We start from the raw sequence: 60,711 nt of genomic DNA on the forward strand, positions 1-60,711 counted from the left end.
AAACCCGTAAACAAATTCACACTGAACAGAGTGACTGTCGATCTAATGATAACGAAAAACATAGGAGTGTGTAACAATGGTTCTGTGGAGGGGGATTGTGTAGTTCACAATTATCAATGACACAGTATACGTATGTCACAAACATGGTATACTAACATCTTCTGTCAAACATACAATATTTTTTATCTTTCTTTATTTGTGGGGATTCGTGGAGTTTTATAATTCAATACCTACGAATATTCCGTCTCTCCACTGACTCAAACCTGGATATCTATCGGGCGTCGTTATTCAATTATCAAATATCATTAGATATTCGCCATTAATTAACTGCTCCCAGTAACATTTTCGGTGGGACATCACCAATCTCATTGGTGAAATCAAAACTACCTCCTGACATTTGACAATAAGCACTAACCACGTTATATAATAGCTTTCGTCAAATAATCCCAAATGAAAATTACCCTGAAATCTCCGAAAGCAACAACAATGACAAGATTTAGATTGAACATGAAGTATTGTGGGATTTTTTTAAGCGTACCAAATAGGACTAATACACAACACTTTAGAAGTGATTTTTTTTTTATTACAATAAGCTCATGTTCTGACTTGGCGTTACGGATATTACCGTATAAATGTTACATGCATGAGATCCTATATATGCAAAAATTCTAAACATAATCATTCGATCAACTTCCCGGTTGAGTATCTGCCAGCAACTCTGGCAAAATACTAGTACTAGTCACAATATATCGCTCGGCTACAGAGAATTTTTTTTTAATTCAACCGGTTGGACAAGTAAACCAGACGTTCCGGGTTCAAAAACTTAATAAATAAATAACGACCTCTCTTACACACGACATCTGCGAAACAAATTAATCGCTTACTTGAATCACTCTTGTTGATCTGCAGGGAAATACGCGAAGGTCTTACTGAGGAATGAGACCTGAATACCGGGGCAAACCCTACCTAGCCAAGCAGTTGACACCATAACTTTTCCAATTTATAAAAAATATTTGTACTTTTCATTTCGTTAGAGCCTTAGATGAAATTACTGTTCGGTACCTAGTTTAAAGACCTTAAGCAGGGGTAATAATTCCTAAGCATGTCGCTATATATCGTATTTTCAGACAAACTAATTCATTTATCATTTACGAGTTATACGAGTTCGAGATAACGAGGTTCGACTGTTTATTTATTATTTCATCACCATTTATTTGTATATCACGATACAAGCTTCGGTTAAAGTTTTCTTCATTCGAGGTCTGTGTGCACTGTTCCAAATATATGACAAAATCTGTATATAGCTTTTCTATCCTAATTCTATCCGAACCCGACCTCATTACTCCCCTTGCCAAGTAATATAACATATTTTTGGTGTGGCCACAGGGATTTCGCACTATTTCGTAATCGTTCGGTGGTAAGTTACAGGTTTTCTATCTCCGAAACTCTTCCAACGGATAAATAAATTGAAATCATAGTTAACTTACCTGCTGATGAAATTAGTACAAACAAAATTCCGTACATTGGTATCAACTTTTCTCTCCAGACATGTGAACTCTCCTCCCTCATTGTCAAAGCATCCCTATCGCCAGAGGTATCCTTCCTGTTACATAGGTAATCCCAAACGCCAAACTTTTACTTCCTGGTTTAGCCTTAAACACTCGACACTTGTCCTGAGTTTTAATTCGGAAAATGTGTATGTGTGTTCATTCTTTCGTGACGATTCGTTCGGTGCAATATGTTGTTTGGCAGTTAAACTAAATACTAAACTACGTTGTACCTGTAAATAGGTCACATCAGATTTTAAATGATTGTTCGTTTTCTTTGCCATATTGTCGTATTTTTACATATTTGCTTTTGAAAAATTGAAGAAAAAAATAATAAATTTCGTTTTTTAAAAGAACGAAGATATGAAGTTTATGAGCTTATCAACATAAGCATATCTGTGTAACAATTTTTTTTATTTATTACACTGACTTCTGAACTAGCACCTATTGATACGGGAATGATTTATACCCAGTGTCAGATATTCAAGTGTTACATGTGTATATTGTGACATATTAACCTTGCTGAATATCACAATATGTAATGCTCTTTGATTTTACAATATCTAAGTCTTCTCTATACTTCCGAGCGACGAGTTTCAATGAAATTTTATCGGACAGTGTAGGAGAAGATGTGCTTGTAAGGTTCTGGACAGGTGGACAGACAAACAAGATGTTCCCTTTGTACTCTCCCCCAAACCTGTTTATAAGCAATTAGAACGTTGATCAGTATCTACTGAAGCCACGCAGAGCTATCACATTCCGAAAAGAAATGCACCCATACTTGATTGAAATATTTTATCTCGCCTTTGTTTTTAGTGATTTCGTTATATATTTTTAGACATGTGTGTGCATTTTACAAATCGCCAAAACCGATCATGGTTGACACGGTGATTGCTATGTTTGATATCGATCGCGGGGTACTAGTGACTAGGGGATCGCCAGCAAACATAACATCATAAAAATCAACACGGGGATTTAGATTAACCATTGTAAAATCATAATGGAACTAAAGCAGGTTTACTTTCCATTAAGTTACAATCCCTGTGGTCCATAGCATCTCGGCATGTCCGAGACGGAATTCCTGTAGCCAAATGTGCTATAAATATTCCATTACAAAATGTGCTGTATATCGAACACTAAGTACGACTCCTACCAAAAGATTTCGGGAAACACATTTAACATAGTTACATGTATTTTGGTATTCTCGATATTTGTCCGAATTAGTTTTCGATTTCATAGGTGTTTATTTATAGCCTACCAATGAACTGATATCACTAACCGATGAAATAATTGAATTATTTCCGCTATACGGTATATTCTAAATACAAAATTGTAGAGTTACATAAAAGTAATTTTTAATTAGGTTTGTGTCATTAAAACCAATCGTATGATCACCGTAACAAGCGAGAAGTGTGTGACCAATTACTTACCTTTAAATCCCGGATCTGGCAGATCTATTTAAATCCGTGTCTAGATCTAAGTCTCCATAATATGTAAACAAGCATAATAATAAGAATAATAATAAAACTATATGATTCGAGTGGTTTGTCAACAAACCCAGGTACAGATCCTTAAACAGTATAAAACCTGTACAAACGTACGCGTTCAACACACACAGATAAATGAGAAATTTAAAGTGTACTTTATGATATATGGCGTATGTCGAGACTATGAATGGGGGAGTGATACTGTCTGCTTGTGTTTATCATAACTGACCATTGATAGATATAACGGACTTAGATACATAACGTACGTGTAAAGTGGACTTAAAGAAATAACGGATATTCCAAAAACATATAAAACCGGTTTATTGTTTTTACAAGCTTATCTGAATTGTCTCATTTCTTTAATTAACGTTACATAATAATTATTATTATAAAATATCAAACATCCAAACTTCTTAAAAAAAATAATAAAATAAATTTGGTTAAAAAATTATGTTGAAATTGAAATTCGAATCTAAATTGATTGAGTTAGCCTTAACTACACACGGAAAAAAAGACTGAACCTGTCCACAATGGACAAACATGTGACCATGACTGTGTGAAACAAAGGGCGTGCATTATTCTCAGTTACCCTGATAGTAATGACTGATCATTCAGGTTAATCACAACGAAAACTACAACATAAATCTTCTTACAAGTTAAGAAATATTTCGAAACAAAATGTCAGGTTAATTAATTTCCTAATTTTTTATAAATCATATGAATTACAGAGCTACAAGAGTTCAATAAGTCAGAAACTAACAAATATCGTCAATAATGAAAACAATTTGTGGTTTATCACGGTATACTATGTGCATATCAGCCAATCAGAAGCGACGATACTTGAAGGTGCGGCACAGATGTTGAAAAAAGGCTGTCCAGCGAAAAATGAAGATCGAGATGGCACAGGACGGCGAATACTTCAGTATAGGAAGTATCGTAAGCTGTACAACATGCTATAACCAGAAAATACAAGGAGAAGTACTTGCTTTTGATGAAGGAACAAAAATGCTTGCAATCAGTATCCTTTGCACCGTGTATAGCTCGTTATTTTTGATGTCGTCGAATGACAACACACGTCGGATCGAACCGGGATGCAAAACAAATGGCTATCAAAGCGTATCACAATAGTTGTGGCCATTTGTCGTTGGGTTTCTTAAAAATATTATAGATATTGAATAGGAATGCCTGTTTGGTAAGGCAAGCTTTTCATTAGAATAATCGGAAATTGATTAATCGTATGTCAAATTCTACTCGAACAGAGGGGCGTGCTTACTGCAGAGTTATTATAATTATACCACAAAATTAGCGAGTTGTATGTATATTATCTTTTGTGCAAAGATATATGTAAGCAGTGTAATATATCTCAAACTAAAATGTCTTTCATACTGCCGAAGATATTGTAATGAACACACAAATGTATCCAGGATTATCAGATGTTTCGCCCAAAGTTGTTTTGCACGTTTCGACCCTACATAAAATACTGGTATCAGTTACTGAATAAAGTTCATATTTACACTGAATCGTTCCATAAAACAGTAACATATAATTGAGACTAACATGAATTTATTTTTTGGTAATGAACTGGTCTGACTCTTTACTGCTGATGTTAGTATTGTCTTTGTAGGATATAATGGTGTTTGTACAGGTAAGTTTGAGTGATTTGTTTACAAATTCTCAGGAAATAAAGATAATGGACCCTCTTGCTGACCGATTTTAGTTTACATTGTGTCCTTGATCACAATTGCATGCAGCAGACATCCCACATGCTGTTCATTAAGATAGTTGTGTCCCAGGAAAGTGAGAAAACAGACTATCATGTGCACACAATATTCTGCCAATTTAATGCTATGTCCAGAAGGAAAACACTTTATCCCAATTGCTCTGGATTGCATGTAGAGGCCTCCCATGCGACATTCAGAGAGGTAGAATGACAAACTGGTCATCATGTGCAAGATTCATGTTTTTAATGCTATATCCTTGAGCAAGACACTACTCCAATTGCTCTTAATAGCATGCAGTGGGCTTGCATATGACATTTAATGAAGTAGTCACCATTTATACAAGAAAACCTCACCTCAAAAATGGTGCTGACTCTTCAAGGAGAAATGATTATAAACTCAAGAACTCTATCACAGGATGTGGACATTGGACTATTAATCTGATGGTAATGTCGTCACACACTCAGATATGAGTACATGTATACAGACTGCATGTGAACTGTATTGATAACACCATGCACATACTAGGTATCTTTTTGTCTTCAGTATCTAATATCACTTTGTCCTATTTTGAAAGGTAACCTTTCCTAAGTTTATTGAATTGAATAATGTTTCCTGAACCATGTCAAGAATCTTCTGCAGCAAGTGGAAAACACAATCGTCATGACATCCGCATGGTGAACCTGGCATATGTGAGTGACATTAAAGTCATTCAGGAGTCGGATGAGCCAGCCCCAGCATTGACCAGTCTTAACTTACAGAAGGTTTGTACATAGCATACTACGACCCAGTATGATTAACAGAGGTATCACAGCACCATGTATGGTTTAATCCAGAATATGAAGAATGGTACCCAATGTAGAAAAAGGGAATTTTTTGGACTACATTGAGTAATGGAAAAATCTTGGACAACAAGCTTTTTCATCAGAATTCAAAAGAGGGATAGGGTAAACATATGACATACATAAAGATTACATGAATAAAATATATAGAAATTGGATGACTACTTTACAAATTGGCAAAATTTAATCAGAGTTAGATATTTGGTCATACACAATTGTACAAACTTCAATATAATGAACAATGATATTGCAGTATCACGATATATATCAATATTGGTTGTAGAGTACACTAATAACATGATATTACAAAAGTGTGCCAGATCACTGTAAAACAGGAACTGCAATAACATGTAGTAGTCCAATGATTTACCAGGTAGGCAACAAAAAAAAAGTGATGTGCATATGCAGGTTATGTATTAAAGATCAGATGACTATACAACACTTTTCTTGTGTTACATCTCCATGATTATCAAGACTTGAAACATTTGAATCATTGCCCAGGGACCATGAAACAAACTTTAACCTAAGTTTTTGCTTCACCAATCACATGACATTTCTTCCATGAAAAAGTGAAGACGGTTTTAAACTTCAGATCACTTCAGGTTACTGGGACCTGGACTAACACTTTCACTGTATTAGTTTATACCAACTTTTGAGAACCCATAATCTTCTTATTTCGTAAAGAGGTTCATTGTTGTAGACTGAACAGATAGAAATATTACACTTATTATTGTTTCTTACAGATTACATCCCGATTGAGAGAGAACTTGGATGCAAAGAAGCAGAAAGTGAACTATGTTGGCATAGGAGTTAGTGCTGATGGACAGAAGGTGTTCAATTCCATTGTGAAAACGTAAGTCAGGTGTGACGCAGGAAATCTCTTCTGTTTACATAATTTTTTTGTCTTTGGTTTACGTGTATGAAATTACATGTATATTAAAAACAGTGTGAGCATTACAAATCACCAGAAATTTTTACATGGATAAACAGTGGTTAGTGCAGGTGCATATGTATGTAGTAAAGACCCTAATGTTTCAAGGGTTAAAACATTTAATAGTATATAATATTACCTCTGTCTCAACCAGCTGGTGACATTATAATTACTGCTAAAGTTGAAAAAGCAAGTTAAAAAGCTTTCCATTGGAGATAAGAAAAAAAGGTTTGTCCCGAAAATTCTTCAGAGATTCACCTAATGATATCTTATGGTCATGGTGTCTAAGGAAGTGGTCAACATTTTAGTCTATGTCCAGCTTGGCAACAAGCAGGCATCACAGGGTATAAAAGGCATACAACCTGTCATTTATCATTTCTACATTTTTTGAGTGTCTATTATATTGTAAATGAATGTTTATTTCTATTGTTTGATTAATACTGTATATTTTTGTCAGAGATAAGTCTTCCATTTCTAGATCCTTTATTTACTTGAAAGAAGAAAAAAATGGAAGCAAAAAAATAGACGTTCTTATATACAGCATCTATAAAAACGATAATCCGTTTGACAGGTTGCAAACCTATTATACCCTGGGATGTCTGTACATGCTTCCAAGCAAGGCTTGAACTAAGATGTCAGCCAATAACTTAGATTCAATGATTGAAAGAAATTGTTATCATAGGGGAAGGTCTAAGTAGAATTCTAAAAAATGATTTTTTTTTTTTAACATTTGATTTTCTTAACTTGCATTGTCAGCTTTAACGTTTCTATTGCAGAATTATGTGTAGGGTGAGGAGAAAATAACACACTAATATATGTAAAGCTGTGGCTAGTAGGCATCTGTTATGATAACTAACATATGTTATTGGTAGGGAACTGGAGATCAGGAAAAAATTAAGGGATGATGGAATAGAATTCAATTAATTGTAGTGATGAAAAATAATCTGAAATTGATTAAAGAGATGAAATCTTTTTAGTTGATGACAAATTTGCAAAGGCATTAAATCATTAGAGTTTAGGGATAACTTGGAAATCTGAGAAATTCAAGGACACATGTAATTCTTTATGTAGAATTGTTGATTTAGAGGTAACTACAACTAGCAGCCTTCTGTCTGGTATTTAATACATGAACTAGTGTATTGCAGTTACAGATTCAAAACTTCAAATAAACAATGATTTCGAAAACAAGTACATTATTTTCAAAGCAAGAAAGAGAAAACTCCATTTGTTATGCTTGGCATAATGGCGTAAAACCAATTATAATGGAAAGTTGATCTGTTAAAAATTTTCATTGAGCAGTTATGAAACTTGAACTGATTTCCATCACTTTTAATACATGCCTGCAAGCATTACCCCTAAATTGATTCTGGAACAGTCTTTACTATTTAAGGTAAAATCACATTTTCCTGGAATCTATTACTGGTTAGATTTTCCAAGATTCAGTTTAATCTTCTGATATACAAATGTATTACAGTATTTTGTACAGTGATGGTCATAGGGAGTAGAGAATTGATGTGTATCTTTTCAATCTAGTAGGGAGATTTAGAACTGCCATGTGTAGGTTTCTACAAGTTGATCAATATCATTATGTTTACAGACTTAATGATTCAAGATGGGAGGGCAAGAATATCATAGTGATGGATGAGGTGTCAATACGGCCACCCTACAGTGTGGATGACTGCCGAGGCAAAGATGGACAGTTGTTAAGTCACGTGAAAAAAATAGTAAGTATGCATGCCCTGAATTCAAAGTTCTACACAGAGTTCTGTAGTTATTGTTATTTAATTTTTATCCTAACACAATTTTTGCACTTTGAAAGATGAAATGTTCATTTTCGTTGAGGTTTCTGTTTTATTTAGATTCTACAGTGCTTTAAAATAAAAGATTGAAGTTTGAAAAGAAATGTAGGGAGATGTGGATGACAAAATAAATCAAGTGGTCACCAACACTTAATATGGATGACTTTGTTTTAGGTTCGTAAACACTATACAACAGAAGAGGGACAAAAAACAGAATCGCGCAAGTCAATGTCCCCATCGTCTGCCTCACCTGTGTCTTCGTGAAGAGTCCTGGCCACGAAAAGGAGCATTCAACACCTCAACACAGCGTAATCTCATACACAGTAATATACAGATAGCAAGGAGGATATTTCTTTCAAAAAACATTTCCAACCATTTTGTCTGAATTAGTTTAATGTGTATCTACTTTGGAGATTTTTTTTTTTTTTTCCTAGACGTTTACAATGAAACAAATAGTTATTTAAGATTTACTAAAACTTCAGAAAATCATAGAACTAAATATGGTTTCATTTTTTAATTAGCCCAACATACAATCAAGGTCTCCCCATTAATATGTCATGCACAACTTTATGTTGTGAGGCCCATTCATGATGTCCGTTATAGAAGAATGATAGAATCTGCTAATTTTTTCTGTTCAAAGTCAATTCGTTTCACTATGTTCTGATTTATTCCCAATATTCTGAAATAAAACGCCAAGCAAAGTCAAGAACAAATTATAACTGAATGATGAAATAAGACTGGAGATACATTGATCTAGAACACATGTTATAGATTCTATTTCTCGCACACAATTGAGTCGAATGTGTATAAATACAAAACAAACTGATTTAATTTCCAAATTCTTCAAGTTGACAAAATTACCTCCCTTACGTGGATAATACTATAGTAATTCTGACACCACTATGTGCAACATATTGAAGATATCAGACAGACTGGATATTTATTCTGAGAAGCTCATGAAATTTGTCAGTCTTATGTACAAGAAATTCACGAACATTGCATTGTATAGTTAAAGTGTGATTGTCTTGTGTACAGACTGACAAAGAAACACTTTGTAAGTTCTTGGTTTGTGTTTTGAATATTGGACACATATCTCTCTTCTTTATGATAGAAAATAAACATCATGGAAATGATATTCTCTAACATCAGCAGAACAAAATTATAATCTTTTACCACGAGGTACAATTGCATACATACAGAGACATATTTTTCTGGGGGGTGTTATTTATTCAAGTAAAATTGTTGTAGATGATTTTTTTTTTTTATATTTTTCTATATTTGCTTTTACTTAACTTATTTCTGCATCTATTTTTCACCCTTTCTTTCTCTCAAATTTTTGTTTCTTTGAGTTCATAAATCATGCTTCATGAAAAGGTCCTGTCAGGTACAGAGAAATACATTTTGGCATTCTGACTATGATAAAGCTATGGCTAATCAGTCTGATAGCCAGTCATTGTTTCCAATTCAGTAAATTACTTTTGTATTTTTTTATTTAACATTCATAGAGAGTTGAAATATTAAAAAAAAAAAAATAACAATTTGAACACATACAACACTTATGTGTGAAATTTGCTGATACAAATCTTGCTTATCGATGGTTTGTTCATCTTTCTGATATTATGCCACAGTCATAAAGCTTCAATCATGACAGCAATTACATGCATGTAATTGAAATTTAAAAACAGTGGAAAAGAAAGGTTTTCAATTTCTTTCCACAACTGGCATGTTGCATTATGTAACACTAAACACATTTGTATCTATAACCATTTTAATCTTCTTTTCAATATGGTTATGATATGCTGGCAAGTAACAGAATTTTTCATTGGAAAGATATTTTTGGGGTTTTTGTTTTTTTTTTATGTATTCAAGTAAAACTTTTCCAATTCAATGTAACAAATACAGGTGCTATAGCGTTGATCGTAACTAAATAGCACTATGTTTTGTGCATTGTAACAGTAACTAAGATGAATTAGCCTGAATGAAATCTGTTGTTTTGGAAGTGATGGTTTGAGACTTATGACTTCAGTTACATTATCATAATATACCATGAGAGTGACAGGAAAACAATTTGCCATGACAAATCAGGTCTATCTTCTTATCTTCAAAAAATCATGAATCCTTTATGATGTTTTTATTTTGGCAATGTTTTCCTTAAGCTTTAATAAATAATGCTTTTTCCCTGGTATTTTTTTTAACCCTTAAGTGCTTTTAAGAAACAGATTTGAGGTCAAATATCCTTTTGTCAACTGTTCAAATTCTCATGCGGACACTTATATTTGTAATATTGAATAATTAAATTTCTAAATTACTGATATATGAAATTGAATTACCATTGGAACTAGACATTTCACTTTGTAGAGTTATAATGTAACTGAAGACAGAGTAGGACAATTAATTACATTATGTACATTTTTTTTTACATCTAGGTCTTAAATATGTTTTGGCCTCTGTAAAGTGTAGTGTTTACTGTGTTTTTATTTGCTTCCTTGGCTGCTGTGCTGCCCCTTTCTAATGTAACAGCTGCTTTTTGACCTTTATACTACAGACGGCCTGGAATGATTTCTACCTAACTATCTTGTTATTGAGAACTTCATTGGCAAGTTATTGAGATAAATATAATTCTAACAGCCACTGCAGAATCTTGTGTAAGTTGTTTGTAGTTACATCAAGGCAGGAAGCACATACAAGATTGTGGCTTCAGAGATATATCAAGATCTTGATAAGATTTCTGTGTTGAAATAGCCTTAAAGAAAAGCAATTCTTAGTTCTAAGAATCAGATTCCTGGTCAAGCTACATGTAATTGTTAAATGTATTACTCACAGTTTCAGTTGGTAGGGAATCAAAAGAATGTTTGGTATGGTTGTGATGTGTTCCATTTGTTTACTAACAATTTTATGAATGTACTTGAAATAAGTTTTAGGAAAAAGAAGCATTATCTTTAAAATAGTTTTTAGGTCGTGTTATGAAAAATGCACAGTAATTTTTAGGACTTTTTTTGGCAAATTTAGGACACCATTTTAGGACTTTTTTAGGCCAGATTTCAAAATTGTTTTTGAATCCCATTCCATTGCTTCATACTGCAGAATTATCTGCTCATTTAAGCAGGTGTTGATTCTTAAGCCGTTAATTTTCAGGAGGAAATTATGTTCAATATCTGCCTTAAAGGGCAGATAACTCAGCATTACCAAAAGAAAGACTCAATTCATAATTAAAATTTGGATAAGTCCACACAATGTAAGTCCTTAAATTATTTTGGATTCAAATCTTACTTCAAATATAATTTGATCAAAAGAATTACAAATAGAATTTGTTTGTCAGGTAAAATTATGATTATGAAATTTCAGATTAAATTTTAATGTTGAATATAAAATATAGGATATGCACAAATTGTGAAGATTTGTAGCATGATGATGATATAAGTCTTTTGTCTATCTTTTTTTCTGTCTTTGTGGAATTTGATTGCAAGATTTTCAAGATATCAAAGATTTCTATTTAATCAATTTATCAATTAAATTCTATTCGGTAGGCATGAATTTATTTCATGCAGCTCCTTAGTAAGTTAAAGCAATTTCCAATTATCGATTTTTTCTGCTACTTATTATTTACTGAAAAGTTCCTCAAAAAGAAATATTCAGCAATTTTTTCTAAAGTGCAGATGCCGTTGAAAAATTCATAATCATCATAAAGTACTTGCACGAGCTCAGTGGAAAAGGAATGATGATGTAAAATGTAAGCTGACATTTTTACACTGATTGAACCAAGTACAATGCATACGTAGGCATTTCTGTAGATACTGGTACAAAGTATTTTTATGTCTCGTCACCTTCAGGCACCACTTACTACAGGTATGATATCAATACAACTATCCCATTGAATTCAAGTCCATAACCGGACAGAACATTTTATTTTTATTATTTGAAGACTGCAAAAATGACATAATTTTTGATTTAGTTGGAAATACAACTGGAATTAAAAATAGATTTTTACCATCTACATGTCCAGTAAAAAAATAGACAAAGAGAAAATATTCAAATGTATGGTATTTTCTTTCTTTGATTCAGGAATTATTTTCTTGAAGATCAATTTAATGTTCTAACGAAATATATCTGTTAACTAAAATATTTCTCTTTACAAGTTTACCATGCAAACATAAACAAAACAATATTTTCTCACTGATATCATAAGCAGTTTTCTTTTATTTATTTTCATTTTTTTTCCATACATACATTGTAAATGTTTACTGATTCAAAAGACAGTAAACAAAAGAAGGCGACGAAGGATGTTTATTTACCAGTAAACAGGAAAGATGATTGAAAAAAATAAAACAAAGATTTTCAAAAAAGAAAATAAGTATTTCTTGTTTTTTAATTAATTGGAATTCTTTTGGCAGGAACTATGGATTCTTACTTGGCCAGAGGATGACAAGTAAGTTTTAAACATGGTGCATCATCTGTCTGTCCATCTGTCTGTCCGTCTGTCCGATAGATATTTCATGGTTTCCCCTAAAAATCACTTCTTTGTGGACACTTGACTGCATGGATAAATAAAGTCAAACAAATCTACTTATACTTATTATAAACAGTCTGTGGACATTTGAATTTGTGGATCAAGAGTGACCAGGAAATCAGTGAGGTGCATAGTGTTTCATAAACACATCTTGTTACTTTTGGACTTCTTTAGCTCTCTCTGTAGAGGTGAAGATATGTTTCAACCCCTTCTCTGGATGGTTTGTTTCTCTTGAAGCTCAGATCACCGACCTTTTTGTGCTGGTTTGGTTGAGTCCTTTGTCAAGAAACTCTGTCTTCAATCCTGCCTTCTGCATGATGTTCTGTGAAACAGTTGTTGTCTTTTGAAAGGAAACTCTGCCTTAAGATACCATGGTGATTCACGAGATGAATCTCTCAGATGATGCCACTCGCCATAAAACCATGGATGATGACTGTTTAGGAACATTGTTTTCAATATTTGGGTTTGTCACATTATAACACCATTTATAGAGCATGTATGTGCATAAGCAAGTAATTAATTAGCAATGAAGAAAGTATTTTTTTTGTGATGGATAAGCGAAAATATAGTTGTGCGAGGGAGGGCGGGGTTGGCGGGAGAAGAACTTATCCTTACTAGCCTCCATGATAAATACAATGTTACATGTGATAGAAAATGATATGCTTCATTAATATTTATTTCCATTTTAATGTCAGATTGATTCATCAACATTTTAAAGGACGTTGGTCGTGTTATTATACACATCTGCTCGGTATAATTATAATGTGTCAGTGGCAGGGTGGTACTTTCATTATACGGTCAACTGTCGCTGTCCCCATCACATCTTCAATCTGTTTTTAATCCGCTCTTAAATATCTTTCTGTAAGTTAAAGAGAAATGAAATTAAATAGTAAAATTACTAATTTACTTTTGTGAAAAAACATGTACATTGTATATGCCCCCACTCTGCTTTAATGATAGTTTAGCCACATTACTACAAATTTATCATGATTTTTTTGTTTTTTTTAGGGAGGGGGTTAGGGGAGTGATGGGAATTCAATTAGGCTGAACAGCACGAGTGCTTATCAACGACCTAGAAATGTGTAAAGTTCCAATCACAGCAAAATTGAGGAAAGTTTTTTTTTAATCTTACTGCAATTATTCTGTTCCTACTTTTGTCATGATTCTTCAAATTCTTGGAACTGATTACCACAGAACAGGAACTCAAACCGTTTGTTGAGCAAATGTCCTGTGCTAGTAATGGCGGAAGCAGATAATGAATTGACAATGTTATTGTAACACAGAGTTATTAGCCAGTGGTTACCTGCATGTCCTCTAAATAGTGGTACATTTTAGAATATGCATTTGGGGATGACTGGTTCGCCAAATCTGAGTGTAAAGTGACCGGGCGGGGTGTCCTGTTGGTGGGGGGGGGCCTTCGAAAATATATTTCAGTGTGACAGCACTATAAATTTGTTTTCAGTTCTGCACATTTTCTATGATGCTTCAGCTTCCAACAATGACATGCACTCATCACATGTACTCATCTAGTATATATAGAGAGGCAGCGATGTTGACAAGACGTTACAAAATATAAAACTTTACTAAATTCTTGAGTGTATCAATGTGAAATTGTATCTATGGAAACGTTGCGATGTCTACCTTTGGGAAATGAAGTGTTCGTTTTTTGTTGCCACGCCTACGCCCACCACGCCTGTCTTCGTGTTGTATTTTAGACTGAAACAAATGTTTATCCATCAATTTGTGAGTTCAAACGTTATAAATATACATAGGAGGTACTAGAATATTGTAATATTTTCTAATAAAATGACACATAATCCTTCCTATCAAAATCGTCTCTTGACTGACATGTCCCTATAAGATCATCATCATTGACCGCATTCCTGATGACATTTTGTTTCCGTGGCTTATACACTTCTTTAACTTCAGCGATTATACGATAAACACACCAGCGAACTGCATCTTTCAATACAAATCAAAAAATAGATAGAGTCAAAGAAGGGAATTCAATTTCATCATACAACTGTTTGTTTCCAGTTCAGTATTATCTTATTTGCTACTTATTTACTTACCTCAGGAATATTGTCCACATCGTCAGGAACACTACGTTTTCCAAACTGAAACTGAAATACACGTATCATCATTCACTTATCGTGAATAAAACCACTAACGCTCCGTGCATGTAAACGTACAATTGTTTTCTCAAACGTTACTGTTTAGATTTTGTCCAAATTGGGATTAATACCCAAAATCGGTGAAACGGTGGCAAAATGTGGACATGAGAAAAAGAAAATAATAGCAAATATGATGCTATTAATCTTGATCAATCAAGTAAGTAAGTTACTGTATGATTATATATCTATGTGGGGCTTGATTTTCGTGGCTTAGAAAAATAGGTAGTTAACATTTGACTTCGTGGGTGAAATTAAGACTAATTATGATAGTTGGTGGACTTATGGAATCGAAGATAAAGAGCAGCCATGAAATCAACGAAAAATTATCACCCACGAATATTTAAGATATTACAGTATTGTTTTCTGCGATCCAGTTAGATTCGTGCAGTTGTTTGGAGTGTAAAACCATCTGGTACAAGATGTTCACGTTATCTGTTGACATCATCATCGATAGATATGAATTAATGATGAGATGACGTCATTCTTTCAACCTTTCTGAAATTAGAGTATCCTGATTCTGTCGGGATGTGACTTTTCTCGGCGTGGGGAGAATTAATTATAAACCTTTTCTCTAATCATGTAAGGATAAATTCGACATACCCAAGCTGGTGTGGTGGTGTAACCTTCATATGTCTCCCATCCTTCATCCTAAAATTATAGAAATAAAAATAAAAAAAACCCATGAAATTTGTATGTCTTGTCGAAATACTTAAGATACTGTGTTAAAAGTAGAGCTGTGATGTTTTCAGTGTCGTATCTGTTTTAATTCAACCAGAATTCCCCTTTTTTTTCCTCGGGATATTTTAATGTGTTGATTCATACATGACAATGTTGATATAAGACAATGTACATGTACCTACCCAGGATGAAGCACTGGTATACGGGTAGTAGATTTCCCATTCCGCATCCTAAATATAGAAACATTTCTCAATATTTATGTATATAAAATATAGGTAAACAACGTATTTCTCAACTATGGTATTGTAAAGGGGAAACATATGTAACTGAAATGAAGCAATCATTTGTCGCTATAATATTTTTTTAATGTGGTAATTTCTTTACTCCAACAACACAAAGTGTATTTCATGATCTTGGTGGGTTTTTTTTCAATATTAGTTTATCAAATCATACCTTTTTCAGGAAAAAGTGGTTTGTATATAACATCCAACAATGAAGTTCCCCACATTCATGTGGATCTTGTTATAATAAATGGTGATAACGACAGGTGTTTTTTCATTCTCGTTGGAAATATTTACAACTGACTATTGCGAAATTTATCATGAGTTTATAAATCAATTTATGAATTTGTAAGTGTTTCCATCATAGGAAAAAAATTGTAAAGTTCAAAACCACTCTTGAAATCTTTCAGTTTAGTGAGCAAAAATAATAAAACTGTCGAGTTTCACATATCCATTTTCATTTTCTTTTATTTATCTATTTTTTCCACATATCGAAGTTGTTTTACAGATGCATATTAAAGTGTTCTCCCATACTCATCAAGTGTCTGAAAACTGACGTTTGATTTCAGACCCTTTTCACTTCTGACGTCATATGTTAATATGAATATTTTGATGCCACAAAGTTATTCTAATTGTGACCTCACAAACGTTTGTTCAACTATTTCATTTTGATGGAATGTCGCGGAGTGACCCCAGAATAAAGTACGATTTTAATATATTTGTATTTTTAAACTGATAATAGGATTTTGTTAAGATATTACAAGTAATTATCCTATATTTTATCTTATTATACTTACCCAAGGGATAGATGTACTGTAGACTCCGAGGTCCTTCCGTTTTCTATCCTAGAATTGATAATTGATATAACAGAGTTGTTACTAGTATACCAGTATATTGCAGTATATTATCCAAGAGAATACTGAATCGCAGTTAAGAAGATTGTCTAAATATAATAGCAAAGGATTTTGGAATATAAATAACCGTCTAGATGGTAAGAGCAATTCTAATGTTGATTTTGAAATTAATAAATTGTACAACTATTTTAAACTACTTAATTATGATGATGCAAGAGAAGGTGAAGACTTTGTTATCCCTGAGTTTAACAATGATATCTATGGCGACATACTTAATGGTAATATAAGTGTCAGTGAAATTGAAAACATTATTCATAAACTGCCCAATAATAAAGCATGTGGTATAGATGGAATAGTGAATGAATACATTAAAACACAGCAGATGTCTTTATACCATTTTATGTAAAGTTATTTAATATTGTATTAGATACAAGTATCATACCAGATGCTTGGATCACAGGAATTATAAAACCAATATATATAAATAAAGGCGATCCCAAGAACTTGGACAATTATCGAGCGATTACCCTGGTATCTTGCCTTGGTAAGGTTTTCACATCCATATTAAATAATAGGCTGAACCTATTGGCAGATGAAATTAAACTCATTACAGATGCTCAAGCAGGTTTTAGGAAGGGTTATTCCACTTCGGATAATGTGTTTGTACTACATGTATCAAGTAGTCTGTATCTTTCAACTGGTAAAAAAATGTACTTTGCCTTTGATTTCAAAAAGGCATTCGATTCGGTTTGGAGAACTGGTCTTTGGTCAAAAGTTTGAAAGAATAATATAACTGGTAAGATATATAAAGTAGTTCATAATCTTTAACAAAATACGAAATCAAGTGTTAAAAATAGAAATGAGTTGTCCGACATGTTTGTTTCTAGTGTCGGTTTAAAACAGGGCGAAAATTTGTCACCATTTTTATTTTCTCTGTACTTAAATGATCTTGAATTATTTCTTTATGAAAACAATGTAAATTGGCTTCACCATCTTGATAGTCTTAGCCTTGAGCACATTAGTATTTATCTAAAAGTATGTATTATTCTATAAGCTGATGACACTGTCATCCTTGCAGAATCTCCTGAAGGACTACAATTTGCCTTGAACAGTTTTGAAAGATCTTGTAATCAATGGAAGTTAACAGTCAATACCGATAAAACAAAGATTACTATATGTTCCAAACGGAAACATAAGGGAAATGTTACATTTAGTCTTTATGGCAAAGAGCTAGAAATTACAGACTCTTTTTCTTATCTTGGCGTATTGTTTAATTATAACGGAACATTTGTAAATGCCAAACATAGATTATGTGATCAAGCTCAAAAAGCTTTATATGCTGTTTATCGTAAGTTAAGAAACATATCATTACCAGTAGACCTACAATTTAAGATGTTTGATACTTTAGTGTTGCCAATATTGCTTCACTCATGTGAGATATGGGGCTTTTGAAAATGTAAATATAATAGAAAGAGTACATCTTCAGTTCTGTAAACGTTTGCTGAATGTAAGGAAAAGCACTGCCTCCTTTATGGTGTATGGAGAAACAGAGCGTTTCCCTGTGTTATGTGATATAAAACTCAGAACAATTTTATTTTGGCCTAAATTGATAACATGTAATGAAAAACTGTCCAGTACATTGTATAACTTGATGTTCAGACTACGTGAAAATAATGTTGTTATATTTATATTTTCTTTTGTACAGAATATACCTAATGAATCAGGCTTAACTTATGTATGGACCTTACAAAGAGAGTATCTACCTGGTTTACCAGAGCTAAAAGTTACTCTGAAACAGAATTTATATGATCAATTCATTCAAAAGTAGTATAGTCATATAAATAATGCTTCAAGGGGAAATGTGTTTGCCTTATACAAAATGAATTTCGGTTGTGAAACCTATTTGTTGAAAATGAGTCCTAAAATAGGAATTGAGAACTTCCAACATGCCCTTGCCAGTAGAAACTGGTAGGTGGACAGGTATTAGAATAGAGGACAGGTTATGTCCCCTTTGTAACAATGGCGTAGGTGATGAATATAATTATTCATTTTTGAGTGAAAAACCAGCAATACAAAATAATAGGAGAAAGTTCATACCTAATTATTATACTATTCACCCTAATATGGCAAAGTTCATAGGGTTACTGACATATGTATTGTAAACAGGCTCAGAAGATTGTGTTGTTTTTTGCTTGCTCTTGAGGGGATCTTGAAGGCGATATAATTATCTGGTTGTATCGGCTTGGATTATCTCCCCTTGATTAGGCGAGAACAGCCTATCAGCGTATCCCGTCTGTAAGCTTACAATTAGCTACACCTTTGTACCCTTGTCATGTAACATATAAATGTAACGAATTGTGACCTCTTGTTTCACACTTCAGTTAGACTGAGCGAAATCAAATCTCTGTACAGTATTACATTTGGTGTCTTGATTAACACACAATTACATCAGTATCTCGAGTGAAATAGGCAAGTAACAGAATTAAGTCTTGTTTACTACTTATACTGAGTCGGTGGTGATATTACAATTGTCACAGAATCTGTCCTCTATATATTTGTAAACATGGATAGATATGCAGTATTCAAAGATATATATATATTCCAAATAATTATGGTACACCGAGTCTAGTTTATCACGGATTCAAGAACTCGACATGAATGAAGCAAATATGATACAGTACCGTTATGGTCTGATTTCGTTGTGACTGGTAAGTAAAAATGTAAGTTTTTCTATTTTAAAAAACTGGATTCTTATCGCGCACCCGTTATCAAAACGAAATGTTACTATACGTCAATTGTATGTAATGACATAAAAACATTCTAGCTTCTTATGTTGCTGTTAATTTCCAAATAAGGAGACATTACATATATCAAATAAAACTTACCAGTGGATAGCCTGAGGACAAAAAGGCCAGACACAAAGTAATGGCAGGGATAAGGAGTTGCATCGCCAGACTATCAAATCCTCTGTTAAGATCTGGCAGAGTCTCATCGATGTTCAAATTCACCTTGTTAATAGACCTCAGGACTAAATTCTTTACAATTTCAATACCAAGTTGAAAATGTATTAATTGACAATCTCTTCAACTGCTTTTTGTTTTGTTTTTTGTTTTGTTTTGGTTGTTTTTTGTTATCCTTAACATTTTGTTTTTAAAGCCTTCAACAATTACGAATACGAATGAGTTTTGTTTTTTAAAAATATATTATTTAAACGTAATCATAGCCCATAACAAAAAACTTGCCTATAGTAATGATAAAATCTAGACCGTCAGAGATTGAAGAGATTGAGAATATAATGATGACAAAATAAGGACATAGTCTTTGTTTCAGTAAAATCAAAAATTCTTTTTAGAAGTACTTTTACTTTTTACTTTTGTCACATAGACTGAAGAAAATATATCCTTTTTCGCTAGAATTGTGTTTTTCAAAGAGGCAGAATACAATGAGATATATGTTCCTTTGTGTCCTGTTGTTCTGTTTTAAAGGAGTTCTCTCTATATATTAATTGTATTTTACTTAAAACCTATATTCGTAAGGCAATAAACATTATTCCCAATACAGTGACAACTTAAAAACCGAACGGCATGCCGATTAAGGACTTCTTTTGTACAAGTAAGAGTGAAATTGATGCTAAGTCTATTGGCATGATCATGCTAATTACCGAGGTTAATTACAGCAATGAACACGCTTGATTGAACACATTTTCTTGTATTTGTTGGCAGGGATGCCTCGGTCATACACCAAACTTATCTATTGATTTTGCACGTGATATTGCTGTAAGCAGACACAATATCATAACAGTTGACACATTTAGTGTCAATACCAGATTTTCTCTCACGTGTTGATTTCTTGTTTTTGTTTGTTTACTTGGGTTATGACCTCATGACCTCAGGGTCATTTTAGCTACTTCACTGATCAATATACATAGGATCCGTTGCATGCGATCCAGAACAATGCTAGCCCAAAGACACAATGTTGACTATGTATACACAATGATGATGATATGGACACAATCATCACGATGTAGACAATACAACAGCCACGTGTAGGGAGCATTGACCACAAACCTCGAATTTTCACCTGACATTACGTAGGACAACACGCAAAGCGACAGAACTGTCGCCCCACATACTACATACGGCAGAATTTAAACATTACATATATTGATATTTTCTTGCCCTCAGATTTAATTTTCAAATATTTCTTGACCTTGTGAGGGTAAACCAAGCTTCAAATATCGTAAATTGTACAATATTCTTCGTATGTTAACGTTACAAGTATTTATCAGTATCCTCATATCGCCTTCCCCCTCCCCAACACACACACACCCTCACACACACACACACACACACACACACACCCTCACCCTCACACACACACACACACACACACACACACACACACACACACACACACACACACACACACACTCACACACACACACACACACACACACACACACACACACACACACACCCTCACACACACACACACACCCTCACACTCACACACACACCCTCACACACTCACACACACACCCTCACACACCACACACACACACACACCACACACACACTCACACACACACACACACACACACACACACACACACACACACACACACACACACACACACACACACACACACACACACACACACACACACACACACACACACACACACGCACACACACTACCACCTCTCGAATGTTATTAGATAGGCCCCGTTATTCTGAGGGACGTTTACAGCGAACACTTGCAAGCGTTTTGGAGAGATCTCATATACTGTCTGCATGTTTTGTAGACCTAGAATTTGATAGCATATCAACTATTTCTTATGTAGTTGTTCCCTAGTTGTGTATATTGCTATTGCAAGGATTTGTATTTTCATGCAAAATTGATTGTTTATAAGCTTTTTCGAACTACACTTGGGAAAATCAATCATCGGAACTTCACGAAACAACGTATCCGTCTAGTGCCAAACTTATGCCTTTTACTAATGGTGAGATTCCGTCATTTGATATGTAATCTATTACCATGGAAACAGTGTCAGAAATACAAAAACAATAATTTTTTAACCGTTCAGCTGTTTTATACACAAATTAATCATTGACAATGAAAAACGCAGATAATTTACATCAAAAAAGTTACTAAATGGTAGACATTTATACATGTCATTTTGGATGACCATACCAATAGCTGGGCGCGGGGATCGTGTCACGCTTAGCAACTCCTTGTTCGGAAAAGCATCGATAACACATCGGAGAAATATAATGAAATTAATTTATTCACTAAAGTTATATACAAATGTATAATTTTTTCCCTATGCATACGTCACTGGAGGTACTCGTAATGATAAAAGATTTGTGCTATAAAGTCCTTCCTGTAAACACTACACAAACCAGAGAATCACAATTATGGCTGTACAATGACCATTATAACAACAGTTGTCTTTTAAAATAAAATTACACATACTCTATATCTGGATATTGTCGCCCATGTTATTTTTGCCCGGAACCATTATTCACGAATTCGCCTCAAATTCATTTCGCCCATCGAGGATTATATAAATGAGTTATGTAAGTGTGACAATATTCTGTCCCTATTTTAAATTCGCCCAACCTGTTCATGGACGAGGATTGGGAGAGGGGGTCTGTTTGATATAAAGTCTTGCGTATTGTCGGTTCGTGTTGTTATGTGTATTTTACTACAGATGATTAAGAAATAATAAAGAAATAAAGATTATCAAAATTTCGAATGCTTGACTGTACCTAAAGCAATGAAAGCCTGGAATTTATTAAAATGAAACCTTCCGACAAAACTATTGATGAGAATGTCTGGAAAGTAAGTGTGAAGATAAATAGAACTATTTCACATTTTAGTCCCTTCCTTATGATAAAACAAGTTGATGAATTTTACATTTTTTTTTACAACAATTGTGAAGCAAGTTTTTCCAACTTATATAAATCACTCTTGTTGGTTCGGATGGAAGCACGCGAGGTGTCTTAGTGTGGGAGGAAACCGAAGTACCCGGGAAAACCCACGAGGTCGGGCAGGTGACCCCATACCTTTTCACATCTATTCCGGGAATCGAACCCCGGATGGCTAGGTGAAAGGCGAGTGCGTTACCACTGCACCACCCGACCACCCAAATTTGACTTTTTGCTTCAGATGCTGGTAAAAGTTGCCTGTGTTGCATAATTTGCTTACCTTGTAAATTCAAAATATTGTCATTAGATACGAACATCACCCTGAAATAATTTTGTATAATGTGACATATCAATTTGTGCACTTCTATCGTATTTGGAGCAACACGAGGAGAACGAGGGGGATTATACGGCTTACAATATGTCGCTTTTATACAATCGTTGGGGGGACATTTCCCGACTTTAATACCACAAGAAAGATAAAGTACTTTATATAATTTGATAATGTGCGTTATTTCTAATTGTATATCAAATTTATAATACAGGACAAAGATCGAGATATTTTACCATTTTTTAATTCTTATCTAAACTAACTATTCTTTTGGCAATTTTGATTTGGCCTCAGGTTCACAATATTTCTCTCCTTACCTCTATATTATGTTTTCTTTTCCAACAACTTTTATGTTGTTTTTCTTTCATCTTGACGATTTGTTGCAGGTTACACCTATCCATTAAGTTCGAAATAGGCCAGGATCATGCTTCTACATATCAAGTGTCTTTTCATTTTGAAACGTTTCAGCTGTTTGTCAAACAGCACCATATAACGATTTAAGACACATTTATCACTAAGATATGCATGATGGATATTGTCGATGAAGCAGAAGACGCTTACCCTTACGGCACATCTGGTCTTGTTCCTGTACTTTTCCTGAGATCTCTTATAGATCTTTCTTATGTCATAGTTTAATCGATTTGCTGTTGATTTACAATTAAGATGTCATGTCGATATTCTTTGTTGATTTTATTTGATGCCAACATTGATTCAGGACGTGATTTCAGTCTCATTTATTCTGATGTGTCAAAGCTAATAAAATTTGGGTCATCATTTAAGCATTTCTTTACGTCTTAAATCATTTGTGTTCTCATTAATGTATGTTTGAGCTGCAAAATCTTCCCAAGTGTAGTCACAATGATATAGGTATATTAAATTATATTATACAATATATTGGAGTAAATAGTTAAATTCATGTAACAAAGCAAAACACTGATAATGCTGCATAGGAATTTATTAATATGGAAATCACGCGCAGTTATTCACATTATAAATAGCATGAATCCATCGAAATCGATATCATATTCCATGAACATGTAATGTGCGCGTGCATTTACAAGTATGGCGTTGAATAGAAAAAGGTAGAGAAAGAAAGGCTATGAAAGTTTAAGTAGTTGTCACGTGGTCTGTATACATTGCTTGGTCGGTCTCGGTATCCTTTTACTTGTGGTTCTCCAGGAACTTCCTCAGAAGTTCTACAATCTCTTGTCTGTCAGCCTGTGAAATAATGTTAGAAAATGTTATTACATACTGCAGAACACATTGTAAGAATGTACTTATGTAAAATATATACCCAGTGAGTTATGTTTTCGTTCAGCCTCTGTTTAACTTAAATTGATAGAAGATAGAAGTTCTTATAACACAACCAGTAGAAGATTAGAGTGTGACATTTCTATGACTAAACGGTCACCTTCATCTTATAACACAACCAGTAGAAGATTAGAGTGTGACGTTTTGATAACTTCACAGTCAACTTCATCAGACAAACGACCAGTGTGGAGATTTCTAGCACTGACGTACGTAGTATACGAGATGGCACGGAACTAACCACCTTTATGGCTGTACTATAATCCTATGTACACTAAGTTCGAAAATAGTGTGACGAGATGGTAAAAGGTTTATAGACTGAAAAATACACCAGATGGTAACAATATACTGTAGTCAATTCGGCTACGCTTTGTTTACACTTGGTCATAAATGCTTTTTTTTTTAATCACAAAGAATAGTCATTAACTTTTTCTACCATGATTGTAAAATGGAGCAATCTCACCTTGCCGCTGAAATTCTTGATTATGAATTATAATTCATGATATATTGCTTTGCATAACGTGAATACATTTCCCTGAGATCAATACCTACATTAGCAAACGGTGGTCAGTTCCGTTCATTAAATCAAAATAAAAAGGAGAAATTTCAGATTAGCACTCAGTCATTGAACTTGATTTTCTTTTTCAGCTTGCGGTTCGTAGGTAAAACATCAAAATGCACCAGGGGTATTTTCGAAGAGCAGCTAATATAGACCAGAGTTCTTAGGGTTGTTAATGTTTCAAAGTGAATAGTATTGTTTTACAATTTTTTTTTCTATATCTCATCATATAGCCGTTACCCTATCTGAACCCATGAAATTGCGGTGTTTGAACGTAAACAGTGGTACTGACATTACCAGTTTTACATTCAAAGGATATTCTGTTTTCTGTATTCTATGATTTGCTATTAATTAATGCACGGGGTTTGGCACATTGGATATGATATTTTCATTATATCATGCTATTTGAATGTTGCCAAGTCACTTTTTACATTACCGTTCGTCTTTCCCTATCACATGTTTTCCTATCCCATGTTCCCAGATAACGTGCACGAAATTTGCATCTGTTTTTATCAAGACAATTATCTTTAACTGTATTTTTACTATTTTTAATCTTTTATCAACTTTCCGTGTGAAATTGGATTTAATTGTAATATGGTACTTGATGAATTTAAGTATATCTGTGAGCTGTGCCGTGAACACAAAATTCTGTATTTGCTTTACATCTATTCAGCGTATATAATATATCTTAGAATTGCAATTGTTATTTTCCTTTTCTATAACCACGTTAAATTTGCATTTATAGTATGTCAGTCTTATATGCTGTGTTGCATCCGAATAAAATGAAATTCATCTAGAAATGGCCCATCTTTCAATGCCTTCTACAATGTTTATTCTGCATACTTCCTCATAAAGAACTTATAAAAAAACAAAAACAAAAAACAGATTTGGGCTTATCTCCTTTTTAGTAGATTTCCCCCCTCAAACGCTTTCTTGACTTCATATGGATTAACTTGCGTCAGAAAGCAATGTGTCTTTGTCAGTCACATAATAGCTTGTTTAAAACACGGTAAATTTAGATATCGTTAAATAAAGTGGTCCCAACTTACATCTTCCTTCCTGTTCATTTCTTTCCCTTTCGTTTCGAGTTCAGCATTTTCGCGTCTTTCAAGCTGAAATCAATAAAGCAGTTATGTGATTGGTCAAGGGCCATGTTTAAGAAGTTATTAACTGTGTCACATCCACAGCGGTCAATGGAATGTCGTTATAACACTGATATCAGCAACGAAATATATTTACAAGACAGGATTTTGAAGAAAAAAATTGATAATCATAGACGCTTTATTATACTTGTGTTAATCTTTCATCGATAGTTGAGAAAAGCAAAATGAAAATGTCCAGTTTCAACATAAATAAGATATTAGTGATTTATTGTAAATGAATAGATAGGAAAAAGACTGAATAGTGTAAATAAAAAGACTGAATTTAGAACTAAAACCCCGCTAAATAACTGAAAGCTCGAACAGGAGTGTGTATATTCATGTTACATATTCACAATGAATAAGAAAGAGAGGGATTCTTTAATGTCTCCACGTATGTTCCTTTTTTTAACTTTTTCAACATGTCATAATTACTACCAATTTTGTAATTTTACACACAGAAAAAATAAGATATGGTTAAACTATCATTTTTTTAACAAACAAAAAATGAGATGTGTCAGTGACACTGAAACTTGTAAGAATGGCTACTGATATTAAGCACTGTACTTACACCATAGTCTGATGTGGTGTCGTCACTCCGTTTGAACTAAAATATAAATATTGATTTTTTCAAGGGAACATACAGTTAGAAATAGTCGTTAGAATTTAGAAATAGATTAAAAACATTGTAAATACAAAGATTGAATCATATCATATACCTGTCGACAAAGGAAAAAGATTCTAAAAAAAAACAGCATTTTGAAAAAAACGATTGACAGTTGAAGTCTGATAGTGGTTGTGTTTATCTTTTATCGATAGCCGATAGTTGCCACTAAAACCTGTAAGAATGGCTACCGATATAAAGCACTACTTACACCATAGTCTGATGTGGTGTCGTCACTCCGTTTGAACTAAAATATAAATATTGATTTTTTTTCTAGGGAAACATACAGTTAGAAATAGTCGTTAGAATTTAGAAATCGAAAAGCATTGTAAATACAAAGATTGAATCATATTATATATACCTGTCAGCAAAGGGAAAAAGACACTTGACAGTTGAACTCTGATAGCGATTTCGTTTATATTTCATCGATAGAAAAAAAACCTTGAAACTTAAACTTGTAAGAATGGCTACTGATATAAAGCACTGTACTTACACCATAGTCTGATGTGGTGTCGTCACTCCGTTTAAACTAAAATGTAAATATTGATATTTTCAAGGGAAGTATACGGTTAGAAATAGTCTTCATATTTCCTCAAAAAACAGCTAAACAATTAATCAAAATTATATACCGATTACTGAGGTCCTTGGCTAAAAAGTGTCTAGTTTTACAAATTATTTTCCATTTTAACAATTAGACAATACCGAAATCGTCACAAAATCGCTATTCATACAAATATTTGGGGGGAAAGAAAAGGAAACATATTAACAAGACAGGACTTTGAAAAAGACAATTGACAATTATAGAAGTTTGATTATTGTGTCAACCTTTCATCGACAGTCGAGAACTAAAATAGTTTAACTAAATTGATGTCTTCTTTTGAACATCTATTGTGGTTCTTATGAATAGGTCGAAAGAACAGAAAAGACCTAATTGTGAAAATACAAAGATATAATCCCACAATATGCCCGTCAACTCGAAGAGGTGTGTGGATATATACAATGTAATACATACCTACAATAAATAGAGAACATGGTCCGTTTTTTTTAAACATTTACAACAATATGATACCGAAATCTAAACAATATCACTATTCAAACTAACATTGGATGATACAGAAAATTTTGGGGAAAGCAAAGGTAACAGATTTACAGAACAAGATTTTGAAAAGTTTAATAGTGGTTGTGTTCATCTTTCATCGATAGCCGATAGTTGCCACTAAAACCTGTAAGAATGACTACTGATATGAAGCACTACTTACACCATAGTCTGATGTGGTGTCGTCACTCCGTTTGAACTAAAATATAAATATTGATTTTTTTCTGGGAAACGTGACATTAGAAATAGTCGTTAGAATTTAGAAATCGAAAAGCATTGTAAATACAAAGATTGAATCATATTATATATACCTGTCAGCAAAGGGGAAAAAGACACTTGACAGTTGAACTCTGATAGTGATTTCGTTTATATTTCATCGATAGAAAAAAAACCTTGAAACTTAAACTTGTAAGAATGGCTACTGATATAAAGCACTGTACTTACTCCATAGTCTGATGTGGTGTCGTCACTCCGTTTGAACTAAAATATAAATATTGATGTTTTCTGGGAAACGTGACATTAGAAATAGTCGTTAGAATTTAGAAATCGAAAAGCATTGTAAATACAAAGATTGAATCATATTATATATACCTGTCAGCAAAGGGAAAAAGACACTTGACAGTTGAACTCTGATAGCGATTTCGTTTATATTTCATCGATAGAAAAAAAAAACCTTGAAACTTAAACTTGTAAGATTGGCTACTGATATTAAGCACTGTACTTACACCATAGTCTGATGTGGTGTCGTCACTCCGTTTGAACTAAAATATAAATATTGATGTTTTCAAGGGAAACATACAGTTAGAAATAGTCGTTCGATTTCCTCAAATACAGTTAAACAATCAAAATTATGTATCGATTTCTGAAGTCCTTGGCTAAAAAGTGTCTATTTTTACAAATTATTTTCAAATTAAAAACAATATAGTACCGACCTCTTAACATACCACTATTCATAGAAACATTCGATGATCGAGAAACTGGGGGAAACAGATTCACAAGACAGGGTTTTGAAAAGTGTGTTTGTGGTTGTGTTTATCTTTCATCGATAGCCGATAGTTGCCACTAAAACCTGTAAGAATGGCTACCGATATAAAGCACTTTACTTACACCATAGTCTGATGTGGTGTCGTCACTCCGTTTCAACTAAAATATAAATAATGATATTTTCAAGGGAAACATACAGTTAGAAATAGTCGTTAGAATTTAGAAATAGATTAAAAAAACATTGTAGATACAAAGGTTAAATCATATTATATACCTGTCGGCAAACGAAAAAGATTTTTAAAAACAGCATTTGGAAAAAAACGATTGACAGTTGAAGTCTGATATTGATTGTGTTTATATATAGAAAAAAAATAAATACCGTAAATACAAAGATTGAATTCAGAATTTAAATCCCATTATATATCTGTCAGCTCGAAGAGGAACATGTATATACATTATGTTCATAATGGATAGGAAAGAGGGTTATTTGGAAAAAAACAAACAAACATTCACCATTATGTCCGATTTCCGCACTTTTTTTAAAAACAAAAATTCGAAACGTGTCATTGATATGAATAACGACATTGTTTTTTAGGTTTGTCGCTAAATCATGTAAGGTTGCCTACCGATATGAAAACAAATAATTTTACATCATAGTCTGATGCGGTATCACCACTTTTTTACCCTAAAATGCAGATATTAATGTTTTCAAGTACTTGGTTTTGTTCTCCAGATTTTTTTCTTTTTTAATTGTTTTTTATATTTGACGCTTTGTGCTGGCGAATATAATCTGTCCAATTGATTTACTCAGATTATTCCATTTTCGACAAAATGTGATATTGATCTAACTAACAAGATTTGAACTTTTGTGATTTTACACTTAACCTAGTAAGGTTTTCTACCTATTTTTTAAATGTGCTTACTCCATAGTCTGGTGTGGTATAATCACTCCTTTTAACCTAAAATGTAAGTATATTTTAACGCATTTCGATAGGTTCTCAAGCTATTTGACGTATAAAATATGTCATTGATCAGAATAACGACATTGATTCCTTTGGGTTTTACACTTGATCCTCAAAGGTTGAACTACCGTGTTAAATAATGGTTTGTACGTAAACCTAAATCTATCTATCATCAAATGTAAATAGTGATATTTTCGAGGAAAGCATACAACCCGCATAATCGTGATCAAAATCGTTCCCCTTTTCCAAATTTTGTTAATATCAACTTTCTCAACAAAAGAAGTTTAAAGTCTAACTTCACCTATTGGACTGAATCCATCTGCCCTAATGGAGGACCTACTATTTAGATAAAACCTATACCTTAGGACGAATCAGATGGTTTATTTGATTTTTTGTCTACAGAGCCCGTCCCTGTCACTTCATTTAACCGTTTAAACATAAACAAGCCTCTTTCACCATCATGCAATCATTTTTTTAAACAAAGAGGATTTGAAATATTCTGCTGAATTTCCCCTTTTAGGTCTCGCCCTTCATGCCGCTTAATGCCGATACCCACTTTTTCTCCTTCACCAACTGGCTGGTCAGACCAAGTTAGAACAATACCCGATCATTCCTATATAAGAACAAAGATTTTAATTTCCCAATTTTGACTTCGTCCCTCAGGCATCCGAAACCGGAAACCACCGTTTGTTGAACATTCAGTCTCTTTCAGCAATTAATGTCCCATTATCAACATTCATTAAATCATTACAATTGATTTAAACCAAATGTTGACCGACGATGGACGCTGTGCTAACGTCCTAGGTGATTGAGTCAAAGCAATGAATTTTAGTGCTTAAAATTCGTCAACTGACGGGCAAACTCGTAACATAGGGTTTCAAAAGATGCAGGTAGATGAAAATTATGGGGAGGTTTTATGGTCGTCATGGTGATCCCATTGGAAAATATTCTATTTATTCGTTTGATGTTAAGCTGGACGTATTTGATGCTCGTTAATTTGCCTGTTGATTCCGTTGTTGTTTACCTTGTTCTCATTTTAGAGTGTGACATTACTTACTTGGAATTGACAAAAATCTACATGGCGCGTTTCATCGATAAAGCAGAAGGCGCTTTCTCTTTCGGAACACCTGGTCTTATTCTGTTTTGACTTTTTCAGGAGTTAGGAATCTTTCTTTTGTTTAAACTTTGCCTTCGTTTTATTGAATTTGAGTTGAATTGATGATATTTTCGTGTTAATATTGACAGTACATGACAGAAAATACAGAGAAATATTTCTTCGACAGTCTTAGTACATGACGAGTTACTTAAAACTTACCAATAAACTTATCCATTTTTTTCAACTTTTTAACTTCAAAATATCTTTAAAAGAATATTGATCGAGAAAACATTGATTTACATATCATTATTACTGCCAGCTCAAACCCAGTGAATTCCAATAAATTACTGTTCGTATTGTAGAGATGAGAAGAAACGCCCTCCTAGATATAATGCTAGGAAGATAAATCAAAATAATAATACAAGCATTCTCTCATTCAACAAGTGGCACAGATCAACATATGCTAGCCAACCTCTGTGTCATTAATTCCAATATATGGAGCACGCAGTTGCTTGATCATTATCTGAATTTAATAGAATATACTCAACAAAAAAAGAAAGTTTAACATGTTTCCTTGGCGAATACCTGTAAATGAGTGAAAACAAAATGACGTTTGTGCAATATTAGAAAATGGTAATGTTTTAGATTACAAAATCCAAGGGGGTTACCAAAATCATTCAAGCGTGAAAGTCTGTATTAGCGAAAGAGCTGCACGAGGTTTTCTACGACTAACTTGTATCTTCGCTTGAATTTCATAAACATTCAAACTGACAACTGTTCCTTAGATCCTTAGGACTTAGAAATCAACGAATCTTGCTATCTACCAACTTTATCATTATGCCCCGGCCGTTACAAGTACAGTGAGAAAGGGCTGTAGGCATGATCCAGGCTGGGGAGTCTCGCCGTCGAGTTGCACGGCATTTTGGTTGCAGTGTTAAGACAATTTGCCAGTTGATAAGTCGTTTAAACCAAACTGGGTCAACTGCGGCCGACCCCGTAAAACGACCGCCAGGGATGACCGTCGTATACGATTGATACACTTGCGCAATCGATTCGTAACCGTAGTAGAGACTACAAGGACAATGTTTGGGCGTCGTGTGTCTCCCCAAACAGTCCGCAACAGATTGAGGGCCTACCAATTGAAATGACCCAATTTGTTGCGACGTCACCGTAATAATCGGCGTAACTGGACCCGTGTTCACCGTCGTTGGGCCTTAAGACGTCTGTTTTCAGATGAGTCCAGGTTTTGTCTGCGACACGGTGACGGAAGGCGCAGAGTGTGGAGGCGACGAGGGGAGCGTTTTGTTACCCAGGTTGTTGTGTTAAATGGCAATTTAAAAGACATTCGATATCGGGACGAAATTTTAAGACCAGTGGTTCTGCCATTCTTAAGACGCCATGGCGTTGGCGCCATTTTTCAACAGGATGACGCACCAGCGCACACCAGTCGCGTCAGCAGAATTTTCTTGCAGCAGAATAACGTACAGGTGTTAGATTGGCCATCTAAATCACCTGATTTGTCACCGATTGAGCATGTCTGGGACGTTCTTGGGCGACGCGTGAGAGAACGTCAAAATCAGCCGTCAAATTTGCAGGAGCTGGCCCAAGCCTTGATCGCTGAATGGAACAACAGCTCTCCTCGAATTATCCGCCGGTTTACGAGTTCCATGCGACGACGCTGCAATATTGTTTATTTCGCAAACGGTGGCCATCCCCGTTACTAATGGTGTTACCTTTGAAATTGACCCCAACGTCCTTTACAGTCGAATAAAATCAACTGAACGCAAAGTTTTATAATGAACCATGACTGCAGTTTTATCAGAATTGATCAATTACTTTATTCGTACATGATTGGTAAGGATTTATGAAGGGGTTAATTGATTAATCACAGAATAAAGTAGTGTTACCTTTCTTTTTTTGTTTAGTATATATCTAATTAACGACACTTAAAACATTTCCCTTGGAATACACATTATCCACTTGTACATACCTGAAGCGGATCCCGCTCTGGAGCATTCAAAGTTTTTCTTCGCTTTTCATGTGCCCTCTTCTTATTCTTTTCAAGTTCGAATAAACAAAACAGGAGAAAATAAGTTAATAATCTAGAAACGTTGTGAACAGGGAAATCTTGATATATTGAAAAATCCCTCAATCATATGTAAATATGTACATAAATATATAAATATGTAAATATATGAATAATATCGAATTACGGGGCAAATGCATCCCCACCCCACTCATATAGATTTTGACATGTCGTTCGATTACTTTATACACCTGTCGCCTTCTATGTTTGAAAATAGTATTACAAGGATCGTTTACCATTACATAACATCATACTTGTTTATATCATTAGCAAGGATGCACCAGAAGAAAATAAAGTACAGTAAGATAATATCCCGACTCATCATTTTGCCTCATACGTTTATAGCGTGATAAAAATTGTAAGAGACAAGCACAAGATATAAGCACCTTTCAATGTAATAGTCATACAGCTGCTGCTAGCTCGTCCCTTTAGGACTAGAAATTGATGCTAATGACTGGGTTTACTTATAAAATGGATTTCACCAAAGCCTTTAATGAAAAGTTCCTAAAACATTATTTTCTCTGTTTTCGTTACCATGGTGATACGAATGTTAGATTACACAATAGAAATCCTATTAGTGAAAGAAGACATTCATTATTTGTAAATCTTGGTGTTTTTCAGAATAAAAGATAATTAATTAGTTTATGAGATTGTAGAATTCCATTTGAAATAACTGCTTTTTCAGTGTTGTCCGTTGAGATGTTTTATTGTTGGTTTAATAGACAGGGTAATTTAACGTGTCAGGTTTGGAAGGAAAGCCAGAATACTCGGAGAAAATCCACTAACCTGCGGACAGTACCTAGCAACTTTCTCACATAAACCTCGCACCCGTGACCCAGACGTAGAAGGCATGTGATGAAGACGGTCAAACACATTAAATACCCGAGAACACAAGGAAATTATCATACTAAAAACATCACGAAAATACCAATATGGTGTGCATATTTTCAGTCCATTGATTTGTGAAAAAGGCACTGAAGTAAATAGCGCCTTTCAATACAATTTTAGAAGAAACAAATTTAAATAATGAATAAACCTGATCGAAATGTCAAAATCCAGATAGCACTTGCCCTTGATTCAATCAGTTTTGTTGTCTTAATATATCCGATAATTTCAAAAGAACAAGAATAGTGTGCATGAACATATTCTGAATCGTGCCTCAACGATTTTTGTTTATTTCCGCTGTAGATTATTTGTGATACAGGTCAAAATGACATTCATGATATTATTTAACATTTCTCCAGTCTTGGAAAAAAATATGCTTACGATTGGTGTTAATGGAAGAGAATTTTAAAAGTTTTAAAGAACAACTTTTGATATAAGAAAAAACATTAAAGAACAAACAATAAATATTGTTAGGAAAATATTACGTCACTAATTACAGCATTCGATAATTATCTTAAATTTTCTTTTTCATTAATTAAAACGATTTAATAATTTGCACTTACATGAGGATGACTCGAGGCCAAAGCCACCAGACACACAAAGACAAAAAAGAACTGCATCTTCGTTCCAATAGTCAAATGAGAAGTAGGCTGCACAGGACACCGAACGGTAAAGGAATATAGATACTTTTGAAGACTTTCTCGCGCCAATATTAACAATTCGCAAGTGTCCGCACAATTTATTTAAACTCGAATTGACGTCAGAGGTTTCAAATGACAAAATAATGATCGTACGAGAAAATTAGTCTTAATTGTCATTCATTCTAAACTGTTACATGAGAACATCATAGAAATATTCTGTATTCGTACAAAAATGTGTACTTATTTCACTAGACTCCCCAGTAGATTTGCCAAACAATCCAATAACGCCATGGCAGCCGACAGTTCTTTAATCTTTGACCTACTTTCTTTCTTAGCTTTATTAAAAAAGATTTTAAAAGAACTGTACAACTGTAAGCCATGTTTGGTTAAACATCTTACAATATTTGACTGTCACTCTGTTCTGAACAAAGAAAATAATCTTATACTTATGTGGTTATGTCGTGTGTTATTCTCCAAACCGAGATCCTCTTAGTTTTTATGTATACAAAATAATTAGACATCATTTTGCCGTCGCTGTGGTATAAATAATTACAGCAATTAACAATGACGTGTGTAGAACAATAGGAAATTTGTTTGTTACACTATTGTACTCGATCTAAATGTCATTCATGAAACAATGACGGGTGCGTTCTGCACAGATACCAAAAGCTAATAAAAGTGACGGACCAAGGTCGCCTGCCATTGTGACATGTAATTCTCCCACGATGATTACTTAATCACATGACATTTCATACCATTGTTACATTGAAGTGAAGCCTGTGAGAGAATATGTTTTTTTCTTTACAAGCACACAATGGTTGATATACAGTAATATGAGAATAGATTCTGAAATACTTAAACGAGAACAATAGAATCAGACATGGGTTTGTTGCGAGGTTACCTCAACCCGAGTGTAAGAGTTAAGCTGGTGAGCACTGATCGTGTGAGCCTCTTTGTTTTGGATGGGAACATTGTACAAAAGACACAAGTGAATATCACATTTTAATGTAAATTTTAGAGTTAGATACAGTAGAGTCAAACAATGATTTTAACTGAATCATTCAGTTTTTTAATCCTTCCATGACTAGTTAGTGTTATAATGCTACAACAATCTCAAAAATGTTACATGTGTACGAAATCGATCATTCCGTAAGTAATTCATCATTTCATTCCGATACAGAGATAACAAGCCTTTTCGTGTACACAGTATCATCAAAACTGTACAAATTTTCAAATCACTCAATAAAACTTAATTATTCGTTTTTGCGTTTGAAACACAATTGGATATAGCTTCACTCTGGTATCGAATTTAAGGGTACCATATGGATCGAAGGTGATAGAAGCATCTGGCACGGAGTAGAACGTTAGATTAACCTGCTTCATATACAAGGTGACACCAGTGAAAGCGTGGACACATAATATGTTTTTGGTGACCTAATCTCCATACCTGTGAGGCTATAAACGCGATTATCCTCACCTTTACCACTGATTTACAAAGAAAATTATGTCGTTCATTTTGAATTAATGAAAACTGCCAATACGTTATATATACATATATATATATATCTAATAACATGTCAACAGAATCATAATCTAAACTTAAATTCCATAACACTAGGCCAAAATATGAACATTAATGGAACCTGCAGGTAAACTAACGAGCATCAAACACTTTCAGCTTCACATCAATATTTCTCATGGAGATAACTATAGCGTGTATACAAACTGTGTTATTATGAGTTTGTCCGTCAGTAGACGACATTTAACACGAAAATCATGATATGGGAACAGGCACTTGAATATCGAAACAAATTTGACATGCAAATACCATAGTTTGGGGTGCAGGAATATTGCTATTCAGAAATGTAAAATTCACAATAGGGAAATTGAAATCATCGTTTATCACACAGCTTGGTGGATAGCTGTCCCTGTTGGTTTCGTTGTAGGAAAAGATCGAGTTAAGCAGCTGATGTGTAAGAGTTTGTCGTGTCTTTGAGATACACCACAAAAGTATACCACAGAGAATCCATCAGACAGGAGCAGCAAAATGAATAGAATATTTCTGAATTTACAAAAAAAGAATCACGTATACGTAAAAACCTTAACATGTACAGTTACGAATAGTTGAAAAGCAGCTGATGATGATGATGATGATGATGATGATGATGATACACTCTAATGAAAGCGAGTAATGTGAAAGAGTTTCATTTCATAACGCCAATCGATATAAATAAGAACTTCGCTCTTGACTTTGTTTGGACTGCAATAGTTAATCATACCACATGATCCTCGCCTTCTAAAGCGTTGTGTAAACATTGCCTTGTTGAATATTAATCCGTAAGACATATGCGAAAATGTGCAGAGTAAATAATTATCGTTCAAAGTCGCATGATATCACCATACACTGAATGAAATGCCCATGATATATATTACTGCATGTTAAAAAATATGTCAAAAAATATTAACAAACTGGCCTATTTTTTTACAATGATAATACATTGCGAGAAAAATTCCGTAACTTAAGTTCAATCTAATGTTCCAGAACTTAAATTTTCAACATGTGTAACGAACATATGAACTGGAAGAGCTGAATATATTTTCACATTGATATTTTAGACACCTGTAAAATAGACTATGCTATTGAAATGTATGCAGCAGTAGCCCGAAATCATAAAGTAATGTAAATGTTTCTCAACTCACAACAAGATTTTCAAACCACAGAAATGAACGAAAATTACCAGCAATTGGTGACATTTTAATTCCTTTCATTGAAAAGAGTCATGAGTCATTCTCATGATTCTAAAACACAAATACAAAACAGAAAAAACATTTCAATATACTGCATATTGATATTGTCAAAATGTATCAGCTGAGTTTGGTTGTCCATAATAGCCACAAAGATGTGTATGAACAAACAGTCAGAATGTTTTACCGCTCGAGAGACTTATATAGGGGGTGGATTTGTTTCATGTTCATAGCAAATTAAGTCACAATATCGCTCATATTTGTATAGCTATCATCAATACCAAACAGACACAGTATAAGTTAATTAAAAATGTGTATGTGCTCTAAAATGAACTGGGTTCAAAATGCAAATTGTGGTCTAACATGTCTAGAGCCCCTCATCATAAATGAATTGTCTTTCAAATAATGGGGTTTAAACGTTAAATATACAATATCACCTCGTATTAAGACCAACAGGGTTATCTGATCATGAATGTAATACAGTGATTACAATATATTGTAATACGAGTTGAAGTTTCCCTCTGCGGTGTTAATTTCAGGAGTAATCCACTTAGTCATGTGTAGTTCGTAAATAAGGACACATTCATGTAGTACTGTTTACAATGCTTCAACGTATCAATTGTTTTAAGTAGAAAATATATGGTCACGAAAATGAAAGCATTTGCAGTAGTAACAGTGTGAAATTGCTATGGTCTACGATTAACTAAAAGTCTGTGCTGAACTGCGGTGTATTACTTGTTGCCAACAATAGAGAAGCATTGTTGCAAAATGAATATAGAATAAAAAAAAAAAAAAAGCACACATTTTCCCCTCTCCTTTCGCATGTAAACCTCAATCATTTCAGTTAACATGACACATAACAATAATGAATATTATATATCCATTTAAACTGGCCATAAAGACCATCTTTATACAAAGGCCTTTTTTTCGATCCCTATGTAATACAATCTATAGTAGTTGTGTAACGGCCAATTTTCTCTGTGTTATGTTTGACTGTATGTCTTCTTTTGTGTTCAATATGATTTGAAAACTAATTATATGATATTATATCGAGGTGAAATTGAATTCCTATTTATAGAATGACACTGAATCATGTCACAGTTACAACCAACTGATCAATTGTTATTTTATAATCATCTGTACCAGGTATAAGTTAATTAATATTTAAACGAAATTTAAAGCCGATTAAGTGACCGAGCCAAGTCCGAAAAGATTTTACATACATGTGGACGTCTATGTAATTACTTACCAAAAATACCTAGCTTTATCACCCGAAAAACGGCATCGAATTTCTGATTGGCTATTAAATATACGACAAATACTATCATAATACCAATTCAAATGTGACTCCGTTAGACCTTCGTTCTAATAGGTGTATGTACTACTCAGTGAAATGTGAAGTTTGACTTAGATGAGATTGTCTCCTCCGTTCCCTAAAATGACCCTATACCGTAATTCGTGTATCCTGATTGCTATACAGGAAGGGTATAAGAATTGTAACTGTTGTCCCTATTATCAGGTCGTAACAGGTGACTTAATTTGGACTCTTTTTTTATTCTTTTTAAAATACGTTTCCTCCAGTGAGACTGTCGCCGTTTTTTGCCATTCGTTGAGGGATCGCCCCTGTGAGGAAGGCTTTGGGATCTGTCCTCTGACCATAACATACCAGATTATTTTAAATATTGGTTTGTCCGTCGCCAATTTCATGTGACGGAGTGGATAGTCCTGCTTGGGAATTTCGGTATAGTAGCACGTTACAGGAACATATCAAAGCCTCCCAAAACTCTTCCAAAACTTCAACTGACATACACAGGGAGGCCTTCCTTAAATGATATTGCTGTTGATATGGCGTTTAACAGATAAAACCAAATTAAGACTTCAGCATTATACGCCTTGGTGGTAGCACAGTAATACATTATTCTATTCCTATTTAAAACAAAACCAGATCTCCCATACATAGGGAGAATGCCTGTAGCTATTGATAGGAATTTAGCCAACATAAATCCTGTGATATCTACGAAAGCCTATTAGTGTCACTTTGAAAAACAAACAAAAAAACTTTTTTTCTCGTTAAAACGCGTTAATTATCTCGTTATAACGCGTTAGTTATCTCGTTAAAACGCGTTAATTATCTCGTTAAAACGCGTTAGTTATCTCGTTATAACGCGTTAGTTATCTCGTTAAAACGAGATAAAATTCGTTATTTAGACCGGTATCTATCTGAGAGATGTGACGTTTACGGTCAGGCTTCGGAATGAATTCGCTTATTTGTTTCGTGAAGAAGCTATCGGATGAAGGGAGTCGGAAGATGGAGAAATTAACTTGTTAACTGATATGTTTGCTTCTCAAATGTAATAACTAGTTTCTAGCCTAAAGACAGGACCAAAAAATAATTAACGCGTTTTAACGAGATAATTATCGCGTTTTAACGAGATAACTAACGCGTTTGAACGAGATAACTATCGCGTTTTAACGAGAAAACTAACGCGTTTTAACGAGATAATTAACGCGTTTTAACGAGATAATTAACGCGTTTTAACGAGATAACTAACGCGTTATAACCAGATAACTAACGTTTTTTAATGAGAAAAAAAGGTTTTTTTCGCTTTTCAAAGTGACACTAATAGGCCTTCGTAGATATCTGTATTCTCATAAAAAGGTAAAGACTTCTTTTTTGTGTAAAGATATTCAAGCACATGAAGTGGGAAGAAAATATCGATTTTCGCTAATCCTCTACTCTAGGGCAAGAACAGTACTGATCAGCATTTCACATTTACAAAATAAAATAAAATCACTCTCTCAAGTGTTTTGTATTTTACAGCCCCATCTCCAACACAGTCATATATTCCTGGTTTTTACACTTTAACCCGAAGCTAAACGAGTTTTAAAAAATGAGAAAAATCCTACCAATGGTGTGCTTTCCCTCACATAATTTTATTCAGTCTCCCAGGTAAAATGACAGCTAGGAATATTTACATTTCTTGTTCTATTTTAAACGTTTCTCACAAAATAGGGGTCGAAAATGATCACGAGCAATCACCTGGTAAAATGCAACGAGAAACACGACATGGCGAAATCTGTGTTACAGACCAATCTTATGATTCCTTCAACGGATGTGAGAAAGTCATTTATGGAGGAATTAAGAAGCGATAAGAATATCCGATTCAAGCTTTTCTTGAGTATATATGTGTGTTTAGCATATGGAATACTGGTATGTAAGATATCCCTAACAATTTTTTTAGTATTCAGTACATACGATAAGTTCGATGATAATTATGTTTTCGATAATGATTATAAATATGTGTTTGTATCAATATGATAAACTGGAAGAAAGCATCAAAAGTGCTGCTTTGACAGACTTGAACATCACATAGGCCGGATCTTTGTATTGAAATGTGATAGGCGACGATAAGTGGCGAAACTGGGGCACACTAACATATACACATGTGTGTTCTTGTGTCGCTTTGCATGTATTACCGTCTGTTCGTACGGTCAATGCATTAAATATTCTGTATTAGTGGTATTCATTGTGTAAGGTATTTTTTCAAGAGGTAAATGTTAATGTTCTCGATATGACATAGCCGTTATTATTTCGAATAGCGGCATATAGTTACCTGTTGTTCTATTGAAATTAATCTATTATTGAAATTCATTGAAGTTTCGGGCAACTGAACCTTTCCATCAAAGGTCTGATATTTCTTTTTACCAATTTTGATTTTCTTCAGGCAACGTCTAGTTATAAGCAATTCATTCCCTTAGCATCACTTACGAGTACTAGAGGAATAGTATGGTACAGCATAACTCTTTATTTGATTTTACTGTTATGTAGTTCTTAACTTGTATTAAAAGGTGGTAATCGCTGGTGTGTTAATAACAAATCAAATCAAATTTATTTCTGTGGACATGGTTTAACAAATACACTCTCCAACCATACACCGAAGGGCCATCTTAATCAAGCCAAACCAAACGTTAGACATATTACTGTGTGCTGGGAAATTTTGTTTTCTGCGTCAATGAACAAGGAGGATGAAGTTAAGATGGTGCGGAAATTTCTTTCATAGTCCTAAGCGGGCGAAATGAACATGAGGCGAATTCATATATAACGGCATAAGGGCGGAAAACACTGAGACAACAATTTATCGGTATAAAGTATAATACGCTGATAATACATAACACCTTTGTCAAACAACTTTGTATCTTGAATTCATTCTTTCTGATATAGGGATGGACAAAAGGGCAGTTGGGACCGGCATTTCTCGATATCCTGGTCATCACGGGTACGGACATGGAAAAGGGGTCAGCGTTCATGACGTCATACTATATTGGACGGATGGTGGGGCCGATTATCGGCGGCGTTATGTATTGGAGAATTAACAAATATTTGATATTTGCTATTTCTCTGACATTGTGCAGCTTGATGGTAGCATTGATTCCCTGGTGTACCGGATATGTTATGATGCTTGGTGCGCATGTCGGATATGGTATTTCCGGAGGAATTTTAGTAGTGGGTAAGGTTCATTCTGTATCTTGAGAAGGTCTATAACATGCTTATTTTAACGTATTTTCCAAAACATTTTAAAGGAAAGAATTGAAAATATAATATAAAATCTCAATTTTAATTAAATTGTAACAGATATGGACATAACGAAATTTGCTTCTCTATTTCAGCTGTTATATCTGAGGGAGTTGTGATGTGGGGGAAAACAACCAGAAGTCGAGCATACCTCCAATTACTCAACACAGTCTCGGCCATTTTTAGCGTACTGTCGTCATTGTCAACTGCGCCATATTTGTTAGAATTACCAGAAAATGAATCTAATTATAAAAATTCTTCAAATGTCACACTTGACCAATATGGATTTAGACCTACAGTAGAAAATAGATCGTTCGATCACATTTCAGTTGGTGAGAGTCTTGACAACATAACATTGTTTTCTTCTTTTCCGGAACCAACGTCTCGACTTTACATTATTTATACTATTTCCGCTACAATGGTGTTGGTAGTAGCGACGCCATTTTATATACTATATTGTCGATCTAGATTCAAAGATAACCCCACAAATCAGGATAAACAATTAGGTTACAGGTTTTTGGGTGATCGTTCTTTATTTTTAAAACGACTTCAGTTGGCCAATATAAGCATATTCTCCTTCGTTTATTTCGACCTGGACTTTACCTTCAGTGGGTATTTGTCTGCCTTTTGCGTTCTTTGGTTAGACTGGGCAAAGACATCCGGAGCATATCTTACATCTGTGGTGTTTTTTGCAACGATGTTCGGAAGAATTAGTGGTATTTTTCTTGTACATTTTTTTCAAGTTCGAACCATTCTTCTATTTTCTTCAATTACCTACACGTCTGGGTTTGTAGGGATTTTAATCAGTGCTTGCACGAACCTGGATTTCGGGATATGGGTTTCCATATGTATCGTTGGGTTTCCATTCGGATTATCTTGGCCAACATACATAAGCTGGGTAAATGAAAATTTACTTCCGGTGCATGGTAAAGTGCCCGCCTTTTTCAATACTATTGGATTTTTAGGATGTGTTCTTAATCCGTTACTTTTGGGATATTTAATGGAAGAGTTATCTCCTCTTTGGTTTAGTTATCTGTCTGTAGGAAAATCTGTTATTACGGTTGTTAATGTATTGTTCATGTTTATTTACAGTTTACCAACAGAAAAATCACAAAATAACGAGTGCGTCAGTGAACAAAAGCATGATGGCGATAAGTTGGAATCATCTAACTTTATTCCGAAACCAGATATCTAATTATCTTCGTTGCGATACGAAAAGTTGAGCTTTTTGTTTTAAATGTCTCAATATCAAATACATTTTATGCTGCAAAACTGCTTTGACACCAAAAAAATCGATTTTCTGGATACATTCTGAAATGAAATCTCTACCGTTTCTGGACTTCTGAAATTCTGGTCCCGCAGAATATTATGCAATTAACACTGGAGATAAACATTTATACTTTGGGATAAAAATGCACCATGGGAAACTCAAGTTAAGAATAGCAAGCAAATTCAAAATAGACACTATTCGTCTCTTTTCTGAACACAATAATAAAGGATTTTTGAAAAAAAATAACGGATATGGAATTATTATTTGTCAAGGTATTCCATGATATCGCGTGATATATAAGTAAGATAGTTATATATGTAATATGTGTAACCAACCATTATGTCCAACAAAAACTGCGACACGTACTGTTGTACATTTGTATCTATTGATTTTTACATTTAATATTAAAACCATTCTTTCTAAAGTGAATATATGTTTTGTTGTTCGTATTTAATATGTGAACTTTTGAACCATTATAATTCTTTAGAAAAAAAAACATAAAAACTCGTGTTCAACATGCCTCTTTTCAATTGATCAATTTCATTTATTGCATAAATGCTTGTTGGTAAATTTTGATTTGATTTAATGAAACCTGACGAAATGTCTACCTGTAAACAATATTCACCTGTCTATAAAGACTACCGAGGTTGGCTCCCAATTATCCGAAGTAATGGAAAGTAATTATAAATTAGTCTATAAAGGCCTTTTCCCCTGCTCCACAGAGTGGACTTCAAGGAGAATTTCACTGTTACTGGAAATCATTGCCTCGATCTTCCAATTACTTTCATTCGGTATTAAGTATAATATTCTTCAATAGGTGGTAGCGATGAGGAAAGTCCTCAAAGCATAGACACTGGCTTTGTACATATCTACATTGATCTTTCAGTTATGACGACTAAACATCGATGCCGACAAATGTACTTTGTGGCAGGATTCAAAGCATTTACATGTATTTTACGTTGTTCTAAAATATCTTATATATTCTTACTTTTCTTTGGATTAATTTGGATGTTGCCCAGTCGCCTCCTTAGCCTCAAAAAGGCCATTAGCATCACTGACGAATCTTAGAGGGACACAACAACAGTATGATGCAATTTAATACATAGTTTGGCTCTACTGCATCTAACTACAAATTTGCATTCAAAGGGTGTTATTCACATCGTAGTCTTTTGTACAATCTTCTATCATCATTCTTTTGTTATAGACTATTGGTATGTATAGCACCGGTCTATGAAATGCCGTGGAAGGCAATTGTAGACAACAATAAAGCGGTAACTATGTAAATTAAATCCGTTTACCAGCTTGACCTAGTACAGCCTACGATGAGTGTTGTAACTTACCGTTAGCTTGACACCTACATCGCCCACATCACTCGATTACCACTGTCTCATGTAAGTGTCTAACGTTTAATTATGAACACCGAGATGTTTTCTTGTTTATCGAATCTAACATATACATTTGTATGTGTGTTCTATTGGTATGTATAGCACCGGTCTATGAAATGCCGTGGAAGGCAATTGTAGACAACAATAAAGCGGTAACTATGTAAATTAAATCCGTTTACCAGCTTGACCTAGTGCAGCCTACGATGAGTGTTGTAACTTACCGTTAGCTTGACACCTACATCGCCCACATCACTCGATTACCACTGTCTCATGTAAGTGTCTAACGTTTAATTATGAACACCGAGATGTTTTCTTGTTTATCGAATCTAACATATACATTTGTATGTGTGTTCTATTGGTATGTATAGCACCGGTCTATGAAATGCCGTGGAAGGCAATTGTAGACAACAATAAAGCGGTAACTATGTAAATTAAATCCGTTTACCAGCTTGACCTAGTGCAGCCTACGATGAGTGTTGTAACTTACCGTTAGCTTGACACCTACATCGCCCACATCACTCGATTACCACTGTGCCATGTAAGTGTCTAACGTTTAATTATGAACACCGAGATGTTTTCTTGTTTATCGAATCTAACATATACATTTGTATGTGTGTTCTCTGAAATCTAATCTCTCGGCATCCTACAGAATATAACAAAGCTATATAACAATTACATTCAGACAGGAGAGGTTCTTGAGACAAGCAGACTCTGTCCAAAGGTGACTGTCCACTCCCTGATGGAGGACAACTAGTTTATGTGTAATCAAATTTAATTTCGTAAACAGCCATCACCATGATAAAACTGAAATGTAAACACAACTAAGCAGATTCTTCATCACCAGAAAAATATGTTATTTTAAAATGAGTATTGTATGATCAATTCATTTATTGTTAATTTTGCCTTGGAGGTGGTAACATGATTTATGTCTGTCTTTGGCTCCAAATTACGGTACGAAAACTCTCCAGTATCAAGTTCCAACTTTCACATTGACACTACAGTGGCGCCTCCACCATGTCTGTCCAAGGAAGTCACCACTGACATGTGCGAATGAATGCAACTTTCACCATCATTATCATCCCGATGGTGATCCAATGACGACCGTGCCAAAGTCCTTTATGCAATTCACAAACAGAGAAGAAAGGGCACTATCCCTAAAGTGGTTGCCAATGCCGAAGGTAAACTCTTGTAACTGACCAACCTCCAAACTAAATATCAATCGACAAGGTGTTAAATCCTTCTTCCAACCACGAAGGCTGTCCCAGCCATTTCGATGACCTCAGCCTTTTCGATGTATCGTGACCTTTGTTGAAAGTAGCTATGAATAGATACGTGTACCGCTCAATGTATACACTGTAGATACGAAGTGCTTATAATCGTCACAATATTTCATAATTCTGTCAACATACATACATGTCAACAATTTCAATTCAAACTCAAATTAAATCTAACTACGGCAAAATGTGATCAACAGATTTGTAAATTTTGTTTGCGATTAAGAATTTAACCAGTATTCTAGGTAGGAATGAAATTTGGTTCAAATATTAAAATCTACCCAAATATTCAGCTGCTTAAAAAGTTGTTCATATTAGTATCATCAGTTGTAAACGACTATTGTTAACTTTGGACGCTAATTTAAAAGTTTTCTTTAAACAGATGTGATATATACTTAAACGTCAATGATGAACGATGATAACTATTTGAGAAAAAAAACTTTGAATATTATGTGAATGATCAGGCCAAATAAGCCTTTTGTTTTTTTGATAATGAAAGAAATGCATTTAACGAAGAGAAACCAAAAGAGGACTGGCTCCTATTTTGGCCTTTTGTGTTTAAGTAGTGGCGCGTAATATGTCAGAACAAAGTACAAATTGCAGATAAAAAACCTCATTTTAATGAGAATCTGGGAGTTCTTAAGTGTTATTGTATACATCTATATAGACAAACCACTTATCCAGTCTCATTGTCTATTGTTATCCTGTATTAAGAACTAATTAAATAGATTATACGATGGTTTTCTAAGTGGTTTGTTTGTTACTTAAATGTTTGAACCAATGTTCATATCAAAGATGCACACTGAAGATAGGCATACGTTTTCTTCTGCTTGTCGGAGTTAGGGTACTGAATAACGGTGAGTATACATTCCAATTCGTATAGAACTTTTTAATAATATTTTCTTGTATTATATTCGTAAAACATCAGAGATTTCAGCATGTTTTAATTCGTTCTCATGATATTTCATATTTATTAAAATAGCCGAAAAATGTACATTAATGTATGGACAAGGAGTAAGCTTCTTTTGCTTCATCGACGACACTCGCCATGTAAATCTTGGTCAATCCAAGTCAGTTCTAGAATGAGAACAATGTGTCCAACAACGAAACCAACAGGCAAACTAACACAGTGAAATTCATATCCCAATAATTTGGATCAATCTTGTTAGTTTGCCTATTGGCCGTTGTTGTGTACCTTGTTTTCCTTTGAGAATATAACGTTATTCATTTGGATTGTTCATATTTTGCCCTAGTTTCATTGAATTTAGTTTAGATTATGCTTATATTGACAATTTGGTATTATCTTGTTGATTTTTTGCTATACTATATCTAATTCTGTAAACATCAAGAAACGCGCTAATCTCTTGGATAGCGTTCGCGCGATTCTCTATGAATTGCAAGAGAGGATGCTGAAGAACCAATCAAGGTTTTTTTTTTTTTTTTTTTTTTTTTGCAAAGGCGGTTACGATTTTAATACATAGATATGCCTGAAAATTGTATTGAGACCTGTTTATCTGAAATTGACATTACCTATCAAAGGACCCTAATGTAACTTTCGTTTTCCATATAATTGTTATAATCTATTTACTGTCCTAAAATCGATTTGTGACGGCTTTGAATCTACTGTGAAATCGAAGTCAATGGCAGCTATAACAGCGTCGACAGATGGCATATGTTCTATACATGATGCATTAACCATGGACTCTGTTGTATGGTGCAAATAAAATGATGTGTAGCTTCAGTGATTTCTGTTTCTGACAGGCAATGACGGGGTATTTATTAATCTGGATTCTGTTGTGTCCATCTTGCCTGCTTGGACAACTCCTTCCCAAGGAACTAGACTATCAAGTAGTTAAAATACAACAGGAGTTGTTGAGGTCTTTCCGGCACCCTATCGTCAGCCTAACTCAGAGTATGGTGGAAAACCAGCTTAATGGATGCAATAACACAATAAATGCACTGGAAACGAAAATAGTCGAAATGGAAAAGCGAGTCACTGAGCTTGAGGCACGATCACAAGGTATATATTTATGTGTGCAAATTTTGATCGTAACATGTATGAATGATGAAAAGAACAAAAATCAAGAGAGGTTAACCCAAAATAATTTTTGGCGTTCTAAAGTTTGGCATTTCGTTTGATCACGATGGGACTTCCTCAGTCGCCTCCTTTGTTTAAACGCTCATATCATCAGTGACGAGTCCCAGGAGGAAACAGCTGTATGATGCAGTTTAATTCATTGTACGGCTCCAAATTATTATCCGATGGTGTTAGTCATTTGTGTGTCTTTTGTACAATCTCTAAGAAAGTAAAGCGGCTTGTACACCACATATCTTATTTTGTTATAACGAATTCATCTACATGTTCTCATTCTTTGCATACAAAGACGAAGTGTCGTTTGTTAATTTATGTTTTTCTTTTGCCTCATTTTTATGACATTGATATTTGGGTTTTTTCAGATGTCAAGGTTGGATTTTACACGTTTATAACGTATGCAAGTGCTGAAGCGATCATCAAGTTTGACAGGGTCAAGTTTAACGAAGGACAGGCGTACGACAGCTCGACCGGCGTCTTCACGTGTCCAATCAGTGGCGCATATCATTTTGTATGGTCAGTGCAGGTCGATAATACGGAATACGGTTACGTGCTTGTTGATTTTAAACGGAATGGAGATACTTATGGTTTTACAATAACGCACGGGCCCAAGCAGCACACCAGTACCAACTCCGTAGTGATTAGGTTACAGCGTGGTGACAGAATATGGCTACAGAAAAGATTAATGGCGCTGATAAAGATCGCGGATTACGAAACTTCGTTCTCGGGGCATTTTTTGTATCATTGATATTTCCATGCTGCACATCTTGACATAAGCGTTCGCGATTTATTAACATTCATGATGTTTGCACTTGATGAGGATAAGGAACCAAGCAGATTAGTGCATCAGATGTGATTAACTTTTTGTAGTACCATTTTTTTTTCGCGGGATAATAGTTTCGCTATTTCGCGGTACATAAACGTAATCGCGAAAATTCAGTCTGTAAAATAATGAGACACGTGTGAACATATTTGGTAAGTTTGAAAAAAAAAATGAATAACGAAACTTTCGAAACGTGGACATTACTGGGTGTACGGTACATTCACAGTCATTCGACCGAAGAAACATGTGTCTTCAAAAAGACAGGTGGTATCAATGAGCATTCGAACCAGTCTCCAACTTACAAAAACTTATAATGTCATACATATTAATTACAGCATATTTTTGTTTATGGTTATATGGACATCACCCTTTTTTATAAATACATAAAAAAAATAAATGGTGTTCGAGTGATATTTAATCTTTAACCTGGATTGTATTATACATGTGTTGAGTTGCATGCTCGTGCATGAGCCGGGAAAATATACCTGCTGTATCTTAGTGCATGTCACAAGAAGCGATTCATTGTTAGGTCACCTGCAGAATCCAAAGGTTTCTTCTTCGCCTTTTTGAAAATGGCATTTATGATTTTGGCTGCCGCGGGGAGGCAAAACTCTAAACAGAGACATACTTATGTTGCAGTGGAAATATCTTTTAAATGGATACAAAATAGATGTTTATCAACATTCTAACGACATAGAAATTATTTCCATTGAAGAATCGTTTTCTGTGTTACGTTTTTTGAATCAATGGATTCGTAATTTTAAAAACCCTAAGGCAAAAACAACGAGAAAAACACTAATATGTCAACTTAGGCATAATTCAAGCTCAAATTCATTAACACGTGGACAAATATAGACAAAAGAAATATTCACACCTGAAAAAGTACAACGAGAATACGATCAAATGTCTCGGAAGAGTAAGCGTTTTGTGCTTCATCGCCGACACCCGCCATGTAAATCTCGATCAATGCAAGTAGGTAATGTCACGTTCCAAAGTGGGAACAAAGTAAACCACCAAGCACAATAACGAGTATCAGAGACGTCGAACTACATATCGCTAAAAAAACAGAATATTTCTCGATAAGATGATCGTGACGACCTAAAATCTTCATCAATCTGTAACTCCCGAAACCCTGTGTTGTGAGTTAGTAAATAAAGATAAATAAGGTAAATTTCCATCGCTAAATTGTTTTCCTGGCTAGTAGTTATATATCCATCATGACCGATGTCACTTTGTCAAAGGAAAGTCTCTGTATAAGCGAAAGTCACTCGCTCATCAACATGTTTGACAGATGGAACCTACAGATCTAGAATCCAAATCCAAATATTGATGGCTTACCTAACAAGACAAAATAAAAGAAACGCACCATAACGTTTATTTCCATCAATCTGAGTCTTGCTTAGGAATATTCTTTCACATTTTAGGTCCTTATCATCACGAACGAGACATGAAATAGGTGTATGTTACATTTAATCCATTTGGCAGTGCTGTTTCTAATTATTTTTTATTTCTATTGAAAGGTGATATCACCTGTAAGTGTTTTTAACTATCTACACAATTGCATTACAGGTGTTCGGTATTTAAATAAAAAATGAGTAGTGAATTGTAATGTATGGCTTTTCTTTATAACAATGACCTGGGATATTTTTAGGTAAGATTGTAACATATATCATAAGGCTTGAAATTTGATCGCAGAACATCGCTAAGTTGACTCGATTTCAGTTGAAAACGGTTGTCTTAATTGAGTTAAAGCTTAATTACTAAGCGGGGCCATGTTACGTGATCTACTAATAAGTAAACAGAAATCCAACACTCAGTTTTTTTGACAGCAATGAACTTTAACCTGTGTTTCGTCATTTCCGATGCAGAGAAACAACACACGACATCGGGTAAGTAAAATTTCTCTTTACGTTTATATTTCTTACATGGAAGATTTCATAAAAAAAATGTAAAATAAATAATGTGTCGCTCTTTATCCTTTCCGTAAGAATAAGTAATTTTTAAAATTATCTTTAAGAAAAGAGAGAATGAAAATTAAGTCTTACCAAAAAATATCATCTAATTGTGCACGTTGTTAACGGTGAATAACGAAATCGGTAGTCATACAGTACCCGTGGTAAAAATATTAGATTAGAAATTCTGTACCAACTTTTAAAGACGGCAATACTATATGAATAAAGAAATTAATATATTTCTAATTTCTGATAAACAGTTCATCTTTGGGTTATGCATTTTTAAGCTGAAAACGAGAGAATCCTTCATAAAAATTTCGAGAATGTTCTTTTGGTATAAGTACTTTTTGGAAAATATCGTAATTGAAATTGTACAATAAATGATAATTGGAACTTGTATAGGAAATGTGTGAACCCTTTACACACATGCAAACCCATTGATAAGAAACTACACAAACTCGACTATAAAGACTAGGGAAAAATGTACCTCTGCAAAAACAACAAAATCTTTAGCAGACTAAATCCAAAATGGATGCCTGTCTAAGTATATGAAATGCAAAGCTAGCACATGTGAGAACGATGTATCAATTTTAAAATATATAGATGATAAGGATTATTTAAGAGCAGAAGACCCGTCCATAGTCCGTAGATGCTTTATAGTGATTTAAACAGTTCACATTTTGATGACGAAGGGCTATGGTATGCATGGTAACAAAGAACAGTAGACCACTTTAAATATATGTCGATAAAAGTTTTAGAGCTAGATAAGTTTTACTTATATATACACACCATTTTCAATAGCAAAACAAAAGACCAACATTCTTTAGATATTGTGTTTGCAAAACAGTGTCAATCCTACTGGTGTCCATGCTTGAGGTAAATGGTGACAATATTTGTCTTCTCACTACAATGATTCTAATTGCCCTTAAAATAGAATTGACAGATTACAAATCGTGTCGGACACTTTATAAAACAGCAGATGACTGTTAGATAAATGTACCTCGTTCCTTTTTTGTATTAGCTTTGTTCCGTTTAAAGGTAATACGAAGGACTATCGATTTTAAAATCCCTAAATTGTTGACCTACTTTAAACTTCAAAAGAGACATCGCCTTTAGATCTTCTACTCATATCACCAATGGCACTTTCTTTTTTAAAAGTTTGGGATGCGTGAAATGAACTAAATTTACACTGCTACAAAGCGCAATCTACCACTGTAATTATAACTGGAGGATCACGTTAGGTGTTCAGTACTTTCGAACCAGCAATGTAAAGCTCTGCTTGGTTAGCATAATATATCTAGAGGTGATCGAACATATGTATTATACGTCGATATGTACTGTTTAACCCTTTGATATACAATTACGACCTTAAGATATAAAACACACACTCGTCCGCTGTCAGAGGAAAACGTCATATAGCATTTATTTTCCGGCATTCAGTATTAAGTCCACATAAAGTTGGATCATTTCAAACGTATAACTAGTGTTCAGCTAGTGTCAGTTTCTGTGTCACTTTCTAGTACTGAAGCATAGCATGTCAACTGGGACCGGCTATGGTATCTAATTTTTCGTAATCTATTGTACTGCGAAAGTTGACATTTTCGTTTGTTTGAATTTTCGAGGTTTTGCTAAAAACCTCAAGCAAACTGACGGATGTCTCGTGGAATTCATGAAACGAATCATGGTTTTCTCTTGTTTCTTGCAAATAATGTAATGTATTTTATGTTGTCTATCATTGAACTAAGCTTATAATATTCTGGAAAACAAAACAAAATACCCTGGGTGTTGGTACTCAATAGTTTTAACGTCAGAAAACATTTATTGACTACATGTAAATATACATGGTGTTGGTGGTGATACCGTTTACGTGTTTCAGGTATCAAAGAATGGGCCAAACTTCATCGAAAACCAAAGTACAAGCAGTCACTGCTTGGGGAACCACAAAGACATCGTCAAAGAAATCCGAATCTGTTCTCACGACAGGTAACCAGCAAAAGTCAAATACACCGAGGAGTCCCGAGTCGGTTCCCATTCAACCCAATACACAAAATTCATCTAGCAGACAGACTAAAGGTCAAGGGGAAGGACTTTCTTCAACAACAAGGGCAGGAGTGAAACAAAACAAGGAGTCAAAATGGTCCATACTGAAAGAATCAATCACGCATAGTCATACTGGAACACCATTGGCTGCCCAGTATTTGACGTCATTTCCGTTCACCATTCCATCAGATGCCGATAAGGATGGCTTCAAACATAACCGCGTGGTGGCACTGGCAGACGATACAATTGTCGTGCTGGACCGGAACAACGAGAAATTAAAACTTTTCAGTCCTGATTACAAGTTTCTACATCATGTGAGAACGCCGAGTCGCGGGCCCCTCGGCGTAGACTATGCTAATGGTCTGACCGTAATCGACAAATGTACTGTTGCGGTGTCATTTGGAGGGTTTTACAACTTCATAAACTTGTACAGTGTGAAGGACGGCAAACTGGAGCTGACGTCAACAACGAAACGTAAGGACAAGAGCGGTGACCTTCTGGACATCACATACCTAAACAACAGTTTCGTTTGTCTGGTATCACACTACAGTGAATTCATACGTAGTATTGAGTTGCTGGATACTGAAAGTCACAGGAGGGTTATTGTGAAAGAAAAGGGTCTTTTCTCCATATACACAGATATCGTAGCTGGGGAATGCAACTGTTTCTTTGTCTCTTATACGTATCCTCACAAAATCCGATGTTTTTCTTTCGAGGGAACGCAAATATGGAACGTACCCGCACCAACGGGGGCAGCGGGTTTGGCGCTTGCACAGGAGCAGCTTTGCATTGTTTTAGAAAATGGTATCTTACGAAGTGCTACCACACGCGGTCAGGTTTGTAGTGACTATGATCTCCAACTGCCGTTTACCCCTCACTGTTTGTGTTACCAACGGCAGGCGAGGAGGCTTGTTATGACATATTGCCCACTCTATGGACGTATCCGGGTATTTTCATTGTGTTAAATGCGGATGCCAAGACCATCCCTATATTCTAAATTTAGATAAAAATAAATGCATGTTCAATCACACCGTGGCATATCGTCAAGCCGAATATCTAAGGTGGCCGTAAGGACGTTATATCTGCTTCAATAACTCCTCTATCCCAAATGCATTTGTCTTATTTAATCCAAATTATGCCGGAAATCTACCATGCAAAAGTGTTTTTTTTTTATTTCACAAGATGTGCAATCAGATCGCACTTTCTCCGTATGCACTTAAACAATTCTTGTTGTCGCTATTTCTTGAGAAGGTCCTCATGCATGGGTTACTCTCAAAATCCATATGTAGTCTTCTCTTTAGTCCATGGTTATACATACACTTTCCGTTTTTTGGTCTGATCACAAAAACAAAACGGCCGACAGTCGACCATCTTTGAATTTGAAAGGGATATGTCATCGCTCTTGCTCTTGAGAAGTACTCTATGTATCATTTTCAATTATTTATGGTTTGCTATCGCTTGTGTTCTCTCTCTCTCTCTCTCTCTCTCTCTCTCTCTCTCTCTCTCTCTCTCTCTCTCTCTCTCTCTCTCTCTCTCAAATTCCTTATAAAGGTTTCCTTCGATCTTTAGATGTTGATTTTGTGACTGATCAGCAAAACAAAAAGGCCAACAAGTGACCATCTTGAAATTGACAGTAAAAGATTATTACCACCATCTTGAAATTGACAGTAAAAGATTATTACCACTCTTCCTTAAAAGGAATTTTCATATTTCATGTAATAAAAAGCAAAATTGGAGAAAAGAAAGTATGGTACAATATTCATCTTTTAAGGAACAAATAAATATTAAACAATGATAGACGCAAAGATCTCTCTGGGATCTCTTGTAGAGTGAGGAATTGAATCAGTATGTTATAGTAGAAATTTACTATTAAATTTGTCATTCAATATCTCTTACTTTCAACAAATTTCTTCCAAGTTGTTTGTTAATAATGTGAAGCTATCGAGTCATGAGGTACATTACATTTAGAATAATGGTGTGGATTACGTTGACGAATTAAGTATGATATGGTGAACTTTTAATATTCGAAATAGTATAATGTTGGTCTAAAAGAAATGCACGTTTTCGGTTTTCATCATAACATACTTACTAATAGGTTGATAATGAGTATTATTGAGTTTTATTTCGGTAGCGTTTTTTTAGTAGTCTCTTAGAACCATATAAAAATTAAAATTTGTTCTAGGTCGGCCAAGACCAACGTCTGTGAGGTTATGAAATAACAGTGATAATATATAATTTATCAGTGATATTAAATGGTTTCCTCTTATCATCATATATCGTATTGTCACGGTATTGATATTTTACACGTGTGAAGAAAAATTAATTTATTTCGATATATTCTTTCATGCGATTGATACATGATACATTTAAATTACATTCACACAGTATCAAATATTTTCCACTCAGTTATGTCATACTTTTAATAAACTAGTTTGATACTCTGCACTGTATTTGCTTTGTCTCGGTTTGGTTGTGTTTAACGTCCTAACACCTCTGGTCGTTTAAGTACGTATGTTCTATGTGTGTTCGGCTGCGACATGTTGGTGTTCGCCTCTGTGTAATAGTATGGACCTTTATACTACTACCATACGTAAGCATACTGTTAAAAAGCCCCCAGCAAGACTAATCACACAGCCATATCATACTGTTAAAGGCCCCCAGCAAGTCTCATCACACAGCCATATCATAATGTTAAAGGCCACCAGCAAGACTAATCACACAGCCATATCATACTGTTAAAGGCCCCCAGCAAGACTCATCACACAGCCATATCATACTGTTAAAGGCCCCCAGCAAGACTAATCACACAGCCATATCATACTGTTAAAGGCCCCCAGCAAGTCTCATCACACAGCCATATCATAATGTTAAAAGCCCCCAGCAAGACTAATCACACAGCCATATCATACTGTTAAAGGCCCCCAGCAAGACTAATCACACAGCCATATCATACTGTTAAAGGCCCCCAGCAAGTCTCATCACACAGCCATATCATAATGTTAAAAGCCCCCAGCAAGACTAATCACACAGCCATATCATACTGTTAAAGGCCCCCAGCAAGACTCATCATACAGCCATATCATAATGTTAAAGGCCCCCAGCAAGACTAATCACACAGCCATATCATACTGTTAAAGGACCCCAGCAAGACTCATCACACAGCCATATCATACTGTTAAGGGACCCAGCACTCATCACACAGCCATATCATACTGTTAAAGGCCCCCAGAAAGACTCATCACACAGCCACATCATACTGCCTACAGGAAAACTAGCTGGTACACCACCAGAAGACAGGCGTTAAGCAGGAAGTAGTAACTACCTCACAAGGGCGAACGTTTAACTAAATGTCAATAGTGAGACAACGTCAAGGGAGACATTGGGGAAAATCTCTGATTCAGAAAGAAGAGAAAAAATCCCTAATTTGGTCGCCTCTATTGATAATTCATTGAGAACAGCAGGTTCAATTCATCTGTTCCGAAGGAACGATGAATTATTGCGCGGCGTCTATCGTTTGTAAACTTTGTCTTAAAGAGTAGGCATGACCAAATTTGGTTTAAAGCTTATACTTTCTAAAAGAAAATATTTCATTTCACTATGGACTTTTAGACTAAACTGGGACAGGAATCAATTTTTTTCATAATGGGCCCACCCCTCCCGTCCCCGGGGGCCGACAACCACCGTTATACAAAAGAAGGATTCATCAGAAGAGGATTTTAAAGGATGTTTATAAATTTCCCCAATTGGGCCCCACCCCTCAGGCTCCATGCCAGTCACGACGATGCATTAATACAAAATTTCATCATTGTTCCCTCAAGGATGCTTCTGACCAAATTTGATCAAAGTCTGCCCAGTTGTTCATGACAAGTAGCAACTGGAAGGAAAAGTTGACTGATGGACGCTGCAGTATGCCGTAAGCTCTCTTGGTCCTTAAGTCTAGGTGAGCTGGTCTTCTCAGGAGTTGGAAAAGAAATCGTACACAAGCTAATTTGAAAAGTGGTTAAGGCCCACCTTTGACCTTCACCAATAACCACCAAAAATAATAAGGTGTAGGATATGATATTATGTTATAATGTGAAAATAAACTTAATTGTCAAGAATCGGAAATTGTACACAAACTTGCATATTGGAAAAATGATCAAGGTTGAATTTAACCATTACAATAAACAGATGACCAAAATTTCATCAGTTGTGAAACATGAAGGTGTTACGTTGTGGTGTGAATATGAGCTACATACCCAAGAGTTCGCGATATATTGTGTACAAGAGCTTTATAGACATGTGCACATAAAGTGATTACTATACATCGATGTACCCACTTCCCAAATTCGGTAGTCATGATAATAACGCCAATCTTATTAATGACTAGGATAATTCCAAAGTAGTCGATACAAAAAACAGTTCTACATAAAATACGCCGCAGTGGGACGATGCCACACAGCGACAATGGAACTCATAGACTTTCGCACATCTATGGCCAGATTTTCAACAAGAGGCCCATGGGCATTAACTCTCGTCTGACTATAAAGATCGATATGTGAAAGAAAAAAAATTCTACAAACTTGAAAATCATATTCCTTATACATGCTACTACACGAATATTGCGACTCTAGATCTATAGCTTGTTGAAAAAAGGAATTTCAGTATCTCCATTTATTTGGCCCTAGAACCTTGAATAAATGTGATAGCTCTTCAAATTATATCAACAGTTTGGATCTTTCTATCGAGAAGTCATTAAAAAGGGACAAGACCAATCACATGAACAAAATTGGTAACCCTTCATCCAAGCATACATCAGACTTCATATCTGCACTGAAGGGATTTTGCTTACATATTTGACCCCTGTGACCTTGAATTATGCTCAAGGTTATTCATTTTCACATAGTGCTTTATCCCTGCATGCTACAAGCCCAATGACAGCACCTTAGGCATTCTGGTTATCAAGATTAGGTCGTTTAAAGATAATGGTGAATAAACGGAGTAGCCCTCCAAACCAGTATGCCACAGGCCCAATATCGGCACCATGGGCCTTCTGGTTATTAAGAAATCGTTCACAAATTACAACACATTTGACCCGTGTGACCTTGAAAGTGGGTCAGGTCATTCATTTTAACAAACTTGACAGTTCTTCATCCCATCTTGCAGCAGGCCAAACAAAAGAACCTGTGACTTTTGGTTACTGAGGAGTCATTTGAATGGAATCTTTACACAGGGCGGACAGTGCATGACGATAAATCACTAAAGCTATATATAGGACATCCTGACCCTTCAGGTCAGATGACCTAACAATGCATACCAAAATACCGAATCCCCTTCCATGGGAATGTACATAGTTACCAATGCACGCATGGCACATCACCAATTCAAACTATTTTCAATGCAATCGCCATCTAGTCACACTACTTTTCACTTTAGTATATGTAAGACAATAGTACAGCTAAAAAGTCTGTAATTACCACTCATACATGTTACATCTCAGTACAAATGGTCACTTGTCTGATGAAATTGGCAGTGGTGTCATCTAACATAATGTGATTTAAGAATTCTAGTCATTAGATGTTACAAACCCTAAAGGAAATGTTCAAAGATTTTTTGACATACATCTCTGTCAGGAGTAATTTAAAAACAGAAAATAAAAACAAAAACATTTCATTTTTTTTTTGAAAAATAGTAATTTATTATCCTTCCCTTTGTCACCATAGACAAGGTTAACTATGTGAGAACATCTTTCTCACACTTCACATATACTCTCATGTATTCTCACACTCGCCCTCATTTTCAGTTCTCAAGGAAACTATTCTCACCATATTCACATGTCCAAAGTGCTCCATATCAAATGTTGAAAGACAATTCTCAGCAAATACTGATGTTCTAAATGTACAAAATACTCACGATTCAATCACATGGGAAACAGGTTAAAACAGCAACTCATAAAAACACATGTTAAAAAAACAAATTACAGATTTTACTACAAACAATAAAACAGGAATGGAACAAAACTATGCTGGAAAGTTTTGTTAAATTAAGAAATATTATTTTCTACGAAAAGAAAACGAATGTCCCTTTTCCATAACAAAGCAATAAAATTTCACCATGTCCCAATCCTCCTATATATTTAATGCCAGGATTTCACATGCATGGAATTTTTCACAAAAAAGATTTGGCATCGACGTGTAACGATGTATTTCTCGAGTGACATCAAATGAAAAATCATAGCACAATTTTTGGAGTTATATACAATCCATAGCCTCTAGCTACAGTCTTCCTGTCAGGTCTTAAAACTCCCTTGTATACCAAGTGTATCTTTTTCTAAAATATCTGTCGACCATTAAAACATGTTTTATTTTCATTATTTTTTAAAACTTAATTTTTAATAGGTAGGGCATTAAAATGAAACTAAGGAAATACAAAACATACGATTGAAATGCTTCTCAAAAAAAACAAAAACTTTGCTGAATAGCTCAAGCTTTATGATCCTTTTACTGTTTATTTGACCAAAATGTTGGGACGGATGAGTCACAACCAATATATTCAGTAGTCAAGGTAAAAATCATTAATTTCCGTCATCGATGATACACTGACAGAGAGTAAATATCAACAATCTGTTGTAGGAAAAAGAAAATGATGGAAAAGTGACTGTTTAATAGAATAGGTAGAATAAGGGCAGACAACTTTGAATTCTATTACATAAAATAACACAAAATGAAATCTACAAGTCACCTGAAACGAACTAAGAGCAAAACAGAACAATATGTGCAGTCACACTACCAAATGGTCTCATCAAAGCCACTGATGTAAAAGTAATTTTAATTGAAAAATATGTCTTCTAATAAATAGCATATATCCTTCAAATAGGACAATGCCACTTAGTTTGTTCAGAAAACTACTAGAAACCTGTGAAACTGAGAAAAATATAAATATTGCTTGTATTGCTTACAGAAGTTGTATTCAAATACTTATCATTAAGACATGCATATTCATGAATTACTTGGAAAGTTACAATACCAGTTAACAATTCATGCTTGGGGGGGGGGGGGGGGGGGGGAATGACAAAAAAAAAAACCAACTGACACAGTTGTCCAAAATACAAATGTGAATTTAGATTTCATATAGCACAAAAATTTACCAGATACTGTTTTGGCATAATTTCAGGATACCTTACAGAAAAGTTCAAACTAAAACAAGAGTCACAGCCAATTGTCTTGAAATGTAATTATAAAATCAACTGGGAAATGTTGAGTTGGATTTTCAAAAATTAAAACTTAAAAATTTTAAGACTTCTTTCATAACTGCAATGACAATGACTTTGAGTTTGATTGGTATTAGACGTGCACAAAAAACTTCACACAAAACACATCACACAGGAATTACAATATCACACAGGATAGAATATTCAGGGCAAAACACACAAGACAGGATAGAAAAAACTGGGCAAAAGACAATGGTTTCTGACAGGATGTGACAGAATGTGGCACACAGATTGTATGTTAAACAGAACATACAGGACAAAACACACATGTGGCAAGCAAGAACACAAGGGATGTGGCACACAGGATGTGGCACATACAACATAGTGGGGCAATCATACATCACATAAAAACAACCATGCATTTGCATCTTGTTGAGCACTTAATAAAAGATACAGAAACACCTCCACACAGGGACATCAACCTTACATACATATTTATAATGAATGAAACTTGACTAGACAGTTTTCAAAGTGATTTTAACATGAAACCAAGTTGCTCTCATCAATTTCAATTTACATCATTAAGATTGTAAGTGTGATTATTTTCACCTATTAATTTACCAAAGATTTTCAAATCATTTTAAAAGGAATTCCATATAAGTATTTCATGATTCTGAAACAGGTTTATCACAACAGAAGTACAGTTCTAGTAAACACTGCATAGCAGACAACTAGCAAGCGACTGAAAAACATGGAGATGTATGTTACAATGGATTTCAGAGAAACAGGTCCAATACACACTGGTTATAATCAAATCTTCCTAAAGTTTCTTCTTTTTCCACAAAATTTGAAAGGACTAAACAAGAAGCTCT

General features: G+C 34.6%; 3 protein-coding genes across 4 annotated transcripts; 2 read left to right on the plus strand and 1 right to left on the minus strand.

Moving 5' to 3' along the window:
• The first annotated feature begins 3,904 nt into the window (after positions 1-3,904).
• On the plus strand, positions 3,905-12,669 carry LOC132547240 (protein LSM12-like). Its single transcript, XM_060211006.1, has 5 exons — positions 3,905-4,052; positions 5,383-5,516; positions 6,338-6,447; positions 8,123-8,249; positions 8,499-12,669. The coding sequence occupies exons 1-5, from the start codon at positions 3,920-3,922 to the stop codon at positions 8,586-8,588; spliced, it is 594 nt and encodes a 197-aa protein (XP_060066989.1). The 5' UTR covers positions 3,905-3,919; the 3' UTR covers positions 8,589-12,669.
• An 11,344-nt stretch (positions 12,670-24,013) lies between these two features.
• LOC132547234 (uncharacterized) lies at positions 24,014-34,483 on the minus strand. 2 transcript variants are annotated; one of them, XM_060211000.1, is made up of 10 exons: positions 34,419-34,483; positions 32,875-32,940; positions 28,950-28,985; positions 28,568-28,603; positions 28,287-28,322; positions 27,240-27,275; positions 26,958-26,993; positions 26,654-26,689; positions 25,993-26,055; positions 24,014-24,294 (listed from the first exon to the last, which is right to left on the minus strand). In XM_060211000.1, the coding sequence occupies exons 1-10, from the start codon at positions 34,473-34,475 to the stop codon at positions 24,238-24,240; spliced, it is 459 nt and encodes a 152-aa protein (XP_060066983.1). In that variant the 5' UTR covers positions 34,476-34,483; the 3' UTR covers positions 24,014-24,237. The 2 variants fall into 2 exon arrangements, with proteins under 2 accessions (XP_060066983.1, XP_060066984.1); XM_060211001.1 differs by lacking the exon at positions 28,568-28,603.
• A 12,075-nt stretch (positions 34,484-46,558) lies between these two features.
• LOC132547207 (complement C1q and tumor necrosis factor-related protein 9B-like) lies at positions 46,559-49,028 on the plus strand. The gene is made up of 3 exons (XM_060210968.1): positions 46,559-46,600; positions 47,505-47,763; positions 48,201-49,028. The coding sequence occupies exons 2-3, from the start codon at positions 47,508-47,510 to the stop codon at positions 48,581-48,583; spliced, it is 639 nt and encodes a 212-aa protein (XP_060066951.1). The 5' UTR covers positions 46,559-46,600; positions 47,505-47,507; the 3' UTR covers positions 48,584-49,028.
• Positions 49,029-60,711: the final 11,683 nt, after the last annotated feature.

Source organism: Ylistrum balloti, unplaced genomic scaffold, assembly GCF_031769215.1.
Source record: "Ylistrum balloti isolate Yb309-2 unplaced genomic scaffold, AGI_CSIRO_Ybal_v1 Utg369938, whole genome shotgun sequence".
Lineage (NCBI taxonomy): Eukaryota > Metazoa > Mollusca > Bivalvia > Pectinida > Pectinidae > Ylistrum > Ylistrum balloti.

Coding starts and splice junctions, on each gene's coding strand:
- LOC132547240 (XM_060211006.1), top strand. CDS start 3,920: ATGAAGATCGAGATGGCACAGGACGGCGAATACTTCAGTATAGGAAGT. Junction 4,053..5,382: donor AACAAAAATGCTTGCAATCA/GTATCCTTTGCA, acceptor AACCATGTCAAG/AATCTTCTGCAGCAAGTGGA. Junction 5,517..6,337: donor CCAGTCTTAACTTACAGAAG/GTTTGTACATAG, acceptor TGTTTCTTACAG/ATTACATCCCGATTGAGAGA.
- LOC132547234 (XM_060211000.1), bottom strand. CDS start 34,475: ATGCAGTTCTTTTTTGTCTTTGTGTGTCTGGTGGCTTTGGCCTCGAGT. Junction 26,994..27,239: donor ACACCACATCAGACTATGGT/GTAAGTACAGTG, acceptor TTTATATTTTAG/TTCAAACGGAGTGACGACAC. Junction 26,056..26,653: donor ACACCACATCAGACTATGGT/GTAAGTACAGTG, acceptor TATTGATTTCAG/CTTGAAAGACGCGAAAATGC.
- LOC132547207 (XM_060210968.1), top strand. CDS start 47,508: ATGACGGGGTATTTATTAATCTGGATTCTGTTGTGTCCATCTTGCCTG. Junction 47,764..48,200: donor GCTTGAGGCACGATCACAAG/GTATATATTTAT, acceptor GGGTTTTTTCAG/ATGTCAAGGTTGGATTTTAC.